Here is a 72,089-nt window from a genome sequence, read left to right as displayed (position 1 = left end):
GCTCGCTAAGCTGGAAGGTTAGTTTTCAGACGTTTCGTCACCATTCTAGGTAACATCATCAGTGAGCCTCCGACGACACGCTGGTGTTATGTCCCGCTTTCTATTTATCTGGTTAGGTTTCCTTGGGTTGGTGATGTCATTTCCCGCACCATCCGTGTTTCTGTAAAGAAGGTGGATGAAGGTGCACCTGTGGACCGCACCTTCTTCATGAAGAGGGTCCTGTTGGACTGTTGCGGGTTCGCTGCTGCGGACATTTACTGCCTGCAGGATTTCCCCGGAGGAGGTTTCTATGATGTAACCTTCAGAAGTGCCAAAATTTGCGAGCGCTTCCTGGAGGTTTTGAAGGAGAAAGGAGGTGAGGGCCCCCTCTCTGTATTGACCGCTGTCCCGCTGTTTGTGATGCCAGCGCAGGGGAACCGTATGGTGACTGTACACATGGTACAACCCAGGGCCCAGCAAGGACCTCACTAATGTGCAGGAGGGCCAGGTCGTGCAGGAGGGCCCAGCCCCACAGGACGGACCCGAGGCCAGCAAAGCGCCCCTGCAGGCTCCAGTTGCCCCCCCCCCGACAACCCGGAGTCGATGGAGGCGGCGACAGGCGACCCAGGAGAGTGGACAACGGTCCGGAAAGCGAGGGAAAGTGCGTCGGCGGGCCCAGGAACCGCAACCATCAGGCGGAAAGAGGCAGCTACAGGGGGGCTATAAGAGCTCCTCTGACGAGGGGGATTCGGAGACGGCCCGCCCGAAGCAGAAGTTAAAGATCTCAAGAGAGAAGGAAAGCAGCATCACGCTTCCAGGTGACGGGAGGCATCCTGAGACTCCCTCCGACACCCAGTCACGGGCCGCTGGGGCACTGGAGGGCCCCCCGGAACTTCCAGGCGGGAAGGAGGAAACAGCACGTCCCCAGCCTGACCCAGAGCCCGACTCTCCTGCCTCCGTACCCCCGACGGGGGGATGCCACCCGGAAGGCAGCACGGACGGTTTCCTGAGCCCGGAGAGCGTCCAGCAGTTAGCCCGGGCAATGGGCATGAAGGGACAGATGGAGGGGCTGGACCTTGGACTTGGGGAGGGTACTGCGGTCACTGCCCACAGTGGGGGTACGAGTTGCGAGCATTAATGTGCGCAGTGTCAAGTCTACTGCAAGATGTGTGTCCATGTTGGCCTACCTGACCACCATCAAGGCGGACCTCCTGTTTCCGCAGGAGTGCGGGATACCGCACCTCAGCAGGTACGGGAAATGGTCCGGCGCCTGGACCTGTGGGCCTTCGATCTGGTCGGGGCGTAACGACTGTCGGTCCTCAGGCCTGGCTATTCTGCTGTGGGGGCGCGACTTCACCACCTCTCAAGTTCAGGAGGTGGTGGTGGGGCGCCTCCTAGTGGCTGATGTCACCTACAGGAACACTCCCCTGAGGCTGATCAACGAGTACGCCCCAGCGGTACGGAGTGAGCAGTTGGCCGTCCTGCAGCGGTTTCCACCCCTGCTGGCTACGTCCAGGCCAGTCATCCTGGGCGGAGACTTCAACTGCATCATCGATGCAGATGGAAGATCCGGCGTGGGGACAGCGGGTGGGGGGGGGGAGTCAATGGATGTCATGTCCAGATTCCTGATGGGCACGGTGAAGGACGCCAAGCTGCTCGACGTCTTCAGCACCCCTGCAGACGGAGCGCAGCAGAGGTACACCTGGTCGCGGCCAGACAGGTCTATTCGCTCAAGGATAGACTTCCTGTTTGTGTCACGGACGTTCTCGGTCAGGTCCACCGGCATCGAGCCGGTGTTCTTCTCTGACCACTGCCTCCTGCTGGCCGACTGTCACTTACAGGACGACCAGCCGGCCGGCAAGGGGACGTGGAAGCTCAACATGACTCTGTTGACCCCAGAGAATGTCGTGGGGCTTAAGAGCGAGTACGCCGGTTGGAGAACCGTGAAACCCCTCTTTGAGTCTCCGGGCGACTGGTGGGAGACGGTGAAGGAGAACATCAAGAGGTTCTTTGTCCTCAAGGGTGTTCGGAAGGCGAGAGAGAGGCGGGGAAAGCTGTCGTGATGCCAGAAAAGGGTGCAGAACCTGCTCCTTCTGCAGTTGATGGGGGTCGATGTCACGGAGGACCTCCGCGAGGTGAGGGGCCAGCAAGCCTCGGTCTTCACCGCGGAGGCCTCCAGGATAATCTTCCGGTCCAGGGTCCACTCCGTGGAGCAGGACGAGACGTGCTCGCGTTTCTTCTTTCAGAAGGTGTACAAAGAGAGCTCTGTGCTTAGCCGGCTGAAGGAGGACGACGGCTCGGTGACGTCGTCTCGGCCTGACATTTTGAGGATCAGCAGATCCTTCTATGCCGGACTGTACGACACGAAGCCCACGGACAGCACGGCCTCTGAGTCATTCCTGTCGTCTATCACGGAGGTCTTAGACAACGGCACGAGGGAGTGGCTGCACCGGCCGATATCCCTGGATGAGCTGACCAGAGCCCTCAAGTCCTTGGAGAGGAATAAGACTCCCGGGAGCGACGGCTTACCGGTCGAGCTGTATTCCGCTCTGTGGGACCTGGTCGGCCAGGACCTGTTGGCAGTGTACGATAGTGTGCTTCGGGCAGGGGAAATGTGCAAGTCCATGAGGAAGGGCATCATCACCCTCATTTACAAGAGGAAGGGGGAGAGGGAAGAAATTAAGAATTGGCGTCCCATTTCACTATTGAACGTGGACTACAAAATCCTGGCCAAGGTCATAGCCAACCGGGCCAGGTCTGTCCTGGAGTCGGTGATTCACCCTGACCAAACCTGTGCTGTGCCGGGCAGGAAGATCGCTGAGAGCCTCGCGCTCATCAGGGATACGATTGCCTATGTACAGGACAGGCGGGTGGACACTTGCCTCGTCAGCCTGGACCAGGAGAAGGCCTTCGACAGGGTCTCTCATGCTTACATGAGGGACGTCCTCTCCAAATTGGGGTTCGGGGAGGGTATCCGCAATTGGAGCCAGCTGCTCTACGCCAACATCGTTAGCGCAGTCTCGATCAACAGGTGGGAATCAGACAGTTTTCCTGTTAGATCTGGAGTCGGGCAGGGCTGCCCGCTCTCTCCTGCCTTGTTCGTGTGCTGTGTGGAGCCCTTCGCCGCATCGCCGCATCCATCAGGAAGGACGTGAGCCTGAAGGGCGTGACTATCCCAGGCAGTGGAGGCCTTCAGGTCAAGACCTCCCTGTACATGGATGATGTCGCCGTCTTCTGCACCGATCGTCGGTCGGTGAGTAGGCTGTTGGACATCTGCGGCCAGTTTGAACTGGCCTCGGGTGCCAAAGTCAATAGGGGTAAGAGTGAGGTGAGGTTCTTCAGGAACTGGGACGACCGCTCCTTCATCCCCTTCACCATCAGGACAGACTACCTGAAGGTGCTGGGTGTTTGGTTTGGTGGAGCTGGGGCGTGCACTAAGACATGGGAGGAGCGTATCACCAAATTGAAGCAGAAGCTGGGCAGGTGGACGCTCCGGTCCCGCTCCATCACGGGTAAGAACCTGGTTGTCAGGTGCGAGGGTCTTTCGGTACTGTTGTATGTGGCGCAGGCCTAGCCTATTCCCTGGACCTGCGCCGCTGCGGTCACCCGGGCCATCTTCCACTTCATTTGGGGGGTCGAGGATGGACCGGGTCCGCAGGGACACCATGTACAAAGACCTGGGAAATGGGGGAAAGGGCGTACCGAACGCCACCCTCGCCCTGACGGCTACCTTTGTGTGTGGCTGCATCAAGCTGTGCGTGGATCCTCAATACGCAAACACCAAGTGTCACTACTTACTGAGGTTCTACCTATCCCCGGTGTTGCGAAGGATGGGCCTGGCCTCGTTGCCGCGGAATGCTCCGAGTAGTTGGACCGTCCCATACCACCTGTCCGTCGTGGAGAAATTTTTGAAAGGAAACACCTTTGACCTGTCAGGCAGTGGTCAGCACGTAGTATCCTTGAGACCCTTCAGGAAAAGGAGAGGGTGGATCCCGTCATGTGGTTCCCCACGCAGACTGCCAAAGTCGTTTGGCAGAATGCCTCAGCGCCAGAACTTTCAAACAAGTACAAGGACATTGCTTGGCTGGCGGTGAGAGGGTCTCTGCCAGTGAGATCCTTTTATGCATGCCCAGAATCTCTGCGCCACCACACGCTGCCCTCGAGGTGGCTGCGGGGGGACGAGACTGTCGATTACCTCCTTCTGGAGTGTGCCTACGCGCAGGAGGTCTGAAGGGGGATGCAGCGGTATTTGTCAAGGTTCGGCCCGAGGAGCTCCGTGACGCGGGACTCTGTGCTGTTTTCCCGGGACGCACACCGAGACCAACATCAACTGCGCCTGGAGGACCATCAATGTGGTGAAAGGCGCTCTTTGGTCTGCCCGCAACTTGCTGGTCTGCCAGCTGAAAGAACTGACCCCGACCGAGTGTTGCAGACTGGCGCACTCCAAGGTCCAGGACTACGTGCTGAGGGACGTGCTAAAGCTTGGGGCAGCCGCTGCCAAGGCGCGGTGGGGAAAGACCACAGTATGAAGCCCCTCCTCCAGAATAGAAAAAAGGGCCCTATCTGGTAACTGGGCCCAGCTGGCACCTTCCCCAACTGGTCAGGGGCCAAGGGGGACTGTGCGGGGTGACGACTGCCAGGGTATTTTCTTTGCCTTGTTTTTTATCTTCTTTGTTTGTTTTTTTTCCTTTAGTTGGTGTACGTACCCCCTGGGTAACCCGGAGCGGCTTGCATGACTGGGTAGGTGTGTAAATATGTTTTATTTTTTGTACATCTTATGAGTAAAGTATATATTTTTTTTCAAATAAAAAAAAGTGACGAAACATCTGAAAACTAACCTTCCAGCTCAGCGAGCAAGCTCACATCCAGAAACTCAACCTGAGCTACAAATCTTCTCAAAACTCGCTAACTGGTTTCTTTAAAAAATCTGATTGAAAGATCAAACCAAACACTATTAAAATTGTCTACACCCTAACTTTTCCTTATTTTGAAGGTAAGCGTAAGGCATTGCATTCCAGATGCAATTAAATTATTCTAACTATTTGACATTAAGCAAAACACATTATATTTTTACACTACAGTTTTATAGAATTGTTATAGTGTGGAAACAGATCCTTCGGCCCAAGTCCACACTCTCCGAAGGGCATCTCACCCCCCCCCCCCCCCATCCTATCCCTGTACCCCTGCATTTCCCATGGCTAACCCACCTAGCCTACACATCCCTAGACACTATGGGCAATTTGGCACAGCCAATCAACCCAACTTGCACATCTGTGGACTGTGGGAGGAAACCAGAACACCCAGAGGAAACCCATGCAGACACATGGAGAATGCGCGAACTCCGCATAGACAGTTGCTTGAGTTAAACTACAGAACAAACCAGAAATCATTGGCTCAACTGTAACTATCAAAATGTTGAAGAAAATAACAGCTATATTAACTATTAATTAACTCTTCCAATGTAGCAACATTCTATAAACACACCCTTGCCATGGGCAAATTCTGTAAAATAGATCGTCTGACGTGCAATTCCAGCAGCAGGAAAAGAACACCCAACTTTGAGCTGTAAAGGAAAGAGAGGGGAATAGGAACGCTCACATCTAGTTTCAAAGGTCCCAGCAACTACAGAAAACTAAAAATCCTGGTTCTGTGGGAGTTTAACCTCACCTGTTCAGGCTGTCCCTATTATTTAAAACTTCAACACCTCACAGCTGTTTACTTTATTGGCTTTCAGCAGACTGCTTAGCACCTCTGTCTCACCAATTCTTCATTAAAAGAAGGCAAAATACACCTTTTTAAACCATACAGTCATCACAATAGGTATTTTATTGCTCTTCCTGATAACAGGAAAGTATATTCATACTGAAGGTTGTAATCCATGGAGTACTGGATCTAAAGTGGCAGTGCACTCCTCCAGCCCTAGTTGTTACACATTTTATGAGCAAATGCACAAATTGGTTTACACACCTGCACGTACTGTGTGAATAGCAGTATAAAGAGGACATGTTCGACAACTTTTTGCAAATCCATAATAGAGAATGAGGTGAGGACTGTTTTTATATTTATACTTATACTGTTGTTGGGTTGAAAGTTCAGCATCTTCAACGGATAGAGGATGCATTTCAGAATGAATGGCAGATGGACATGTTTGATCATTGCAGTACTTTGTGATTACATCTTTGATTAGATTAGATTCCCTACAGTGTGGAAACACGCCCTTTGGCCCAACAAGTCCACACTGACCCTTGGAGCATCCCACCCAAACCCATCCCCCAATAACCCACACACCCCTGAACACTACAGGCAATTTAGCATGGCCAATCCACCTAAGCTGCACATCTTTGGCCTGTGGGAGGAAACCCACACAGACACGGGGAAGAGTGTGCAAACTCCACACAGACAGCTACTTGAGGCTGAATTTGAACCCGGGTCCCTAGCGCTTTGAGGCTGCAGTGCTAACCACTGAGCCACCGTGCCTGCCGCGCCGGTTGGGCATGAACTCAGGATCACGTGCTTTGTTTGACAGACCTGAACCTATTTCGTTGACAGGCAGTGCGTATCATTTTAACAATATTCCAGCTTTGGAAAAATTTCAGCTCTGCAATAGATGAGCAAGCTCCCCCAACAAGCCAAAGATCATCCTGACTTTGAACGATATCACTGTCCCTCCACTTGTTACTGGGTCAAATTGCTGGAACTGTAGACATTCCTCTACTTCATGGACTGAACTAAAGCAGTAAGGTGGGTTACCATCACCCTCTTAAGGTCGACTATGCATGAGCAATAAATGCTGGTCCCGACAATGACACCCATGCCCAATGACTGAATAAAAAACGATGGTACACAGTTGGTTAACCATGTCATGAAGGGACGTGATCCAAATATTATTTTGTAAAGGTTGTTGTAGGCCCATACAAATATATTTAAAAAACCAGAAGAAATGCGGATGCTGTAAATCAGGAACAAAAACAGAAGTTGATGGAAACGTTCAACAAGTCTGGCAGCATCTGTGAAGAGAAGACAGAGTTACTGTTTCAGGCCCAGCTAGCTACTATCAGTTCTGAGGAAGGGTCACCAGACCCAAAACATTAACTGAGTTTTCTTCATTAGATGCTGCAAGACCTCTTGAGCTTTTCCAGCAACTTCTGTTTTTGTTTCGAATATATTTCAAACTTTTGAACAAAGAACATTTTGATCAGGAAAGGGCACTGGGAACAACAGCAACAATGTTGTTCGCTCAAGGAGGAGGGAGCTTAAATGAAGTCATTCAATCTTGATAACGTTCAGACAGAGGTTACATTGTAATGATATCTGGTTAGAAATATAGGTCAGTTATTAAATGTATCCAAAGATATTAAAAACATTACAACCAGCACGGAGACAACACACGCAAGTTATTAATTAATGCTTAGCGCAGATAACGAAAAACATTTAAAAAGCAAAGCTTAATCTCTAAAGGGAGGTCTGGAAGGACATCACTTCATCATAATTAGGTGTGAAAGTAAAAATGTTAATTTCAGAAGTAGTCCAGGAACCTACAAACTGATAAGAATGGCAAAGATTAAACCACGAGTCACAAATTGATGGGATAGTGAAGGTGGGGTTTGCCTTCATTGGTCAGTGCATCGAGTACAGGAGATGGGAGGGCATGTGCAGCTGCACAGGACATTGGTTAAGCCACGACTGGAATATTGCATGCAATTCTGGTCCCTTGCTAAAGGAAGAATGTTGTGAAACTTGAAAGGGTTCAGAAAAGATTTACATGCATGTCGCCAGGATTGGAGGGTTTGAGCTCTACGGAGAAGCTGAATAGACTGGGATTATTTTCCCTGGAGCATCAGAGGCTGAGGGGTGAGCTTATAGAGGTTTATAAAATCATTAGGGGCTTGGATAGGGTAAATTGACAATGTCTTTTCCCCAGGGTGAGGGGAGTTCAAAACTAGAGGGGCAGAGGTTTCAGATGAGAGAGGAAAGATTTAAAAAGGGACTGAAGGGGCAACTTTTTCCCCACACAGAGTGTGGTGCGTGTATGGTATGAGCTTCCAGAGGAAGTAGTGGGAGGCTGGTACAATTAGAACATCTAAAAGGCATCTGGATGGGTATATGAATAGGAAGGTTTTAAGAGGGATATGAGCCTAATGCCGGCAAATGGGACTAGATTTATTTAGGCTATTTGGTTGGCATGAATGAGTTGGACTGAAATATTTGTTTCTGTGATATATATCACTATGACCTGGATACTATTTGAAACCAGGATAAGACCACACTCAAAAAGGCAGAGAAGTGAAATCTTCAATGTAATTGACAGAAGGGAGCGAGGAAAGGAATGTAAAAATTAACTAGGTAAAAGCTAAAAGCTCACAACTTCAAAAAGCATCTTCACTAAATAAATAAGGAATACAACATCACACGAAAAGCAGGAGGAAGCAAAAATCAAACAAGCAAGCCAAAGTTTCAGATTACAGACCCTTGTGTAATACTTCTCAAAAAGGGATTTTCTTCCATCTGAAGATATATTAAAACTAAAGGCTTTAAGGTCAAAATGCTTAAAATGTTGATGGATATTCTATTGTACATAGGTATTTTATTAAGCTATTCTAAACCTGTTCTTTGTGCATTATTCATTAATTTATTAATAAAATTGGCAGATTGTCACATTTTTTCTACTTACCACTAAACAAAATATTAATCACTTATACACTTTCCTGGGTAACGTAGTATATTTTCTGCAGAGAAATACCCCAGTCCCTTAAAACATCTGATGTCCACAGAGTAAAGTTAAGCAGTTACTTGTAGTATGGTAACATTCTCAGAGAGTTTCATCTCTTGTGGGATGATTATTATAAATTCACAGACTCCTAAAGTTAAGCATTTGTGAAATTGACTGGTTTGAACTCAGATAGAGAAATTATCTTAGAAACCACACCTGAACTTAGTTCTAAAAAAGGTTGAAAGCCATCTAAAATGCTTCCACATGGGCTAGTTTGCATCAGCATAGAACTACTGTTGTAGACATGCTTGCAAATGTTCTGTCATGCTGCTAGAAACATAGTTAGTGCGCCTCCAGTGAAGCGATGGCGTCCTGTCCTGCTTGTTATTTAAATGCCTCTGTGTTGGGGTGTTTGGTACCACTTCTGGTTCTGTTTCTCAGTAGTTTGGACACAGGGTCTAATTGAATGTGTTTGTTGATAGAATTCCAGTTAGAATACCAAGCCTCCAGGAATTCCTTGGTGTGCCTCTGTTTGGTTTGTGCGATCATCAATGTGCCGACCCTGTCGAATTAATGTCCCTCTTTGTCCATGCGGAGGGAGACAAGTAAAAATTGATTGTGTCTCCTGGTGGCTAGTTGGTGTTCATGTATCCATATTGTCAGTTTTCTTCTGGTTTAGCCTATGTAGTGTTTCTCAGTCCTTGTATGGTATTTTGTATATCAGACCAGTTTTGCTGGTTTTGGATATGGGATCCTTTACATACATCAGTAGCCGTCATAGGGTGGTTGTTGGTTTGTGGGCTATCCTGATATCTAGGGTTCTGAGTTGTCTTGTGGTCATCTCGGAAATGTCTTTGATATGGGGTGACTAATGGCTGTGTTGTGTCTTCCTGTTGTGATGTCTCAGAGGCAACGGCAGATTGTGCTTTTCAAGTATCCATTCCTTTTGAAGACTCCATATAGGTGCTCCTGTTCTGCTCTGCGTAGTTGCTGCAATGTGTTGAGGCTCATTTAAAGTAGGTGTCCTGATGCAGCTCTGTTTGTGGGCATTGAGGTGGTTGCTAGCGTAATTGAGTATCTGATCCATAAGTGTCATCTTTCTGTATATGCTGGGTTGCAGTTCGCCATTGTTTTTGCGTTCTACCATTACGTCCAGGAAGATGTTGGCTGTAGTTCTCCTCTTGTGAAATTTTATCCCAGTGAAAATATTGTTTATATAGTGGTGGATTTCTAGTTGTGTGTTTGATAATCATAAAAGTGTCATCTACATATCAAAACCAAAGTTTGTTGTACAGTGGGGAGCATTGTTTATTTTAACCTTTGCATTGCAGAAACCGTAATCAGTCCTGATATTGGGGATTTACCCGCCCCCACCCCTTCATGGTGTCCTTATTGATATTGTTGGCGTCCTAGGGTGCCTGTCAACTTGATTTGTCCAATAATTTGACAATTCTCCCATTGGCTAGGTCGATGTTTATGAATGTGAATTGTGCTGTTACTTTGAGGGATATCATCATCTCGTCCTCTTTTATCCCGGAGTCATCGATGTTGAGGAATTCTTAGGTAATGGGTAGTGTTATCAACTAAGTATTTCAATTTCTGTTGCAGTTCTTTGGCAAGCCTATACGTTGGTGTAACTTGCAGGGAGACAATGGGTCTGAGGAGCACCCCAGTGACTGTACTTTAGGAAGTCCATAGAATTGGGGTGTCGGATCCCTCTGGCTTTAAGTTTTTTGATAGCCTGCCTTGGTGACATCTCCCAAGTTGTGTAATGATTACACTGGAGTGTCAGGTCTGTTGGTAGGTGTCGGTATTTGCTAGTAGTGCATGAGCTTTCTTGATGTATTTGGTTCTAGAGGATTACTGCCGTGCATCCTTTCTCTGCTGCTAAGTTTACAACGTTCTTGCCTTTGAGTCTTTCCAGGGCTTTCCTCTGTTGTTTTGAATGTGTTCTACTTACCTTTTTTGCTCGGTGTTGAGACTATTATTTGTCTGATGGTCTGTTGTACTACTTCCATGAATTTATTTTTCTGCAGTGCCAATTCCAGGAAGTCAGTTTCATTGGCATCTCTGTAGTAATGGATTCAATCCACGTACCAGGACTGTCTTGTCAGTGTCTGTAAGGTGGTTGGTCCGTGATGTTTTCAATCCATGAATCTGTGTTGTCCATGTCATTGAGAGTGATTTTGGACAGATTTTCTTGTTGGGCAATTTTATTTCCTGCATGCTGGTCTTTTGCTGTTGTATGCTGATGGCTTGTTTCAGTGCGGATGTCCAATCCTAGTCAATTGCATTGGAGTACAGAGGTTTTTTTTGGCGGGCAATGTCCCGCTTCTATTTGTGGAGGCAGTTGTGAGTATTGTTGATCATAACCCTTATCGCTCTGTCCAGCTGTCTTGTGCCTGTAGATTGCTTATAAGCGGTTTACATTTTAAGCTTCATGGTAGTATCTACTTTGAGGCATTCGTGCAGCAAGTATCGTTGTTCGTGGGTCATGCTCAGCTAGATGGTATCTGCTTCCCACCTGTGGGTCAGTTTGGGGGTGTCATACCCATCGGTGTTGAATGTTTGTGAAGATTTGTAGCTCAGGTTAGGATGGAGGTTGTAGACATGCTCGCTGAACAGGTGGGTTTGGTTGCAAATGTTTCATCACCCTGCTAGGTAACATCGTCATTGCGCCTTCTGTGAAGTGTAGAAAATTCTGTCCTGCTTGTTATTAGTATATAGAACACAAACTTTGGTTCTGATATGTAGATGACACCTTCGTGATTATCAAACACACAAAACTAGAAGAAACCCACCAACACAAACAATATCCTTACTGGGATAAAATTCACAAAAGAAAGAGCGAGCAACAACCGACAACTCTTCCTGGGCTTGACAGTAGAACACGAAAACAATGGGGGACTGCAGACAAGGATATACAGAAAGATGACACGTATGAACCAGATACTCAACTACCTCACTAGCAACCACCTCAATGCCCACAAATGGAGCTGCATCAGGACACTATTTAAATGAGCCACATCACATTGCAGCACCCTGGAACTATGCAAAGCAGTACAGGAGCACTTAGTCTTCAAAAAGAATGGATACCTGAAAAGCAAAATCTTCTGAGATGGACCACAACAGGAAGACACAACACCACTAGATTCATTCACCCTACTGTACATTAAAGATCATTTCTAGATGACCAGAGGACTACTTGGTATCAGGGTAGTCCACAAACCAATAACCACACTGACAGCTACTGGTGAGCATAAAGGATCCTGTACCCAAAACCAGTGTAATATGCAAAATACCATGCAAGGACTGTGACAGTACATACATCACATAGGCCAAACCAGAAGAAAACTGACAATATGGATACATGAACACCAACTAGGCACCAAGAACACGACCAATCCTCACTTTACCCACTAAGCATGGACAAAGAGGGACAGGAATTCAACTGGGACAACACATCTATAACTGCACAAGCCAAACAGAGACAAGCCAGGGAATTCCTGAAGGCCTGGTATTCCAATCGGAAGTCCACCAACACATCGGATTAGAACATGTACAAACCACTCTAAAACAGAACTGGAAGTGGTACCAAACATCCCAATAAACTGAGGCATATAAATAACAAGTGGGACAGAACCCCATCGCTTCACTGGAGGCACACTAACGATATTATCTAGCAGTGTGACAAAATGTTTGCAACCAAACCCACCAGCTCAGCGAGCATGTCATCCCTAATCCAAGCTATAAATCTCTGAAGAACTACTGTATCTTTGAAATTAGAACAAATTTGACATTTTTAAAAACAGCAGCAGCAGCATACCTATCTCCTTTTCTTTCCTTGCAATTGCTTTCTGCAGTGAATGAGCTGAAAACCCACCAGAAGTCATCTTTACTAGTCATGGAGGATGCTTGGAAAGGACTAATTTAAAGTGGAGGAAATTCATCCTTCTACAACTGATCCATGCAGAAATTACAGTACCTACAGCTTGTGCAGAATACCAGTATCAGTAAACTACTTGAGATAATCCATGACTTTTCCTTATCTATTTAATTATTACTTGGCCAAACTACCTTAAACACTGTGCAGTTTCTTTTTCATTTTTATTGTTTCTTTCCAGGCTTCTGTGAAATCTACAACTTTGTAGAAAAACTACATTTGCTTAATCCAAATTATTGTCAACAGCCTTTATTGGTGTCAGTTTAGAGGTAGAAAACCTTTTACTTCTTTGATGGAAGAAACATAGCAGAATTGTTTTTGATCCCAAACCTGACAGTCTGAAAGCCAGAGAATTGGCCATATCACCAACTATATTAAACTTTACATTAGTGACAAATGGGATTAAAAAGAGGAAACAGTGCATCCTTTCAACTTGTTGTAACAGTCACTGATAGTCACTTCGGCAATGCAGACTCAAGTACCAAATGATCAAAAAGCATACAAGTTATACCATCCCTTCTCATTCACCTTCACCCAAAATGCTTGAATATTTGATCAGACAGAAAACATATCGCAATGGAACACCCACCTCACCACTGTGGAAAATACAACATACATCTAACCACAAGTCCATGAATTAGATGTGGTAATTCCAAGCTGCTTGCCATCCTGCAGTCCAAAAAGTGAGGAACACAAATTCTGGGCGAGAGAAGCAAATATCTGACTTCCAAATCACTGCAGAAATGTTTATCTAAAGCTTTTTTTAAGAAATTGACTAAAAGACAAGCATTTATCTACAGCATAGTCAACAGGATACTCTAAATGCTGATAGCAATTGGCATTCATCTAAAAGCTTGTCTAACCAACACTGCACCAGGCATCTACTCCCATGCCCCAGCAAGGTCAGGAGAATGGATGTGTGTTCATAAAGCCCGGTGTTTTGTTGCATGGCTCTTTAACCAATATTTCCCACCCTGCTGCATCACTTAATACCTCTATCTTCTGATTGCAAAAAAAACAAGCAGATGGCATATACTACAAAAATGGCTTCTTGAAACCAAAACATCAGTGCGGATGTAAATTTGTTCACATTTTACTGCAGTTTATTCAATGCATAACATTATGATCAAACCTGCTTTGGTTTTCATAAGAGTTGGCAGCTTCCTCTTTCACAGGTCATTGGCAACACCAGCAAAACCAGAACTTCTTGAATTAAATAGCCTACCAGGTTATCTGAGGATTGTTAAGAGGCAACCACATTGCTGAGCATCTGAAATGCAGTCCAGTCTGGATAAGAATACCAAATTATTTCCTTAAGAGTATATTGGTGAATTCAATATTAACAAACTTTCTATTCCAAATTTATTCATTTAATTTAGTTGAACAAATTATGATGGGATTTAATGAACCCAGAACATTAGCCTTGTCCTCTGCACTGCTAGATGAGTACCATTACTACTAATTCACCATCTTCCCCCCATCAAAATTAAAGATGTGCTATATTTTTACATTACTAATATGCTGGAACTAACTGAAAACTGTCCAGATATCAAAATTCTTCAGCATTGATAAACAAAACTAGTCACAAGTCTTACTGGAGTAAGTTACTCCTAAGCCTAAAATTATTTTTAATAATTTCATTTAGAATTACTATTATCAACATCAGGTCAAGTAATATAATTTTAAAAACCATTAGAACTTTAAGTGGTCCAAAATTGCAAATGCATGTCTATGTCACCCACATGGATAACAGTTTGTAGTTATACAGCATGGAAACAGGCCCCCTGCCCCAACTCATTCATGCCAACCATGTTTCCCCAGAATGAACTAGTCCCATATTCCTTGAAACCTGTCCAAATGTCTTTTAAAAGATGTCATTGTACCCACCTGTACCACTTCCTCTGGTAATTCATTCCACATTGGCAGCACCCTGTGTATGGAAAACTTGCCCCTCAGATCCCTTTTAAAAATCTCTCCTTTTACATTAAGCCTATGCCCTCTAATTTTGGATTCCCGATCCAGAGGAAAAAGACTCAGTTAGACAATCAAAAAACATGTAAAGCGCTGTGGCCGTGTGCATAAGTTGTCTACAAAGTACGAAGTTTGAGATAGTGAACATAGTGTATTTTTATTTAACAATTTACATTCAAGCACAATTATGAGTCCACCATCAACAAATGCTATGATTGAGATAATCTAAGCAACACAAATACTACAAATCTAGTCACTGTCATAGTCATCATGCTTCAGCTTCTTGATCTGATTCTTGCGGCGTTTAATCTCATTCTGTAAACGCTGTATTTCCTGCTCATGATGGTTAATCTCCTCTTGATGATGTTTCCTCAGATTTTCAATCTGTTCCATTTCCTTTTCCCTGCAAAACAGAATCAACCTCAGAAGCCTGGCAGGTATTGAAAAAGCAGTTTGCTAAATATCATGCATCAGAGATTGCTTTTCTCAAGCCATAGCCAAGAAGGTGTACATTTAAAAAGGCAAAGGGCAACATTTCTTCTCAGCAATAGACCTGAGCAACTGGGCAGTCACGAACCGCAAGTGTTGCATTGAGCAAAATAATTATAAAGAAAGTGTTATTGAGAACCAGCAGGAAACTTCAATATCTTGGAGACCCAGTGATGTGAGCAAAAAAATTGGAAAAGCTTCTCTCAATTCATCAAACCCATTCATGCAAAATTTAGATAGGAGCTAAGATTGACCACTACCTGCGTGCTCAGGATTAATATTATGCCAGTGTGATTCAGACATGTTATTGGTTCCAGTTGTAACTATCAAGTATTTATCCAATGTGCATTATGGAAGTCTGGGATTTAGTCTAACTGCTTGTTTCAAGACCGTTGGCATAAACAGCCTGAGCTAAGTTGAGTCCTGTGCTAAATTGATACTGCCAAATTAAAGGTGGAAATTTTGGGTTTCAATGTATTGGTAATCTTTTTTGGAATAGATAAAGTGAAAGCAACTGATGTGCATGTTTTCATTTACTGTATTTTTCCTCCAATATCAATATCTAGGCGGTTACCATTCACCAGAAATTGGCCAAGTAAATACCTTGGCCACAAGATTAAGTCAGACGCTGGTAACTCAGGCATGAACTCACTTCCTGAAATGCAAATATGATCAGCTCCAATAACATTCAAGAAATTTGACATCATCCAAGACAACACATCCCTCTTCACCAGCACCCCTCTATCACCTTCAAGATTTGCTCCCTCTACCGTCAACACTAGCAGTCAGGACCATCTACAAGATGCACCATAGTAATTCACCAAGGTTTATCATACAGCCCCCACCAAACAAATCCTACCACCTAGAAGGACAAAGGCAGTGGATGCATAGGTACACCATCAACTGCAAATTTCCCTCCAAGCAACTCACCTTTCCTAAATCTAATTGCCATCTGTTCCTGGAAGAAAACCCTGGAAGTGTCATTCCAGCAGCACCGTGGGTACCCGTACACTCCAAGGACCGCACCGGTGCAAGGCCACCACCCCCCCCCCCCCCGCCAGGGGGTTGGCACTGGGCGGGTGCGCGCACACACACCATAAATAAACAGAGGCCAAAGCAGTTTCTGCATCACAGAACATAAACAGTTTTTGAGTTTTTAGAACTGGTTTTCAGAATTCTTACCAAGCATGAGTGAACAAACTTTTTCAGGTATATCTATACGAAATGCAGAACTTACAATGTAAATATGACTGACAAGCCTCAACTATTCAAGAATATTTAGGCCCCATCTGAGTCTGAAGGAAGTCATGTGTTTTAAAACACCCCCCATCCAAACTGTAGAAGGGAGGCCATATTTTACACTAGCAGGATAGATAAAACAAACTGGTACTGTGGATTATACGGACTTTCAAACAAACATTTCATGATGCATGGCATGTAAAAGTGTGACATATTGCATCAATTGGCCGCCATCATGACAGAAGCAACAGGCTGAGTTTAATACATTGGAAACACGCTTTACCCCATTAAATTGAAACTTTACACAAAGCCAAAGAGTAGACTACCCTTGGCAGCAAAACAGATTGTTTAAAATCGTGTACAGAGAGTTGCAGAGATTTGTCAATTTCAGACAGCCGCCTCCTCTCAATTCAACAGATCCTAAATCATCACATCAGGATTCTATACATATTGGGTGGCTGTATAGTTAAATCAAGGCAGGATGGAGAGGGGATAAAACAGGTCACAAGTGACAAAAATCAACAACGTAGAAGTAGTTACCTGAAGTATTTTTCCTCCATTGCTGCCTCCCTTCTGCCGAATGCACCTCCAGCTTCTCTTATGCTCCCTCCACCACCACCTCCTTTTCCAGCACCCTGGCCAAGCTCACCCAGCTGAAACACAGTAATGTCCACCTTCAGGTTAGGCAATGCTGTATGTGTATTTTCTATGTTCCCTTGGAAGGAAATATCTGGTTTTATATACAAATTGGAACCGCTCAACATCTCAGCAATGAGATAATGGCTTATCTGGTTATGGCTTCAGGCCTACTTTATGGTCAGCCCACATAACTCAATTCCCTTGTATGTGAAAAATCTAACACAGCCTTCAACGAATTTAAAGACTAGCCTCCACTGGAGAATTCCACACTAACACATTGAGAAGAGTGTATCTTTCAGAAGAATACTTTCTTCTTAACCTATGCTCCCTAGATTTCATCTGCCCCACAAGAGACAACATCCTTTGGCTCCAAACTATCTAGCACCATGATGGTGTTAGATGTCAAGTTACTCCAGGATCCTAAAACAAATTATATCTTCTATTTTATCAGCACAAGTGTGCTAAATAACTCAAAACAAATAGTGTGGATGCTGTAAATCAATCAATAACAAATTTCTGGAAAAGATAGGTCTGGCAGCATCTGTGGAGAGAAATCAGAGTAAACATTTCAGGTCAAGTTGAGCAAGAGTCACTTGACCTGAATCACTGACTGATTTCTCTCCACAGATGCAGTCAGACCTGCTGAGTTGTCCCAGCAATTTCTGTTTTCGTTGCTAAGTCAGTTGCAGCCTATACGACAAATGACAGTGACAGGATAATATGAAACAGCAGTTACAATTTGATTTTTGACTGCAGGTATGAAAATCTAACAGCTGCAAACAACGTAATAGAAAGTTGCCAAATCAGGCTCCTTCAGAAAATACATTTTGGTCAAATTGTAAAAGACCATTGACAGTTTTAGTGGGTGAAGACCAAGGGATTCAAATCAACCTGTTGAAAGTCACAATCCAGGACAAAGCCATTTACTTGACAGGCATCCCACTACCCACTTGGGTCCAAGCTATGCCGGGCTCTTTGTAGGATTCGTGGAACAGACCCTCTTCTGTAATTTCACTGGAATCATCCCTCACCTCTTCCTCCGCTACACTGAAGACTGTATTGGTATTGCCTCATGCTCCCATGAGGGGCATGAACAATCCATCAACTTTACTAACACCTTTCACGCCAACCTCACCTGGATCATCTCAGAGTGTTCCATTCCCGAACATTCCAGATGCTCCGCTACTTCAAGGACCATAACTTATCCCTCCAGTGATTCATAATACCAACAACAACATTGCTTGCATTTCCTGCAGTTCTGCCCTTAAAACCCCTTCTCCCCAAAAAAAGGCCAAGTTCCCTGGTCATCACAGAGCACCCAACCAACCAACCTCCACATCCAGCACATTATCCGCCGCCACTTTTGCCACCTGCGATCTGACTGCAAAGAGACATTTCCTTCCCCACCCACACCTGCCTTCCACAGGTACTGGTCACTCTGACTCCCTCTTCCACTCCACACTTCCCACCGAGCCCACCACACCCCCCGCACCTTTCCCTTTAACCGCAGGGAAGTGTTACACCTGCTTGTACACCTCCCCTCTCACCACCATTCAAGGCCCCAAACAATCTTTCCAAATCCAGAAATTCACTTCTACATTCCCCAACCTGGTCCACTGTATCCATTGTTTTCAATATGGTCTGTGCTTGATCTCACCGTAGAGGAGACCAAGTACAGACTTACTGACTGATTCACAGAGCATCCATGCTCCATACACTATAATCAACAGCACCTTCCAGTTGCTGACCATTTTAACTACCACTGCTCCCCACCCACCCTCTTGTGTCACAATTACACTGCACATAAAACTACAGGAACGCCACCTCAAATTCCACTTTTGCAGCTTACCGCTCAATGGCCTCATTGTGAAACTGATTTCAATCTCCCCAGCCCCAGCCTCATCCAATGTCCATCGCTCCCTCTCATGCCCACCTCCTTGACCTGACACAAACCATCAATCTTCTTTCTCACACATTCGCTCCACCCTTCCCATGACACATCTCAACAACCCCCTACCTGCATCCACCTATCACCATTCCACTTACCTTCCCCCAGCCCCACTACTTTCCCACTTCTGACAAAGGGTGTAAACCCAAAAACACCAACTTTCCTGCTCCTGACTGTTATGTTCCTCCAACTCCAACGTATTGACCCCTCTACCATTGGTGTTTTCTAGATGCAGCTTCCAAATCATGACATCTACTACCCAAAGGGCCAAAGACAGATGCATGATCTGCACATTACACTACAAACTACACACTACCCTTGTTTAGTGATAATGGTAACTGCAGATGCTGGAGGATCCAAGATAAAGTGAGGAGCTGGATGAATACAGCAGGCCAAGCAGCATCTCAGGAGCACAAAAGCTGACGTTTCGGGCCTAGACCCTTCATCAGAGAGGGGGATGGGGAGAGGGAACTGGAATAAATAGGGAGAGAAGGGGAGGCGGACCGAAGATGGAGAGAAAAGAAGATAGGTAGAGAGGAGAGTATAGCGAGGAGGTAGGGAGGGGATAGGTCAGTCCAGGGAAGATGGACAGGTCAAGGAGGCGGGATGAAGTGATAGGTAGGAAATGGAGGTGCGGCTCGAGTTGGGAGGAAGGGATGGGTGAGAGGAAGAACAGGTTAGGGAAGCAGAGACAGGCTGGGCTGGTTTTGGGATGTAGTGGGGGGGGGGGGGGAAGAGAAGGGGGACGAGCTGGGCTGGTTTTGTGATGGGGGAGGGGAAGAACTGAGCTGGTTTTGGGATGCAGTTGGGGGGGGGGGGGGGGGGGGGGGGGAGAGAAGAGATTTTGAAGCTTGTGAAGTCCACATTGATACCATTGGGCTGCAGGGTTCCCAAGCGGAATATGAGTCGTTGTTCCTGCAACCTTTGGGTGATATCATTGTGGCACTGCAGGAGGCCCATGATGGGCATGTCGTCTGAGGAACGGGAGGGGGGAGTTGAAATGGTTCGCGACTGGGAGGTGCAGTTGTTTGTTGCGAACCGAGCGGAGGTGTTCTGCAAAGCAGACCCCAAGCCTCCACTTGGTTTCCCCAACGTAGAGGAAGCCACACTGGGTGTGATGGATACAATATACCACTTGGGCAGACGTGAAGGTGAACATCTGCTTGATATGGAAGGTCATCTTGGGGCCTGGGATAGGGGTGAGGGAGGTGGGGTGAGGGAGGTGGTGTGGGGGCAAGTGTAGCACTTCCTGCGGTTGCAGGGGAAGGTGCCGGGTGTGGTGGGGTTGGAGGGGAGTGTGGAGCGAACAAGGGAGTAGCGGAGAGTGTGGTCTCTCCGGAAGGTAGACAAGGGTGGGGATGGTAAAATAGCTTGGGTGGTGGGGTTGGATTGGAGATGGCAGAAGTGTCGGAGGATGATACATTGTATCCAGAGGTTGGTGGGGTGGTATGAGAGAACGAGGGGGACCCTCTGGGGGCGCTTGTGGCAGGGGCGGGGTGTGAGGGATGTGTTGCGGAAAACGTGGGACATGCGGTCAAAGGCGTTCTCGACCACTGCAGGGGGAAAGTTGCGGTCCATGGACGTCCAGTACCTATACACCTGTATTCCTCATGCAGATGGCCTCAAGGCCCTCCGCTTCTTCCTGTCCCGCAGGCCCGACCAATCCCCCTCCACCGACACCCTCATCCGCCTAGCCGAACTCGTCTTCAGCCTCAACAACTTCCCTTTCGATTCCTCCCACTTCCTACAAAGGGGGTGGCCATGGGTACCTGAATGGGCCCAAGCTATGCCTGCCTCTTTGTAGGTTACGTGGAACAGTCCCGCTTCCGCACCTGCACTGGCCCCAAACCCCACCTCTTCCTCCGTTACATTGATGACTGTATCAGCACCACCTCTTGCTCCCCAGAGGAGCTCGAACAGTTCATCCACTTCACCAACACCTTCCACCCCAACCTCAAGTTCACCTGGGCCATCTCCAACACATCCCTCACCTTCCTGGACCTCTCAGTCTCCATCTCAGGCAACCAGCTAGAAACTGATGTCCATTTCAAGCCCACCGACTCCCACAGCTACCTAGAATACACCTCCTCCCACCCACCCTCCTACAAAAATTCCATCCCCTATTCCCAATTCCTCCACATCCACTCCCAGGATGAGGCATTCCACTCCCACACATCCCAAATGTCCATGTTCTTCACAAACAGCATTTAGCCAATGTCACCCATATCCTGCTAACAATCTAAAACAATTGAAAGCTCAAACTTAAAACATGGAAATTATTAAAATCACAGGCTAAGTTGTTTAATCCTTTCACTAACACTGGTTAACGTAACAACAGTGAACAAAACAAAGGGAGCAAGAATTCTTCTGGCGGGTGCTGCTGCTGTTAAGACAAACCACTGCAGAGTGAGGAACAAAAACAGAAATTGCTGGAAAAGCCCAGCAGGTCTGGCAGCATCTGTGGAGGAAAAAAACTGAGTCAGTGTTTCGGGTGCGGTGACCCTTCCTCAAAACCGCAGAATGAGATTTAATTCCCCCACCCCGAGCTTTAGCCTTGCATACAGCTCTGGAACACCATCCTTCCAGCAGGGCTCACCTCACGGCCCAGACACAACCCCAGCCCCAGCCCCAATCAAGGCCCAGGCTCCGGTAACTGGGCCTGGGAAGGGCAGCTCCACCCAGTACAATGACCTTGGGTTGTTTTGGGTGGGAAAAGGTGGAGGATAGGAGTGTGCAGTGGGACATCAGTGGGGTGAAGCAGATGGACGGGGTATCTCTTCACCCCCGTCCCCCGCCTGGGCCTGCCTCATCACTCACTCACCGGACCCGACATGATGTCAAGCTATCACTCCGCTCCTCCCCTTCCCAGGCCAAACACAGCCCTGCCCTATCCTGGTCTGATACCTGGCTACCGTCGCTGTAAGCCCGCAACTGCCGAACGACGAGGAACTGGCTCCGAAACAGCAGCAGACGCGCCATCGTCTCCACCCTTGCAATGACCGAACGGTACCCGAACCAGCCGCCCGCACCACGTGACCCCAGGCCCTGTCAATCAGGTGGGCCACGCGCCTTAGACCCACGTGACAGGGTCCACCTTCAATCAGATGTCGTCCCCGTCCTTAGACCCACGTGATGATGCACACTCTACATCAGGAGCTGGGCCCGCCCCTAGACCCACGTGACCTGGTCCGCCGTCAATCAGAAAGTAGTCCCCGCCCCTAGACCCTCGTGATCATGCCTTCTGTCAATTAGAAGGTGGGCCCCGCCCCATTTGTGAAGAAGGGTCCAGACCTGAAACGTCAGCTATCCTGCTCCTTTGATGCAGCGCAGTGTTCCTCCAACTCCACACTGTGTTATCTCTGACTCCAGCATAGGCAGTTCTTAATATCCCATGCAGGGTTCTTAAGGGGCTTGATAGAATAAATGCTGACAGGGAGTGTGTGGGACCAGAGAGCATAGTCTCAGAACAGGAGGATGCCAATTTAAGACTGAGATGAGAAGGAATGTCTTCTCTCAGAGGATTCTAAGTCTTTGGAAATCCTTGCTGCAGAGAGATGTAGGGACAGAATCTTTCCGTCTACTTTAAGGCTGAGATATATGGATTCTTGATCAGTAGGGGAATCGAGTGTTAGTGGGAAAGGACAGGAAAGTGAACATGCAGAGTGTTAAAGCAGCCATGATCCTACTGAATAGCAGAAAAGGCTCCAAGAACTGAACTGCCTACTCATGTTCCTATTTTGTATGGTTTGGCGATTTATCAGGAGAGTGCGGTTGAAGTGCAATCAAAAGGAAAGCAAAAGATTTCTAAGCTAACAAAAACTGGAAAGTCAATTAACAAATCAACTAATCACCCAATAACAAAACTGCCCATCGAGATGTGAGTTCTTTTAAGAAATAACTACACTTCTCATCAAATTACAAACAGTATCCATGAGACACTTTTTTTGAATATCAACTTGTTTGGACATGTTATGACACAACATGTCTCCAGAATAGGTGGGACTTGAAGCCAGACCTTCTGGCCCAGAGGTTGGGACACTTCCACATCAATATAAGACACCTAGGAACACACATCTTAAATACCAATAATGCAACCCTGCTCTCAATCAACTCTGGAGCTGGTCTGGTTGACCCTTAAACAACTTTGTTTCCAACACTGAGGAAATGAGTTAACTTGAAAGAAAATACCCGTGACCACTAATATCTTAATACCCGGGAAATGACAGTCGTATCAGTTTGACATTACAGTGGGAAAACTGATGGAAGCCATAATACAGGATAAGGTTGGTATACACTTAGAAAAAAAAAGTCAATACAAGACAGTCAGCATGGTTTTGTCAAGGTTAGGTCATGTCTGACATATTTAAACTGAGTTTTCTAAAAAGGTGATACAGACAATGGATAAGTGTAGTGCTGTGGATGATGTCTATTTGGACTTTCAGAAAGCAATTGATATGATGACACATGGCAGGTTGGGGTTAGCAAATTAGACATGTTTGGGATTGATGGGTGATTGGAAACAGAGGGTAACTATAGATGGGCATTTTTCACATTGGAGACAAGTTGAGAATGGTGTTTCCCAAAGGGTCATTGATTGGACCCTTGCTTTTTTCTGATCTAGATAAATAATTTGGAGATGGGTGTTGAGGGCAAAATCTCTAAATTTGCAGATGATACTAAACTAGGGAAAGTAGTGAATTGTGGGGGTAATGTTGAGCAACTTCAGAGGGACATTGACAAGTTGGCCAAATGGGCAGACACCTGGTAGATGAATTTCAATGCATTTTGGTGGAAGAAAACTGGACAGAAAATACAGTTCAATGGTACAATTTTGAGGGAATTACTGGAACAGAGGGACCTCAGGGTTCAAGTCTTAATTAATTTGATTCATTGTTGTTGCTTGTGCTTAGCTACAGTGAAAAGCTTTGTTTTACAAGCAGTACAAAGAGATCATAGCAAACAAGGACATACAGGCTGCTTAGACAAAGCTAGGCATATAAAGTCACTGCTGCATAGGAGGTACATAAAGCAAGATCATCCTTAGCAAGATCTGCTTTATTTTAATTTGGAGAGGTCCATTCATCAGTTTAATAACAGCTGGGAAGAATCTGTTCTTGAACCTATTGGTGCATGTGTTCAAGCTTCTGTATCTTCTGGCTGATGGAAGAGATTGTAGGAGAGCATTAGCGGGTTGGGAGGGCCCTTTGATGATGTTGGCAGCCTTTCCCCAGCAATGCGATGTGTAAATGGAGTCTGTGGATGGGAAGTTGATTTTTGTGACGGTCTGGGCTGTGCACACAACTTTCTGTAGTTTCTTATAGTCCTGGACAGATCAGTTGCCACGCCAGGCCATTATGCACCCGGACAGTTCGCTTTCATTGGTGCATCTGTAGAAGTTGGTGAAGGGCCTTATGGACATGGCAAATTTCCTGAGCCGCCTGAGGAAGAAGAGGCGCTGTTGTGCTTTCTTGACAGTTGCACCAATGTGGGAAGTCCAGGACAGATTGTCAGTTATTGTCACTTCTAGGAACTTGATGCTCTTGACCCTCTCTACCTCAGTTCCGTTTATGTGGTAGGGTGTGTTCTCCTCCTTTCTTCCTGAAGTCAATGGTCAGTTATTTTGTTTTGCTGACATTGAGAGAGAGATTGTTATCATTGTGCCACGACACCAAGCACTCTTTCTCTTCCCTGTATTCTGACTCATTGTTGCTTGATATCCGTCCTACCACAGTGGTGTTGTCAGTAAGCTTGTAGATGGCATTCGTACAGAATTTGTCTACAGTCTGTACAGGGAGTACAGTAGGGGACTAAGTGCATCCTTGCAGTGCACCAGTGTTGAGGATTATGGTGGAGGAGACGCTGTTGTCTATCTTCACTGATTGTGGTCTGTGGGTCAGAAAGCTGAGGATCCAGTTTCAGAAGGAGGATCCGAGATCTAGGTCTCGGAGTTTTGAGATTAGTCTGATAGGGATGATGGTGCTGAAGACAGAGCTGTAGTCAATGAGTAGGAGCCTGACGTAGGTGTACTTGTCATCCAGATGTTCCATGGATGACTGTAGGGCTGGGGAAATGATGTCTGCTGTGGAGCTGTTATGTCCATAGACAAATTGCTGGGGAAGGAGGCTGGCTGGGAGGTTCGAGTTAACGTGGGCCATGATTAGCCTCTCAAAGCACTTCATAATTGTCTGAGGTGGCCAGGCAATTTGAAACAGTTGTTTAGAAGTCTTATAGAACCCTTGGGTTTATAAATCAATGCACAGAGTATATAAACAAGGAAATGATGCTACACCTCTACAAATCATTGGCCAGACCACATTTGGAGTGTTGTGTTCAGTTCCTTATTTAAGGAAGCATATTGAAGCCCTAGAGAGAGAGCAATGGAGATTTATGAGAATGATACCAGGAATGAGGGATATTAGGTGCAAAGAAATATTAGAGAAATTGACCTTACTTTCCTTGGCGAAACAAAATTTAAGAGGTGAGTTTACTGAAGCATTCAAAATTATGAAGAGTTGACACGGTAAATAACGATATTGTGTTTCCACTAGTTATTATTTGTAACTTGGGGTCGCAATTTCAAGACTGTCAGCAAGAGAGCTACGAGTGAAATGAGGAGAAATGTCTTCTCTGAGAGAGTTGTTAGGATTTGGAAAGTGCTGCCTGGGTAAGTTGTGGAGGTGGATTCAATTGGAAGTTTCAAAAGAGAGCTAGATATACACTAGAAAGTGATTAATTTAGAGGGCTACAGAAATAGGACTGGAGAAGGGACTAGCTGGTAGCTCTTTTGGGAGCCAGTAGAGATGCGATTGGTCGAACAGCCTGTTTCCATCCTGTAAAACTTTACGATCCGCTGACTCTATAATTGAGTCTCATTCTGGTTCCTGGAGACTGAAGGAACGTATACTTACTACATTTCCTTCTTTCTTCCCCTAGCTTTCCAGTTTAATAATAAATATTGATCTCAGAATCTTGATTATTGGATGAACAACAATTAATTTGTGTCTTCATTCCCAGTTCAACCAGAAACCGGAATGTTTCAGCATCTTCAGGAAATGAGGAAGGAAATTGAATCCCAACCCCATTTGCCATAATTAGAAAGTTTGCAATTCAGTTGCGCTCAAGACTAGTACCTTAGGTAAATAATTGTAGAGTACATCTATTCATAATTAAGTTGCTGAATTGTCGGTTGCATGCATCTAGTGCAACGTTTTTACAACTGAATCAAAAAATTGAAAATGCTTTCTATAACATAGCAAATTTTAAAAAAACTAAACCGATAAGTGAAATATGGTAATAAAATGTGAGGCTGGATGAACACAGCAGGCCCAGCAACATCTCAGGAGCACAAAAGCTGACATTTCAGGCCTAGACGCTTCATCAGAGAGGGGGATGGGGTGAGGGTTCTGGAATAAATAGGGAGAGAGGGGGAGGTGGACCGAAGATAGAGAGAAAAGAAGATAGGTAGAGAGGAGAGTATAGGTGGGGAGGTAGGGAGGGGATAGGTCAGTCCAGGGAAGACGGACAGGCCAAGGAGGTGGGATGAGGATAGTAGGTAGGAGATGGAGGTGCGGCTTGGGGTGGGAGGAAGGGATGGGTGAGAGGAAGAACTGGTTAGGGAGGCAGAGACAGGCTGGACTGGTTTTGGGATGCAGTGGGTGGAGGGGAAGAGCTGGGCTGGTTGTGTGGTGCAGTGGGGGGAGGGGACGAACTGGGCTGGTTTTGGGATGCGGTGGCGGAAGGGGAGATTTTGAAGCTGGTGAAGTCCACATTGATACCATTGGGCCGCAGGGTTCCCAAGTGGAATATGAGTTGCTGTTCCTGCAACCATCGGGTGGCATCATTGTGGCACTGCAGGAGACCCATGACTGACATGTCATCTAAAGAATGGGAGGGGGAGTGGAAATGGTTTGCGACTGGGAGGTGCTGTTGTTTATTGCGAACCGAGCGGAGGTGTTCTGCAAAGCGGTCCCCAAGCCTCCGCTTGGTTTCCCCAATATAGAGGAAGCCACACCGGGTACAGTGGATGCAGTATACCACATTGGCAGATGTGCAGGTGAACCTCTGCTTAATGTGGAAAGTCATCTTGGGGCCTGGGATAGGGGTGAGGGAGGAGGTGTGGGGGCAAGTGTAGCATTTCCTGCGGTTGCAGGGGAAGGTGCCGGGTGTGGTGGGGTTGGAGGGCAGTGTGGAGCGAACAAGGGAGTCACGGAGAGAGTGGTCTCTCCAGAAAGCAGACAGGGGTGGGGATGGAAAAATGTCTTGGGTGGTGGGGTCGGATTGTAGATGGCGGAAGTGTAGGAGGATGATGCATTGTATCCGGAGGTTGGTGGGGTGGTGTGTGAGAACGAGGGGGATCCTCTTTGGGCGGTTGTGGCGGGGGCGGGGTATGAGGGATGTGTTGCGGGAAATGTGGGAGACGCGGTCAAGGGCGTTCTCGACCGCTGTGGGGGGAAAGTTGTGGTCCTTGAAGAACTTGGACATCTGGGATGTGCTGGAGTGGAATGCCTCATCGTGGGAGCAGATGCGGCGGAGGCGGAGGAATTGGGAATAGGGGATGGAATTTTTGCAGGAGGGTGGGTGGGAGGAGGTGTATTCTAGGTAGCTGTGGGAGTCGGTGGGCTTGAAATGGACATCACTTACAAGCTGGTTGCCTGAGATGGAGACTGAGAGGTCCAGAAAGGTGAGGGATGTGCTGGAGATGGCCCAGGTGAACTGAAGGTTGGGGTGGAAGGTGTTGGTGAAGTGGATGAACTGTTCGAGCTCCTCTGGGGAGCAAGAGGCGGCGCCGATACAGTCATCAATGTAGCGGAAGAAGAGGTCGGGTTTGGGGACTGTGTAGGTGCGGAAGAGGGACTGTTCCACGTAACCTACAAAGAGGCAGGCATAGCTGGGGCCCATGCGAGTGCCCATGGCCACCCCCTTAGTCTGTAGGAAGTGGGAGGAGTCAAAAGAGAAGTTGTTGAGGGTGAGGACGAGTTCGGCTAGGCGGATGAGGGTGTCGGTGGAGGGGGACTGGTCGGGCCTGCGGACAGGAAGAAGCGGAGGGCCTTGAGGCCATCTGCATGCAGAATACAGGTGTATAGGGACTGGACGTCCATGGTGAAAATGAGGTGTTGGGGGCCAGGGAATTGGAAGTCCTGGAGGAGGTGGAGGGCGTGGGTGGTGTCACGGACGTAGGTAGGGAGTTCCTGGACCAAAGGGGAGAATGTTCCTTGTTCAAGTATGAAACCTGTATTATTATCAAAAGTGAATCCATCTAAAGTTGCTGCTGATCAGTTTGCAAGTATACTGATTTGTTCTTTTTCCTCAACTGTATAAAGCACCATCTAATGGTCAGGCAGGAAATGACTGAACATCAAGCATGCTTTGGAATTAGACCTCAGAGTGAGGTTATAGCACTGGCTTTCAGGTATTACATATATTTGTGTTCCAGAATGATATTTTTCATAACACTGAGTAGAGTTAGTCTGAAGTCTCAAGTATAGTTTGGATTTATTATGTAATTGTTAATCTTTAGACTATTGCTTGTTCAAACTTTATGGGAATCTAAATAATTATAGTGTGGTCACACTGCAATAAATATGCATATACAAAGTTCTGCAATAGTTAAAGAGTCAAGGGAAAAGCCAAGCTCGTTTTTGATATTGGTTAAGAGAGAAATGTTGGTTAGGTTCCTGTGAAAACTCTGTGCTTTTTTTGGATCATGCAAGATCCTTTTTCTGCATTCAACTTGTCAGAGACACAGCGCCTTAGAGTTTAACATCTTATCTATTAGGCATTAAAGGCACTCTCCAATTTGGCATAAGTTAGGGAGAACCATTGTCTCGAAGTCAAACATTATCCTCAGGTCAATGTATATCACCACTGCTGGGTCACTAATCAAGTGTTCCCTGTCTCACACCAGTGTACCATGGCCATCACAACATGAGCCAGAGGGGTTATCATAGAGCAACTAGGATTTTTTTTATTATTCATTCATGGGATGAGGTTGTCGCTGCATTTATCACCTATCCCTAATTGCCCAGAGGGCAGTTTAGAATAACCACTTTGTTGCGAGACTGGAGTCACATGTAGGCTAGACCAGGTAAGGATGGCAGTGATGAACCAGGTGGGTTTTTCCTGACAATTAGTAATGGTCATTATTAGACTCTTAATTACAGACTTTTCTCTTATTGATTTCAAATTCCACTGTCTGCTGTGGTAGGATTCAAACCTGGGTCCCTGGTCTAAACTGCCCTCCGGGCAAATAGGGATAGGTGATAAATGCATCGACAACCTCATCCCATGAATGAATAATAAAAAAAAAATCCTAGTTGCTCTGTGATAACCCCTCTGGCTCATGTTGTGATGGCCATGGTACACTGGTGTGAGACAGGGAACATTTGATTAGTGACCCAGCAATGGTGATATACATTGACCTGAGGATAATGTTTGACTTGGAGACGATGGTTCTCCCTAACTTATGCCGAATTGGAGAGTGCCTTTAATGCCTACTAGATAAGATGTTAAACTCTAAGGCTCTGTGTCTCTGACAAGTTGAATGCAGAAAAAGGATCTGGCATGATCCAAAACAAAGCACAGAGTTTTCTCAGGAACCTAACCAGCATTCCTCTCTCGACCAATATCAAAAACAAGCTTGGCTTTTCCCTTGACTCTTTAACTATTGCAGAACTTTGTATATGCATATTTATTGCAGTGTAACCACACTATAATTATTTAGATTCCCATAAAGTGTGAACAAGCAATAGTCTAAAGATTAACAATTACATAATAAATCCAAACTATACTTGAGACTTCAGACTAACTCTATGCAGTGTAATGAAGAAGATCATACTGGAACACAAATAAATGTAATACCTGAAAGCCAGTCCTGGGTTTCTGGATTAACAGTGCAGTGACAATACCATTAGGCTGTCACCGATCTCTTGTCACGGAGAAGTCCAGTGGAAAATGGACATTAAAACATTGTATTCAGCATTTTAGAACCAAATCTTAAATCATGTCAATGAGAGTTTCAATACTTGGTCAGTAGAAAATTTTGACAACTCTAGACCAGATGCAGGGAGGAACGTCATAGGCCCAATGGTTTCTCCTGGTCTGGGACCCAGTCCCTGAACCAAGAAACAAAGTCCTATCTCAGACCGTCAGACTCCCACACTGACCCAAGTCCAGCACCCCACCCTAATTAGCCCAACACCCTCACAATGACCCAAATACAGTGACTTGTGACCCCATAATAACTTAAGCTCGGTGAACACACACTGACCCAAGCCCGCCAGCCACAACCCATTCTGAGCTCAGTTGTCTTACTCTAACCCAGGCACAATTGGCCCTCTACTGCCCTGGACCCCCATTAATGGATCCCTTTAGTACATCTTGTCCCAGGCTTTGCTGTAAACATACCTGTGGGGGTAGGGGTATTGGGGGCAAACCAGTTTAATGTATCCAGCCAATAACTTTTCATTAGTTTATTTTGTGAAAATGTTTTCTGATGCTTAGGAGGCTCCCCAGCATTCTGGATCTGAATTGCTGAATAGAGTGGGTTGGTCTTATTTGTGTCGTGGTTAAATAGCAGTTACCATTAAGACACACATGGAAAAATGGCCAATTTGATGTGTTATAGGCTGGGGTGACCAGCAGTCCTGGAATCAAAAATCCCCAAGAGAATCAGTGTCTTTAGGGCACAAGGAAAATAACTTCCAATCTGAATCGTATCTGACTTCTTTACATATTTTCGCTTTCCACATGTTCTCACAATGTGCAAAACTGTAAATAATTTATCTCCAAGAGAAGGTCACAGTGTCTTAAATTCCATTGGGTCTGTGTTATTGATAAGATTCTTTGGATTGTTTCTAGGATTGATCAAGTTTCAGGAACTCACTGATTAGCAGCATTTCCTTTCCAAGGTCAGAGATTTTCGGAAACCGGGGTATGCAACCCTCCACAGAGGGACTTAAGAAAGGATCTCAGGAATCCAGCATGATTCTTAGAGGCGCTAAGAGTTGTTTGGAACTGTGAGCTACCGGCAACACCTCTAGTTCTGTTCTCTGTGTCATTGCTTGCTGCCTGATGATTTGGAATTGTTGTTTCTTTGCTGCAGTCTGACATTGATCAATATTATCTGGTATTGTGAACCTGTCTTTTCAAATTCCACAGGTGAATTGACAATGTTTGTAAGTCATCCTCAAAAAAAGTGAGTTTTGAAAATCGCTTCCCAACTGCAGAGGAGACAGGGGTGGTTGCCCACAAATGGGTTAACAGTGGCAAGTCATTTGAGGGGCTCTGGCTTCATGTGGTGTGATTTAATTCTGTTTGGACTGATGAAATGTGTTGCAGTGACAGTGGATAAATGTAGCACCGTCAGCTGCAGTCTAGCCTGATTCCTCTCAGTTCTGGCAGGGGATAGGGGTAGATGTCTGGTTTGGGCTTACAGAGAGAAAAAGCATACATGAGGACCTTCAGCCTATCAAGTTGACACAACCTATTTCCATTAATCCTGCTTTCCATCACTTGGGCCATAACGTTGAATGATATGACATTTCAAGTGATTATCCACATACATTTTAAAGGTTGTAAGATTTCCTGCCTCTACTATCCTCCCAGGCCGTGCATTCCCAGTTTCCCATTACTCTGGGTAAAAACATTTTTCCTCAAATCCCCTCTAGACCTCCCTGGCTTTTCCTTAACATAATGCCCTTCATCGTTGACCCTTCAGCTAAGGGCAACAATTGCTTCCCATCCATGCCGTCTATGCCCAGGATAAACGTATATCCCTGCCAGTCCCTTCTATAGTGTGGCAGCCAGAACTTCAGTAATTCAGCTGTAGCCAAACCAAAACATTGTACAGCTCCGACATACCCTCCTGCTGTTATCATCTATGCCACGACTAATTAAGGCAACAGTCCTGGATGCCTTCTTAACAACCCTATTAACACGTTCTGTCGCCTTCAGGGATCTGTGGACAAGCACTCCCAAGATCCTTCTGTTCCTTTGAGCTTCTTAGCATATTGCCATTCACTGAGTACTCCTCTTTCCTGTTACTTCTTCCAAAGTGCATTGCCTACATTTATCAGGGTTAAATTTCATCTGACCAATTCATTTACATCTTCCTGTAACCTAAGACCTTCTTCCTTACCACCAACCGTATGACCAATTATCATGCCATCTGCAAACTTACTTATCGACTCCACATTCTCATCTACATCATTCATATATGTCACAAACAATAAGGTAGCCAGGACTGATGCCAGAAGCAGTTCCTGTGATCCAGGAATCTAAAACCCTTCCTCCTGCACCAACTCTTGAACCATGCATTTATCTGACCTGTGCTGCTAGTTCTGAATTCGCCAGCACATGGTACTGGAAATAATCTAGGGATTACAGTTTTAGAGGTCCTACCTTTTAATCCATTGCATATCTCCCTGAATTCTTGATGCACAACCTCATCTCATCTAGATCATTAGTACCAACTTGTACCACGATCTCTGACTTATTATCCTTCCCCTTTAAGATGCCTTGCAGACCCCCAGAGAGATTTCTGACCCCGGCCCCAGGGAAGCCACACACCATCCTGGAGTCATGTCTGCTTGTGCAGTAACATCTGCCTACACCGTGACTATTGAGTCACCTACCCCTACATCTGTTGGACTTTTGCTTTTCCCTGCTGCACAGCTGAGCCGCTCACAGTGTCATGAACTCTTCCCCTGTTGCTTTCATCAGTGGAACCCTCACTGTTATTGTTTTCCAACATAGAAACACCGTTGTTAAGTACAATGCCCTCTCGGACCTTTCTGTCTGCCTGCCTGGCTCCTTTCCTCAGCCTGCAGTTTCTTTGTCCGCAGGGTGATCACCTCAGGAACAGAGCTATACATGTAGTCTTCAACTTCACATATGCACTTCTGTGCCTCCAGCTGACACTCTTGATCCAAGACTCAGCGCTGAAGCTGTTGGCATAAGTGGTCCTACAGAAGTGGTCATTCCGAATGGCAGAGGCGTCTAGGAATTCCCACATTTTGTACAGCATTTTGGCTTGGGCTTCCCTGCCATATTCAGTCTGGATAGGAGCCAAGACTGGGCTGCTGCCTCTGTCCACAGTCTGGACTAACAGGAGTTCAGCCCAAAGCACAGCAGGCCAGATAAATGATGGTGCCTGTACCCACTGCCTGGACTGACAGGAGCTCAGAGCAGACAGATCTGATGAAGGGTCAAGGCCTGAAACGTCAGCGTTTGTGCTCCTGAGATGCTGCTTGTCCTGCTGTGTTCATCCAGCTTCACACTTTGTTATCTCGGATTCTCCAGCATCTGCAGTTCCCATTATCTCTGAGACTATTGCTACCCTCTGTTCACTGTCAGTTCCAGTCCAGCCTGGGCACCTGTCAATCATCATGGGCGTCTCTGCGTTCACCAGCGCCACCTGGAGGGCAGCGGCGCCGGTCACGTGGTTCACCAGGGGCGGCCGGCGGCCGGCGGCAAAATGGCGACTCAGAGTGGAGCGGCCTCCGGCAGCCTGGCTCCCGGGGTCGATGCCGGCGGAGAGGAGGCCTTCAAACTGTTCCTAACCGAGGTAAAGGCGGTTGGAAAGGTGGAAGAGGAGGGACTGAAAGGGAAATGATTCGGCAGGCTCAGCGCCCAGCGATTTCTGCCTTTCTTCAGGAAAGGGCGGCTGCAGCCTGAGGCCTGGGGACGTGGGGGTGGTGAGCGGGTTGGCGGGGAACGGGGTGGGTGGGTGGGGAAGAGAGGTGAAGGGGTTTAGTGAGTGAGTGAGAAAGAGGGCGGGTGGGTTAATGAGTGAAGGGGACAGTGAGTGAGTGAGTGAGGGAGGGAAGGAGCCGGGGCAAGAGTGGAGAGTTTTTGCAAATTGTAATCTATGTATTAGAGATAATGGGAACTGCAGATGCTGGAGATTCCAAGATAATAAAATGTGAGGCTGGATGAACACAGCAGGCCAAGCAGCATCTCAGGAGCACAAAAGCTGACGTTTCGGGCCTAGACCCTTCATCAGAGAGGGGGATGGGGGGAGGGAACTGGAATAAATAGGGAGAGAGGGGGAGGCGGACCGAAGATGGAGAGCAAAGAAGATAGGTGGAGAGGGTGTAGGTGGGGAGGTAGGGAGGGGATAGGTCAGTCCAGGGAAGACGGACAGGTCAAGGAGGTGGGATGAGGTTAGTAGGTAGCTGGGGGTGCGGCTGGGGGTGGGAGGAAGGGATGGGTGAGAGGAAGAACCGGTTAGGGAGGCAGAGACAGGTTGGACTGGTTTTGGGATGCAGTGGGTGGGGGGGAAGAGCTGGGCTGGTTGTGTGGTGCAGTGGGGGGAGGGGATGAACTGGGCTGGTTTAGGGATGCAGTGGGGGAAGGGGAGATTTTGAAACTGGTGAAGTCCACATTGATACCATATGGCTGCAGGGTTCCCAGGCGGAATATGAGTTGCTGTTCCTGCAACCTTCGGGTGGCATCATTGTGGCAGTGCAGGAGGCCCATGATGGACATGTCATCAAGAGAATGGGAGGGGGAGTGGAAATGGTTTGCGACTGGGAGGTGCAGTTGTTTGTTGCGAACTGAGCGGAGGTGTTCTGCAAAGCGGTCCCCAAGCCTCCGCTTGGTTTCCCCAATGTAGAGAAAGCCGCACCGGGTGCAGTGGATGCAGTATACCACATTGGCAGATGTGCAGGTGAACCTCTATGTAATCTATGTATTACCTGTTTTAATTAATGTATATGCCGTGTAATACTGTTTAGTTAAATAGATATTTGGGGGTAATGTGCCCAGTGATGGCTTTTCTTGCTCCATATCTAACTAGGAATGAAATTCTGATCTATAATTGCAAAATTTCCATTTGGCAGAATTCTGACTTTGGTTGTTAGAATTTTGCCTTTTAAATTTTTTTTCAGACCTCTGCTTGCTTGGAGAAACTATCACTAAGCCCCTCTTTGTTTAACCCATTGACAATTATTACCTGGATTTTTTTTATTTGATGATATAGAGGCCAGGCCCCCCAATATCAGCAGCTCCCTTGTTCAGCTTTTTCTGAACTAGATCACCTTCCTGGTTTTTCATCTGTACAGTTTACGGATGCTGGTGCAGGATGGCGAGTTGGCCCGGACTCAACTGCAGCTTCGCTTGGCTTCAGGTTCTGGCCCCCTGGGCTGGGCAGGTGAGGGGAGGTTTTGCGTGGTTGTGGTCTCAGCTTCTTACTCTTCACAACAGCTGATGGCATGAGTTCCTGTGGACCTTGATGCTACCAACTCAACCACCTTGTAATGCAAGTGGCAGAATTCCCCATAACCTCTCAGGGTCCAAACTCCAATTGCCTGGGGAGGCACCTCACCTTTCCCTGGCATTGTGGATGCCAGGTGAGGAAGATCTGCAGCCATCCACTGGCGGCAGCAACAATGAGGAACTGAGTCTGGGCAAGAATGAGAAATTTGGGTGGAGAAGAAGGTGATTGGTATGAGTGGATTTGGGAAGAAGGCTGCTAAGTAAGTTGTTGTTGCAGGGAACAGGGTTAGGATAATGGGTATGAATGTACTGTGTAACATTTATTTGTTCTTGAATTGAACATTACTAGTAAGGTCAGCCTTTGCCCATTCCAGCATTTATTGTCTGACTTAGTTGCCCTTGCGAAGTGGTGAACTGCTTTCTTGAATTGCTACAGTCCATGTCTGTGGCTTGACCTACAATGCCATTAGGGAGGGAGTTCCAGGATTTTGACCCAGCAACAAGAGCAGCAATATTTTTCTAAGTCAAAATGGTGAGTGGCTTGGAGGAGAATTTGCAGGTGATGATATTCCCAGATATCTGCTACCTTTACCCTTCTAAATGGAAGCGGTTGTGGATTTGGAAGTTGTGGCTGAAGGATCCTAAAGTGCATCTTGTGGAATTTCCACGCTGCTGCTTCTGAGTGTCACTGGTTGAGGGCGTGGATGTTTGTGGATCTGGTGCCAATCACGTAGCTGCTTTGTTCTGCATGGTCTCAAGGTTGGCACAACACCGTGGGCTGAAGGGCCTGTTCTGTGCTGTACTGTTCTATGTTCTAAGTTTCTTAACTATTGTTGGATCTGCACTCATCTCGACAAATGGGCAGTATTCCATTACATTCCTGACTCATCTCTTGAAGTGGAGTGTTCAGTAATGGTAACACCATTGAATGCCAAAGGGCAGTGGTTAGATTGTCTCATATTGATGGTCATTACCTGGCATTTGTATAGTGTGAATGTTACTTGCCACTTGTCAGCCCAATCCTGGATACTGTCCAGATCTTATTGCATTTGAACATGGACTGATTCAGTATTTGAGGACTCTTGAATGGTGCTGAACATTATCTTTTGCAGTCATTTCCACTTCTGACTTTATGGAGGGAAGGTCATTGATGAAACAGCTGAAGATGGTCTGCCTAGGACATGACATAATGTCCTGGAGAAGAGATGACTGACCTCCAACAATCACTCCGTGCCTCTGCGCCAAATATGGTTCCAATCAGTGAAGTGTTTGCTCCCTGATACCCATTGATTCCAGTTTTGCTAGGACTCCTTGATGCCACTCTCGGTCAACTGTGACCTTGATATCAAGGCCTGTCACTCTTGCCTCGCTTTTGGAATTCAGTTCTTTTGTCCATGTTTGGATCAAGCTGTCGTGAGATCAGGAGTTGAGTGTCCTTCATGGAACCCACACCGGGTATCACTGCTCAGATTATTGCTGAGCAGGTGCTGCTTGATGACAACTTCCATCACTTTATTGATGATCGAGAGTAGCATGATGGGTGGGAATTTGTCAGGTTGAATTTCTCCAGCTTTTTGTGTATAGGACATGTGCGAGCAATTTTCCACATCGGGTAGATGCCAGTGTTGTAACTATATAAGAGCAGCAAATTATGAAGCACAAGCCTTCAACACTATTACTGGAGTATTGTCAGGGCCCTAGCCTTTGCAGTACCATGTACCCCCAACCATTTCTTGATATCATGTGGAGTGAATTAAATTGGCAAAAACTTGCTATCTGAAATGCTGGGAACCACAGGCGGAGGCCACGGTGAATCATCCAATTGGTACTCTGGCTGAAGATTGCTGACCATTAGAAGGTGGTAAGTTAAAATGAGCTCATACTAGAAAATAGCTTCTAAAACCCAGTTTGGTTTTTGCTTTATTTGTTTGTATAATCTAAATAGGTCTTTATTTGTTGTTACTATAGGCTTATCCTGCATTACGTGCACAATGTTAATTGTATGCTATAGTGACTTTGATTTTATCCAAGTATGGTGGTTCATAGTGCTAATGGTAATAAAAGGTAAACAAAGCCAAACACATTTAAACTGAACAATGACATTTGTGTTTTGCGATAGATCACGAAAACTGCGGTACGATTATACAGTTCCTTGTCAAAAGATTTTTTTTCAGCTTTTAGTCTTCAACCACTAATTTTCAGATTTGTCTTCTGTTACTTGTATAGAGCCATAGGGTCATACAGTATGGAAACAGACAGTTTGGTCCAACTTGATCGTGCCGACAAGACATCCCAAACTGACCTAGACCCATCTGCCAACATTTGACTCATATCCCTCTAAACCCTTGCTATTCATGTACCCATCCAGATGCCTTTTAAATGTCGTAATGTACCAGCCGCACCCTTTCCTCTGGCAGCTCATCTCATATGTGCACTACCCTTTGCATGAAAAAATTACTCCTCAGGTCCTTTTTAAATCTTTCCACCTCTGACTCTAAACCTATGCCCCCTGGTATTTGACGTTTCCACCCTGGGAACAAGACTTTGACTATGCATGGATCTCATAATTCTATAAACTTCAGTCAGGTTGCCCGTCAGCTTCTGAAACTTTTAGCAAAAACAATCCAAATTTGTCCAACCTCTCCTTACAGTTAATACGTTCCAATCCAGACAACATTCTGGTAGACTTCTAATGCACCCTTTCCAAAGCCTCCATATCCTCGCTATGGTCTGCCAACAAGAACCGCAAACAATGCATCAGAAGGGCCTAGGCCCGATACCTCAACCTTCCTGCTCCTATGATGCTGTTTGGTCTGTTGTGTTCATCCAGCTATACGCCTTGTTTTTCTTGGCTTGAGTTTGCTTTATGTGAATTCTCTCCTCCTTACTCCCTAGCAAAGAAAGGTCAAAAAGCACCCTACTGAATCTGCCCCTTAAGATTGTGCTCCCTACCTGTTCTGCAGGATGTTGGCCTGAATTAAGTTGGAGGCAATAACCAGGGTATATGTCCATCTGAGGCCCCCAGCAGTTTTCCCAACCACTGCGAACGCGGTACTGTAAGTTTCTAATTCGCATCTTGCCCCTGCATTGATCTTCATTGCAATATAAAGCAACGATTACTTACAGTAGGACTCTAAGTAGCTCAAAATTCCTAAATCGTCCGGCTTCTGTTTTCTTTCCTACCAGTGAGTGAATTTAGAGTAGGTGCACATTGCAACTTATGTAATCAAGGCTTGCTCAGCTTAAAACATACCAGCGCACATCCTAAATAATGTGTACTTTATCTCGATCTCCTTTTTGTTAAAGCTGTGAAAAAGTCTGTATTTTTCCATCCCATTTAAGAGATTTTTTTAAAAAAAACTTTTACTGTTGAAAGTAAATTTGTGAATTTCTTGTTAAATATCAATAATTCTGATTATAATCTATTTTTCTTACTAACTTGTTTGGAGATGTTATTACACACTTCTGGAGCAGGTGGGACTTGAATTTGGTCCTCCCTGTTCAGGGGTTGGGACACTATCAGTGTGCCATAAGCTCATCTTCATTTCCATTTACAAAGAGCCTTTTCTCCACTTCTCACTTTCTCTGGAAATTTTTGTTTTCCTTTTACAGTAACTGCAATACGTTTCTGCATAGCCATATATTACTGCAATTTGATCATACCTTGTTCGTCTCACCATGTCTCTTTATGCAAATAATTTTGCTGCCTCTAGACTTGACTTCCAATGCGCCCTTTGGCTCCCTGCTTTGGTAATGCGCTCTATATTTAAGATGATCCGAAATTCTGCCCGTATCTAAGTTACAATCACATCCCATTCGGCCATCACTTCTGTAGCTGCAGACCCAGTTGAGGAATGTCTCAATTTTTAAATTCTTGACCTTGTATTCAAATATATCTAGTTTTACAATAACCCTCTGTCTCTGTAATCTATAACTTTACAAGCCTCTGAGATATCTGCATTATTCCAATTCCGGCCTCTTGTGCATCCCCAACTTTCATCACTCCATATTGAGCACTGTACCTTGAGCTGCCAAGGCTCTTGGCTACTTAAGGTGCTACCTAAAATCTAACCCTATTGACCTGGCTTTTAGTCACCCATCCTAAAGTCTCCTTGTAAGGGTTTGTCACGTTTTGTATTGTGAATATTCTGCAAAGTTCCTTAGGATGCTTAACTATGTTTACTAGATAAATGCAAAAGGTTGTTGTTACATATTTATTGGGGGTCAGTTAGCTCAGTTGGTTGGACAGATGGTTACCATACGTAGTGATGCCAGCAACATTGGTTCAATTCAATTGCATTAGCTGAGGTTACCATGGAGAGCTTCCCTTCTCTCTCCCCTTGCATGAGGCATGGTGACCCTCAGCTTAAATCAGTGCAAGAAAGCACCCCTATGATCTGGTAGGCCACACTCTACGCATTTGTTAAGATGCTGTGTTTGGACTTGCTTTCCACAGTTGTCAATTTATTTTTAATACTGTACCCATAAAAGATATGTGTTCATAATTTAAATAGCATGTTTGGTAACTGCAGTCTTCATATTCTTGCAGGTAAAACAGATTGAAAAAAGGGACTCTGTCCTGACCCCAAAACAGCAAATTGAAAGACTGACGAGACCTGGATCCACCTATATCAATCTAAATCCATTCGAAGTAAGTCTATTTCTAACTTCTGTAGTTTTTCATTTGCTGTATATTTTGACTGCCACATCACTGACTATCCTTTCCTGTCCTTCTTTTTAACTTTCCTATATCTTTTTGCCTTTGTCTGTCAGATGAATCCAATTCTCTTCTCATGCTTCTCTTCAGTTATCCAGCTAAGTGGAGTTGCCATTATCTGATTCAGTTCTTACCTATCCAATTGTACACTCAATGTATTCTACAATGGCTGCTGTCTGTGATCCCATTAATCTTGAAACTTTGGTTGCTTTATATTTTTCATCTACAATTTTCCCTAGGCTACATCATTTTAAAACAATGGCAGGTTCCACAGGTATCCTGATCAACAACCAGCTTTACCTCACCACTGCCACCTCTCTTGACTATCCTTGACCACCTTTACACTACACTACCTGTCCATCATTCAATACTGGCTAAACATAAAACCTATCCAAGTCATTGTCTTTGATACTGACAGAAATTGCCTTTAGTAGCTGCACAGTCCAACCCCCTTTCTGACCTCCTTCCCAGGCTAAATTGGTGGTTGGCCCAAATGTCTACATCCATATACTCTAATTGCCAAAGCTGCATATTTCCAACTCCATTCTTACTCATCCTTTACCTTTCGGAATTCCTTGGACTCAAGAATGACATGACATGTTTCCACACTTTTCTGAGATAGTTAAGCCCAATGCATGAGCAGCAGACTGTCACGTGTAGGACAGGTGGTAATTGAATGATCAGTTACATGAGGTTTTTGGAGGCTTGTATACTTTCTTTGACTCCTGTTCTACTGCTCTGTGCTTTCCTGATAAAGTCTCTGTTTTGTGCCTCTTGAATGGACTTTCTTCACGTGTGTGCGTCACAAGTTGGGGTCTTCAGGGAATCAGCAGTGACGTTTGGCATGACCCGCTTCTGTGTAGAGCAGATTGTTCAAGAATTTGGTGGCGGAGATCATGAACAAAAATCAGCTCCTCATACGCAGTGATGAGCATCTTGATGTTGGCTTTGCAGTTGTGGGATCGCCTTTTCTTGGCTTTGGATTTTGAGGTTCTAGTGTGAAGGCACTGCTGTTGGTACTTCTCCAGTGCCCTTTAAGTTGTCTGCTCAACAGTTCCAGGCTCCAAAGACTTTCATAGCGCAGAATAACTTCTGTATGGTAAAGCATAACCTTAATATTGAGTTTGAGGTCCTGGTCGTCAAATACTTTCTCATTTCTCTCCTTAGTCAGCCAAAAGCTGATTTGGCTCATTTGAAGATGATACAATTTGTCAATCTCTGCATCCAGACTTTAGCTCATTCTATTGCTGAAACACTCATCCTTGCTGAGATTGCATCCACTTTGGATTACTCCAAAGTTTTTTTTGCTGGTTGTTTCATTTCCCACCCTTCAGAATGTGCTGAAAACTTCGTCTCAGCCTATATCCAGACTCGTGCCAAATCCCACTTGCCTATCACCTGAGTTGTGGCTGACCTATTATAGGTTCAGGTCTAGTAATGCTTCAGATTTAAAAGATATATTTCTTTGTTGAAGTTCTTCCTTGGTCTTTCCCTTCCCTATCTATATCTATATCTCTGAATACTCTGTGCCATTAATTCTGGCCTTTTGTTCACCTCTTATTCCCACCAGTTTATTATTGATGACCTGCATTCAGATGTCCAGCAACTAAGCTTTGGAATTCTTTCTAGACCTCTTCGCTCTTTCTCCACTGTTAGGACATGCAGTGAAACATAGACAGGATTGGTGTAGAGAGATGATAAGGTGCAGAGCTGGGTGAACACAGCAGATCAAGCAGCATCCGAGGAGCAGGAAAGCAGACATTTCAGGCCTAGATCCTTCTTCAGAAGGGATATTTCTGCCTTAAGGAGAATATAAAACTTAGGGATCGTTGTTTTAAAAACAAGGGAGTGTAATTTTAGAACAGGGTGAATTTTTTTTCCTGCATTGAATGTCGTTGGCACTTTGTTCCCAACAAGACAGTTGAAGCAGAGTTCTTGAATATTTTTGCCACTGAGGTGGACAGATGCTTGGTAAGCAAGGGAGTTTAAAAAGCCATCAGAGTTTGGCTGGAATCTGGATCTGAGTTTACCGTCAGATCAGTCATGATCTTAGAGTGTCAGGGCAAGTTCAAGGGTCCAAATGGTGTACTCTTCCTCTTTCATCTGTAAGTCTTTAAACAGCTTCTTATCATGTCTCCTATGTTCATAATCAACTTAATGTTTAAGCAGCTGTGAAATGTTTTGGGGAATTTTGTTATGATAACAGTCCTATGTTGTTGATTTTTGTTGACATTTGTATGAAGTGATAGTTTCTGCTTTGGGCTCAATACACAACCCAGGCACGCTTTTGTTCAAAATTGCAGCAGTTTTCCAAAGTTTTCATTCAGGTTTTTCTCAAAACTAATTTGCATGTCACAACCTTGAGTCTTCGATGAACCAGTACAATTAGGCAGAAATTTTGGGATTTAACTCTTTCTTTTGTTTTCCCCTTATGTTTAAAACATAATCCCTGGATGTAATTAAGAATGCTAATATGGTTACTGTTTTAGTAATGCAACCAAAACTGAAATTATTGCCAAATTTATCTCCATTTTAATCAGATTGTCTTGTCCAACACGTGCAAGTAACTTGATTTTAAATCACCGAAAATGACTGAACTATGCAAACTGGTTTCATCATATATGCTGGTCACTTCAGAATGAATTAATTACCTCTTCATATTTATGGATTCTTTTAAGAAGATGCCTGTAATGTCTTTTACCAAAACAAATTCTCGTGTAAAAGAATGTGAAGAGTCTTGTGAATGTCTGCATATGGACGTAAATGGGCCATGCTCATTGCTCATTCATTTAACCCCGTAGCTTCCTGCTTGCAGGTAGAGCTGACTTGCAGCTGGTATTTTATTTTAAGGACGGTGTCAAAGATTGTGGAAAATTGATTTGTGCTGGATGTAAGTCGCATTTGATATTCCTCAATCTTTTATGCTGATTTGGTTGTTTGCAGAAAAATTGCACCCCATTGGAAACTCTCACCTGATTTTTGTCTTTGGATGAGGATAAAAATCAACGATTGATTGCCTTTATTTTCGCATTCAACACCATTGATCATTTCATTCGTTAGAAACCATTTTGTAAGTTTCGTACTGACATTCATGTGAAGTCTTTGCAAATTGTAACTTTTGAATCATACTGTCATAACTCTCCCATTTAGTTAACTTGCTCTATTTTAATTTCTTAATGTGCCCTATAAAACTAAAAGCTAAGTCTATTATAGTGGTTGTTGCTGTATGCTTTGTTATACAGGTGTTACAGATAGATCCCGAAGCAACAGATGAAGAGCTGAAAAAGCGGTTCAGACAGGTAGACGCATCTCAGTTTGCCTTTCTACAGGCTAAGGTAGCAAAGACCATGGGTACAGTTGGTGTCTTTAAGTGAATAAAAATTGAAAATGCAGAAGCAATTTTTATTTACATTAAATACATTTTGTTAATTGTATATTATCTTAGTTGAAAATTCTTGTTAAGTGAATACTTTTCCCTATTTATATATACTTTTCCTTGGTTAGGGCCCACCTTATGCAGTTATCATTAGTAATAATGTGCTGGCATGACGTCCGTCGTTTCAACTATTTACCATTCAAAGTCAAGGCAAGTTAATAGAAATTACAATAAAATCTTTCTCTGCTTCTTCCGACCCATCCTTCCTGGGAATTGTTGGCCCATTTGATAAAGACAAAATGCAGCTGATCCATTCGAACCAGAAAAGTTTGGGTTCTGCTCGCAGCCTGGGCAGTGGTTGGGGCTTTAGCGGTCCTGTCTAGAACGTGCACTTTTTAGGACATTGGGTGAGATCAGCACTGGGGCTTGACTATGATGATTCCCATATAGGATAGCTTGATGATGCTGAATCCTTCATGTGAAGACCAGCTATTGGTGAGATATCACCAGTGCCTGTGGAACCAATCTCCAGCGTGAGTCAACACCTTCAGGAGGAAATGTATGATGGTTAATCCTCTAACAATTCACTGTGTTCTTAATAAGGGAATTTTTTGTGTCTAAGCAAGTTATTCACTTAACAGGAATTGACACTAAAGCTAACTGTTGCTTTGTTTCTTTTTTTTTAAAAACTGTTTTGAATTTTTCTCTATTAAATGAATTAAAAGCAATTTAATCATGTTAAAGAAATTTGACAGTGTTTCTTAGTTTAATTCACTGGGGCCAAATCATGAACTAAACATAGCATATCCTTTACTAGCCTGTGAAAATCGACACTTTTTTCCAAATTCTCTCCCCTCCTCAAGGTGCTGACTCACGTTGGGGTATGGTTCTCTGGGTGCAACCAGCCCTTCGGTACCTCGCCCAAGTGGCCATTCTTCAGCTGTGAGCCCAGACAGTGAGTATCGTCAGGCTACCCTTACCCAGCGTCCACACGTATGTACTTTCAGGCAGTGGTCACTGGATAACGATCAGGAGCAAGATCTCTGGCTGAATGTCTTTTAAAACAATCCTAATCTGAGCACATTGGAGGCCTATTGTGGTGCTGTGCTCTATTTCCAGCTCCAAACAGCTAACTTGGCACGATTCACACTTCAGATTTGGATCCACCTGGTATGTGTAACTCAGTACTATGGCAGACTGTTTGTTTATTTGCTGACTGAGTTACTGGGATCAGGAGTCAGATTAATTATGTACATAGCGTCACTATTTGTTCCTTGCTGTGGGCTCATATTTGAGTGGAGTACTAATGCTGTGTCAACACATGTTTTATAATGCAGTGAGTTCCTTACAAATTTCCATTTTAGCCTTAGCTGCTAGTTAAGTCTTCATTTTAACCTTAATTCAGTAGTTGCATTAAGTAGTTTTTGACACTTTCAATTCCACCGATATTGAAGGGAAAGGGCCAGGAAATCTTTTAATATTTTGAATTTGAAACACTGAAAAGTATGGAACAAATGGAGAGTAAATTAGAAATGACAAGACTTTAGGGTGAAAATTAGAAAGGGAAAATAAGAATTAAGAATATACTTTAATTTGTCAAGTGGATTGAAGTCTTTCACACTTTAAAATGTATATTCTGTGTATTTGAATGTTGCCTCACTAGTGAGTTCTATAGAGTCTGATTATCTTCAAATGTGCGTGTTTCATAAATAATTTTCTTCATAATTCTAGCTGTCAATTTTGGTACATCCAGACAAAAATCAGGATGATCCTGACAGAGCACAAAAGGCTTTTGAAGGTAAGAGAATGGAGCCATCGGAAAAACAAGACTGATTGCAATGGTGCGTTATAAAGATCCATGAACATTTTACGTTTTGAAAACTAGACTGAAATTTAGCTGACAAGTTCATTATTAAAATGAGTCTTCTGGTCATATTCAACATAGCTTAAAATTCATTTACTGAAAATATTTGTTTGGTTGAGTTCTGTGAATGATTACAGAGCTTAGTGTCTATGGGTCAGTCCATCTATTAACTCTTCCTGCAAGTCTTCACATATGGATGTTGAGCCAGGAATTGAACTTGGATGTAGTCCCCTGCAGTTTCCAATAGCTTGCAACATTTTTGGCATTGATGCATAAATAATGACCATTTGTAGAATGCCCATCTTGTAATGACTTGTACCCCAGCAAGGCTTCAATGCATTCAACAGAGGAGCAATAGGAAAAATGAAAATCAGTGAGAAAGAGGTAAATAAGAAGTTAAGCTTCTGCGATGACTTAATCAATAATGGCACCATTTACATGGAACTACACAGATAACAAATTCAACATGTTTGGTGTATGTACTTGACATTTCGGGGGAGGTGATGGCCTGGCGGTAATATTCCTAGACTATTAATCCAGATACCCAGCTAATTTTCTGGGATCCGTGTTCAAATTCCACATGGAGGAATTTGAATGCCAAATAAAATCTGGAATCAAGAATCTAATTATCACTGTGAAACCACTGTTGACTTTGCTTCAGGGAAAGAAATCTGCACTCCTCACCTAGTTTGACCCGTATCAGACTCTAGACCCATGGAACTCTCAATTGCCCTCTGACATGGCCTGGCGAGTCACTCAGTTGTATTGATGTTTTGTACAGTCTCAAAGAAATGAAGCTAGATGGACTACCTCCCATTGACCTAAGCCTTGGAAAAGGCAATGTCAGAAATAGCCCTGCTGACCCTGCAAAATCTTCCTCAGTAACTGGGGGAGCTAGTGCAAAAATTGAAAGAGCTGTCTCACTAGACTAGTGAAGCAACAGCCTGACATTATCATACTCAAGAAGTCATACCTAACAGACAATGTCACCAACACCACCATCACTTCCCTGGATATGTCCTAAATACCAGCAAGTCAGACCCAGCAGTGGGGAGGGAATTGATCCGAGAGTCCTCAACATTGACTCTGGAACCCATGAAGTCTCGTGGCTTCAGTTTAAACATGGGCAAGGAAACCTCCTTCTGGTTACCATATACTATCTTTCCTCAGCTGATGAATGAATACTCTTTCATATTGAATGACACTGGGAGGAGGCGCTGAGGATGGCAAGGGCATAAGATATACTCTGCGTAGGGGATTTCAGTGTCCTCCACCAAGAATGACTTAGTAGCAACACTACTGATCAAGCTGATAGGGTTCTAAAGGACATAGCTTCTAGACTGGGTCTGTGGCAGGTGGAGAGGGAACAAACTAGAGGGAAAAACATACATGACCTCATCCTGACCAATCGCCTCGCTGAAAATGCTTCTATCCAAGACATTGGTAAGAGTGACCACCGCACAGTTCTTGTGGAGTTGAAGTCCTGCCTTCACATTAAGAATACCCTCCATATTGTCTCTCGCTATCGCCATCCTAAATGGGACAGGCTCCAGACAGATTTAGCAACTCAAGACTGGGCATCCATCAGGTGTTGTGGGGTCGTCAACAGCAGAAGTCTGCTCCACGACTACCTGCAACCTCATGGTCTAGTATTTCTTCCACTCAACCATTATCGTCAAGCCAGGGGGTCAACCCTGTTTCAATGGAAATTGCAGGAGTGTATGCCAAGAGCAACATTTGGCTAAAACTGAGATGTAAAGGTGTAGCTGCCAAACAGGACTATTTGCACACATTGCAGCATAAGCAGCTAGAGTCATGCCTCATGGAAGCAGACCCTTGAGTCCAACTCGTCCATGCAGACCAGGTTTCCCAAACTAAATGTATCCCATTTGTCAACTTTTGGCCCATATCTCTCCAAACATTTTCTGTTCATGTACCCGTTCAAATGTACCACTTCCTCTGGCAGTTCATTCATGTAGACAGCACTCTGAGTGAAAAAGTTTCCCCTTGGGTCCCTTTTTAAATCTTTTAATTCTCCTTAAATCTATGCTCTCTAGTTTTGGATTCCCCTACCCTAGAGTAAAGATCTTGGCTATTCACCTTGTCTATGTCTGTCATGACCCTATAATCCTCTGGTAAGGTTATCCCTGAATCTTCAAAGCTCCAGGGAAGAGTCCTGGCCTCTCCTTATAACTCAAACTTTCCAGTCCTGATAACATCCTTGTAAATCTTTTCTGTGCACTTTCCAGCTTAATAATGTTACCAGAACTGCACATAGTACTCCAGAAGAGGCCTCACTATTGTTCTGCACAGGTGCAACATAATGTCCTAACTCCTAAACTTCACTGCTGTGACCGGCACAGGCAAGCATGCTAAATGCCGCCTTCACCACCATGTCTACCTGTGTTGTTGTTTTCAAGGAACTGTGCACCTGAACTCCTGGGTGTCTCTATTCAGCAACATTCTCCAGGATCCTACTATTAACTGGCCGAGCCTTGCCCTGGTTTGCCTTGCCAAAATGGAACTTCTTGCATTTATCTGGATTAAACTCCATGTGCGAATCCTTGACCTATTGGCTCAGTTCACCAAGATCTTGTTCCACTCTTAGATAATCTCCTTTGCTGTCCACAATACCAACAATTTTGGTGTTATCCACACACTTTGTAACCATGCCTCCTGTATTCTCATCCAGATCATTTGTTTAAATGATAACCAACAGTGGGCTCAGCACCAGTCCTTGCAGAAAACTGCCGGTCACAGTGATCCCAGAACCACCAGATCAGATTTAAGCTCTGCAGTCTTGCCACATCCAGTCATGAATAGAGGTAGACGATTAACCAACTCAACGGAGACTCCACAAATATCTCTATCCTCCACGATGAAAGAGTCCAACACAACAGCACAAAAGACAAGGCTGAAGCATTTGCAGCAATCTTCAGACATAAGTACTGTGTGGATGACCCCATATGGCGTCCCACAGGACAATCTGCAACCTTATGGCCTGTTATATCCCCCATTCAACCATTACTGTCAAGCTAGGCCGTCAGCCTGGTTCAGTGGAGATTGGAAGATGGCATGCCAACAGCAGCACCAGGCATGCCTGAAACAGATGTCAACCTGGAAGGAAGATTCCAATGTGGAAAATTGCCCAAGTGTGTCCTACACATAAAAAGCAGGACAAATCCAACCCAGCCAATTATTGTTCAAATAGTCTATTCTCAATCATCAGTAAAGTGATAAAAGGTGTCATCAACATTCCTATCGAGTAGCACTTGCTGAGCAGTAATCTGCTCAGTGGCTCCCAATTTGGGTTCCTCCAGAGCTGCTTAGTTCCTAACTTTGTTTATAGCCTGACTTCAAACGTGGACTAAAAGACTAAATTCCAACGTTGAGATGAGAGTGACAGCCCTTCACGACAAGGCTGCATTCGACCCAAGTATGGCCTCATGGAGCCCTTGAGAAACTAGAATCAATGGGTATCGGGGGCAAACTCTCTGCTGGTTAGAATCATACGCACATAAGGTGATGGTTATTGTTGGAGATCAGTCATCTTAGCTCCGGGGTGTCTTTGCAGGAGCTCTTCAGGGTCGTGTCCTAGGCCCAACCATGTCCAAATGTTTCATCAATGACCTTCCCTCCATAAAGTCAGAAGTGGGGATGACTGCCAAAGATAATGTTCAGCACCATTCATGACTCCTCAGGTATTGAAGCAGTCCATGTTCAATTGCAACAAGATCTGGACAATATCCAGGCTTGGGCTGACAAGTGGCGAGTTATATTTGTGCCACAGATGTGCCAGGCAATGACCATCACCAATAAGAAACAGTCTAATCACCGCTCCTTGATATTATGTTGTCCATCACTGACTCCCTCGCTATCGACATCTATAGGGTTACCATTGACCAGAAACTCAACTGGATTCACTACAGAAACACAGTGATTGCAAGACCACGTCAGAGGCTGGAAATACTGTGGCAAGTAACTCCCCAAAGCCTGTCCATCTATGGGGCACAAGTCAGGAGTGTGATGGAATACTCCCTGCTTGCATAATGGTGCAGCTTCAGCAACACTTAAACTTGGCACCATTCAGGACAAAGCAACCTGTTTGGCACCGCATCCACAAGCATCCACTTCTCTCTTCAACCAATGCTCAGTGCCAGCAGTGTGTACTATCTTAAAGATGCACTGCAGAAATTCACCAAAGATCTTCGGGCAGCAGCTTTCAAACCCATGACCATGTTTATTTGGAAAGACAAAGGCAGCTGATACATGGGAACATTACCACCTGCAATTCCCATTCCAACCCACTCACCATCCCGACTTGAAGATACATTGCACTTTGTTCATTGTTGTTGGGTCAAAATCCTGAAGTTACCTTCCAGTCTCCATTGTGGGTCAACCCGTAGTAGGTTGACTGCTGTAGTTCAAAAAGAGATGGGCAAGTAATTCTGGCCAACCTGTGATGCTCTCATCTGACTAATGAATTTGAAAAAAAACTCCACTTATCTCTCTTTGCTGAAATTCTTTCTTTATTTTGTCAGTTGTGTTTTTTTCCATATTCCTCTTAAATACGCTTTTCTTGAACTACTCCACGCAGTAAAGAAGGTTACTGTGAGTTCCCTGTTTGATTTATAGCACACTGGTAAGTTATGCAGACCAAGAAGGTTCCAGATTTGATGTCTGCTGTGTTTTCTGATGCTGGTTAAGCACAGTTGGCTGTATTGTGTACAGTTTAGGTTTCCTGATATGAGGATGGCTACTGAGGGAACACAAGGAAGATATACTAGACTGATTTGTGGGTTGGTGGAACTGACAGGAAGAGACCATATCGGCTCTGACTATATTTACCAGAGTTTAGAAGAATGAGGGGGGGAGTTCTCGGATTAAATGCATAAAATCCTAACAGGATTAGGTGAGGTAGTTCTGAATGAATGTTCTCAATGATTGGGAAGTCTCACATCTAAGCATAACGAGTAGCCCTTCTAGGACAGGGGTGAGGAATTTCTTTGAGAGTGGTGAGCCTGAGAAACACTCTACCACAGGAAAATGTTGAGGCCAAAACAAAAGAGACTTTCAAGAAAGGTGTAGATATAGTTTTTGGAACTAAAGGGATCAAAGGATGTGTGGAGACAGTGGGAACAGGGTGCTGTGTTGGATGATTAGCCATGATCGTATTGAATGATAGAACAGGCTTGAATAGCCAATTCCTGCTCCTATATTGTAGGTTTCTATTGTCTAGCGCTTGATGGGGGTGGTGGGGTTAAGTGTGCCCTTAAACTTGATGATGACTATTCAGTAATTTGTGTTAATAAATACAAGTAACTGCATGGGTGAATGTGTGGCTTTGGTTTCCAAATGAGCAATGGGACATCTGGAGATAGAGAAAGTACAATGCCAAAGCATCTCAACCACAGCCTCAAGTGCGATCAACTGATTTGATACACATTGTTTTCAATCTGGAAGTACCTTTGATTTAGGAAGTGATATCTTGGTAATCGGCAAAATTAAATTCCATCTCTTATTACTGTTCAATAGCTGTTGACAAAGCTTACAAGATGTTGTTGGAACCAGAACAGAAGAAACGTGCTATCGATGTGATACAAGCTGCAAAGGAAACAATAGAACACAATGTAAGCAGTCATTTTAATCATTTTGGGCATGATCATGAATGTGGCTCAATTAGTGTACTTCTCTGCCAACAATTCCTAAACATTTCTATGACTATTACCGAGATAGAAGAATTGGATCTGTGTGTGCCTTTCTTTCCCATTTTACTTGTTGATATGAGCAAGTATGTACAATGCATTATGTTTTCAGTAAGTTTTTAGTAGCCTTGCAGTCTGTGTGTCAATGAAGCCTTCCTTGTTAATGAATTTGAAGCTTAGAATGTTCTGTTGATTTATACTAAAAGCCAATGTGCGTCCTCAATTTTAAATAACACATTTAGCATATCCTAAATCATCTAAAATTAAATGTTCTAGAGTTTGAATTGTTCTCATTTGTAGGTAGCACAAGAAGCTTCAACATTTTATTGTTAAAGAACCTAACCTAACTCCTCTAATTTGGGGGGTGTGGGGTGCATGGTGGGTCAGTGGCTAGCACTGCTGCCTGTAAGCACTAGGGACCTGGTGTTTGACTCTAGTCTTGGGTGACTGGCTGCATAGAGTTTGCACATTCTGCCTGTGTTTGCGTATGTTTCTGCTGGGTGCTCTGGTTTCCTCCCACAGTCACAAGGTGTGCAGTCTAGGTGGATAGGACATGCTAAATTGTCCTGTAGCATCCGGGGGTGTGCAGGTTAGGTGGATTACCATGAAAAATTGCAGGGCTATGGGAATATTTAACGGATTTAATTGGAATTCCAGTGACCAAAAATGCCAGTGTTGCTGGCACCCAGAGTGTCCATTTAAAATGTGCAACTGGTAATTTAAAGTTAAGTTTTGCTTGAAGAAAGATTGAAATTATCAACCAGTTAGAACCAAGCAGTTTTACTAAAATTAAACTTTTTTGTTCAAGTTTCAATTGAAATTAATATAAGCTGAATAAAACATTTGATGATTGGGGACGAGTGGGTTCAATGTGTTGTCTGGTATTAGCTATGAACATTAAATTAGCATTAAGAGTGCAGTTTAAACCTGAAGATTTACTATCAATGTAACTTCTACAAATTTCTAAAAAGGAGGAATTTCAAATTTATGATCTTGCACTGTTTGATCCCCCAAACTTTAACTATAGTAGTTAATGATGGTGTAGCTCCATTGTTTTATTGCAGAAGTGTATTTATTATGCTCCTCTCTATTTGAGTTTGGGTCCATTTTAAAACTCTTATCAGGGAGATAAAGATAACATGCGAAGGAAAGAAGTTATTGTTTCAGGAAAGGTGAAACTTGTCTGTTAGTTATGTAGAAAATGCGACCATCAGAAGAGGAGAGGATCAGGGTGAGGTGTGATGGCCCTTCATGATAGAATAGCCTTCCAGTATTTGCAGTCCACATCCCAGAGTAGATGACTATTTAACTAATGTAAGATAACTGATGCCTTTGGGATGGTTTGGAGCATGAATTGGTGCGTACAAGAAATGAGGTAAAGAAGAGGAAAGCAGTTGTTTGTCTGTAACTAGGACATTTGTTCATTTCCTTTTTAAAGTAGTGGTCAGTAGTTCTCTGTTCTGCCCCTAGGTAGCTCTGTTGCATCATCTACAAAACTTGGTTATACAGAATCGAACTGGCAACATCTGGTGGCACTTCAGTTACATTGCTTTTCTTGGTGCTGTCAGAAATATCAGAGGATTATTTTGTGGCTTTAAATTGGTCACTTTGAACCGAGCCATTTTTTCTGTTTTACTTGTGAATTCACAGGCATTTGTTAAAAATTGAAAATCAGAATTGGAGGTTGAGTGAAGCCGTTTGACTTGTACAATTTTCCTTTACTTCCCCAACAATCCTCTTATCTGTTTTCTTACATGACCATCTAGAATCATGAGGAGTCTTTTACTCTCTTTTTGACACTACTCTGTTCAAAGATGTAGAGCAGGATGTTAGGTTCTATTTTTAACTGCTGTGCTGGAGATGCCCATTTAACGTCCCAGCTGGGAACTGAAATTCACCTCCCATATTTTGGGCACATTTAAATGTCAAACCTTGATGGAACCTGGAACCTGTTGCGTTCTGTTTGGTGGTCCAAGAACCGGCAAGTTTTCCTTAAACCTGACATGCAGGCAGCATTGGGTCTAGTTACGATTAATTATTCGTCAGTTTAGTCCGACAGAAATATGTTCATAAAGCTTTGATTTCTGTGTTATTTTAAACCAGGTGGATAAACTCTGGTCAAGATACATCTCAAGAAAGGAACCAGTTTGTGGCTGTCACCTACATAGAGTTGAAATAAGCACACTTGTAGCCATGATTTTTCTATTGTTCCTGTGTACTGATTTACGTAGCTTTCATTATGTGCAAATGTGCCATGCTGCAAACCTACAACTGGGCACCATTTGTTGGACAATTCCGACAATGTGAAGAATCATACTGACAACTGATTTAGGGTTATCCGTTAGGCTGTTGACGAGAAATACTCGTGTGTACTGCAAGCGAAATATATTAACATACAGGAAGCATGTGCTCTTCGCACATAGAACATGTACATGTATTGTGCCCATATCAACCTAAGATAGGTGACAGTCACTCACTGGTTCATTGGTCAAGGCATTGCCCTGAGAAATCAGTCAAACTACTTCGCTTAAATTTTAAACAAAGGCTGACAGTTAACTGTCAAATATCATTAATGGGTACACTCTCCATGGCAACACCTCTTCTAACCAGAATCCGCTTATCAACCAATTGATGCTTGAACTCAGGAAGTACAAATGTTTGCTTTCCCTTCAATGGTATTCTTGAGAAATGTCCTGATGACAGTAAGATAAAAAACTTCATCACAATATACTTAAGTTCTCCTGCGATATCCATTGTTTTTTTCCATGTGTCCCAGCCCTTTTGTTGATGTAAATAGTTGTGGCACATTTTACAGTGTTGTAGTGCATAAACCCAGACTGCTTGTGTCATAAGTTTCTTTAAATGGCATCCATAATGGGCCAAACAAATACTGTAATTGTGTAGCTTTCCTGCCTATATATTACATAGCAGTTGGTCAAGAATTAAAAACAGAAATTGCTCGAAAAGCTGAGTCAGAGATAGACCAGGTGAAAGTGAGGGCGGGGTGGAAATTGGAAACAAAATCCATGAACTTTTCCAATTCTGGATGAAGGAGGGAAGCAGCACCGATGCTATGGTCGATATATCAAAGAAAGAGTTGTGGTTGAGAGCCAGAATAGGACTGGAGTAAGGAATGATCCACATATCCCACAATGAGGCAGGCCTAACTGGGGTCCATATGCTTACCCATGGCCAGCCCTCTGACCTGAAGAAAATGAGAGGAATCAAGAGAAGTTGCTCAAGGTGAAGACGAGCTAAGCTAAGCGGAGGATGGTGGTTGTAGGTGGTGATAGTTCAGGCCTTTGCTCCAGAAAGAAGCAGAGAGCCTTGAGACCATCCTGGTGAGGGATGGACTTGTGAAGGGGACCTCGTGGTCAAGTTGTTTGTCCTTGCGTATTACGCTTTTTCCACCGGAGTGAACATTGGCTGTGTGCAGCACCTCCCAGCAAATATAACTGGATAGCAGTTGGTACAATTAATCCTGGATGTCTTTTTATTCGAGATAACAAGGTGTAGAGCTGGATGAAGACAGCAGGCCAAGCAGCATCAGAGGAGCAGGAAGGCTGACTTATTCTGGTGAAGTCGCTGATAATTGATGACTCTCTTGTTACTTTAGTCCAGTTCTGATAACGCATTACAGACAAAATATTGAAGTAAATTGTTCCCAAAAATATTTTATCATGTGGTGCTATGTGTTTAACTCCCTGGAAATATAAAATATATAATCCATAAGTCTGTCATTTACATTGTTATCTAAAACATTTTGAGTCTTTAGTGACTACAAATTTCTTTTTGGTTTTTTAGATGAAAGAAAAAAGAAAGGCATTAAAGAAGGAAGGAAAGCCTTGTGTTTTGGAAGAGGATGACCCTGAAGTTGTAAGTGAAATAAGTTATGGTGCTGGTAACAATTCTCGAGATGAACCTCATAGAGTGCATGTCTTGCATTTCAACTGGGGAGAATACTTCAAATGTTGATAGTGTTTAAGGAATAAAATTAGGCACTAAAAAAGATTGAATATCTTGGCAGCTCATATTGCAATAGTTGCTCTGTAATGGGCTTCTTGAGAGCCAGCCAAAGTGAGCAGCACACTGTTGCAAGCATTTATTTCTAACAATTTATCATTCAAGCAGGCAGTTAAATGGTAGTCCAAATTTCTTTCTACAGCTGTTTTTGTAGTCCCATTTGTGAAAACATCAAGTATGTATTTTTAGTGAAATGGTTTGTTTTTAGATTTTTTTCTGAAATGAGTTTTAGGACTTTAATATGTTAGACATAAAATCAGCAAACTATGTGCAATTTTGCTAAATGTATAAAGTTTTGAAAGGTTTTTCTCCATCTATATAAAAACAGTATAAAATAAGCGTAAACATTATACACAAGCAGTAGTTCCAGACATGTTTTATTTAAAGTTACATGAAGGAGTTATTATCAAAATATGAAAAGCAAATCTTTATATGCAAAGGCAAATAAATGACCAACTGGCAGCAGAATTTCAACACGCCATGCCTTAAACAGCCATTTTACTAGAGCAGTCAACAGTAGGCTCTTTAAACCTATCCAGTCGGATTGGGAACCCACTGTGAGGAATCATGGGATAATGGGAACTGCGGATGCTGGAGAATCCGAGAGAACAAAGTTTGGAGCTGGATGAACACAGCAGACCAAGCAGCATCTTAGGAGCACAAAAGTTGACATTTCGGGCCTAGACCCTTCATCAGAAAAGCCTTTTCTGATGAAGGGTCCAGGCGTGAAATGTCAGCCTTTGTGCTCCTAAGATGCTGCTCGGCCTGCTGTGTTCATCCAGATCCACACTTTGTTATCTGAGGAATCATGGGTCTCTCTTTATTGTATTAGCTGACTGCTTGGGAATAGAATTTGAGGTTTCAGCAGAAATAGTGAACGTAAAAATCAAGAGATAATAATGAGCTTGTGTAAAATAAGAGCTGAAATGAAACACTTGGTGTTAGGATTCACGTGGTTGGAAGTAATTGAAGCTTTTCGTAAGGTACGTACAGATATGGAAATACTTATATCCTCCTTCCATCAGAATAACATAGATGATGGAGTAATGTGACATTAATGTTTAGTATTACCAAAGAATAAGGTGAAGCAGATTGCTTTCTGTAGGTGAGGGATCTAGAACAAATAACAAGAACTGCGGCTTCTGAGAATCAGAAACAAAATCAGAAATTGCCAGAAAATCTGAGCAGGCCAGAGGAAGGATCCCTGAACCAAAAGTGTTAACTCTGATTTCTCACCACAGATGCTGCCCGACCCGCTGACCTTTTCTAGCAATTTCTGATTTTGTATCTAGAACACTGAGTCAGATACAAATTGTAAAAAAAAGAATTGAAATTTACACACAGTTGTGTAACTGTGGAATTCACTTTATGGCCAGTGTTTTTGAGATGGAAATTGTCAATGTTCAACATTAAATTGTAATCATGGATGAAAGAAAATTGGCTGGAGGTCTATTAGTTTGCATGGTGGGTAAACACCAATACAATTTACTTGGGCCAAATGACCAGTTTTCACTTTGTGATGTGTAATTATTTCTTGGTAATAGTGAAACAGTGGAGTATGAGATATGATTTAACTTGTGATACTTAAGAAGTGTGATTTGCACACTTCTCTTACTTCCCTAATTTTTATTATTATTTGTGGGCAATTTTTCTGTTAAGGTCAAATCTTCATCTGTAAATTTTCTCTATAAGCAACGTAGGAGCAGGAATACACCATTAAGCTCATTGAACCTGCTCTGCTGTTCTAGATAATAGCTGATCGTCTACCTCAATGCTGTTTTCCTGTGCTATCCCCGATGTCATTAGTAATCAGAAAGCTATCAATTGCTGTCTTAAACTTAACGTCTGAGTTTTTCCAGAAAAAGCTTCAATTAGTTTCCATCATGTGAATCCTAACACAAGTGCTCTTATTTCACGCAGGCTCATTATTATCTCTTGAAACCTGGATTAGAGAATTTTGAAGATTCACCATTCTCTGAGTGAGGATGTTCTCCGTCATCTTTATCCTGAATGATTTGCCTTTTCTGAAGTTTTTTTTTTGGTTTTAGACTCTGCAGTCAGGGATTCCTCCTCTCTCTATCTACTGTGTTCTCCCTTTAAGAATTTTATCAGTTTCTTTGAGCTGGCCTAACAATAATCTAAATCCCAACAAATGGAAGTGAAGACTTCTCAGTTTTTTATTGTAGGACAGTACCACATTTCCAGGAATTAGTTTGGTGAATCTGCTGCACGTTACCTATGCAAGTATATCCTTTGTTTAAAGGAAATAACAATCTATACTTAGGTACCAACTCACTAGTTTTCTGCACAATTAAAACAAGATTTATTTCTCTTGTTCTCCATCCTCCTGTGATAAGACTAAAAATTCACTCGCCTTCTGAATCACTTGTGGCGCGGACATACCAGCTCTCGTACTGATGAACAAGATTACCTGGGTCCTATTGTCATCATTCTCACCATTTTAAAAAAAATGCTCCTATATTCCTCCCACCAAAGTGGATGGTCTTATATTCCGTACATTCATTAATATGGATTGCTAAATTAATATTAAATATTTTCTGGCTCCATGTCAAGTTTTTTGCTGATTTTACTTTATTCCAGATCGCGACTGCAGTTAGAATGGTTGGCTTTAGCAATGTCAATATGTCAACACAACAATTTGACAACTCAAGTTATTTTAACTCTTGCTGTGCAATTATTTTCTCATGCTTTCAATTTTATCTTCCTCTCAACAAGCCTGGTAGAAATTAATAATAATAGTATTCAGTTACCTTGTTAATGACATTCAGCACTTAGCAGGTGTGTGTAATGATGGTCAACTTTCTTTCTGGGGCTTGAATTAGAGTTAAGTCTCAGTCAAAATGACTTGAAATAACTTGAAGTCATTCGAGCACGTCATGAGCAAGTGTTTTTTATGCTGATACGCAAAGCACCCAGTGTTACTTAGTACCATACTGTACATGTGAGCAATTATGGATATAAGAAAGGGGCAAAAGTAGTGTTTCTAAGGTGCTTTTTTGTTTGCCTTTTTGCTTTTAGCTCTTTTCCCTGTTTTTCAACAGAGTTTATTGGGGAAGTGGGACAAACAAACTTCTGCCATTTCTGTAAACCAAGAGCCAGGAAGTGCAGAAAATAGCTGTTTGTTAACTTCCCATTACTCTTACTTCAGGAAACAGTGTTCTCGACAGCCCAGCTGTAGTGTTGAATGCCATTTATTGTACAGATTTTGATCAAAGATATCAAAATATGAAACTGGATAGCAGTTAGCTTATTAATCTCTATGATAACTCTACGCGAAGTTTATTAGTCTTCTACTTTGCCAATCATAAAGGCAAATTTTAAATCTATAGCTGATTGTGAAGTATTTGTGTGATGTTAGAGCTTTTTCAACTGAACAGGTTCCAAGTGTTTTGATATTGCTGCTTTTTCATTAACTTGTACATCATCTGCTGCTTGCATCTTTTCCTCAATATCTTGAGCACTTTTTTTCTCTCTGAATTAACTTTTTTAAACTAGGATAGGAGTGCAATTGTTGAAGCTTATGTTCATTCCTGGAAGGTATTATACCTGTGACAAATACTTCTCACTTACAGCATTTACAGATCCCTCCCCACCACCACCTGGATGAAATGTTTTTCCTCCAGTCCCCTCTAAACTTCTTGCTGTTAACTTTAAAATTATGCCACCTTGCTTTCATCTAAAGGGAACAGCTGTTTGCTATTCAACCATGCTGCCAATCTTTGTGACATTCACAAACTTAGATATTATCCCTCCCACATTCTCATCTGCACATTTATGCATATCTCACACAATAAGGGACCCGGCACTGATCCCTGTGGTATGCCACTGCACATTGGGCTCCAGAAGCACAGACAAACTTCAGTCATCACTCTCCATCTTTTACGATTAAGCCAATTTTGGATCTTGCCAAGTTACTCTGGATCCCATGAGCTTTTACCTTCGTTATCAGTTTTCCATGTGGGACCTTGTCAGAGGCCTTGCTGAAATCCATAAAAAGTACATCAACTGCCCTACCCACATCCAAACACTTTGGTCACTTTCTCTCAAAATTCTACCTGATTTGTTGGGCATGATTTCCCTCTGATAAAGCCATGCTGACTATCCCCTAAACAAGCCTTAACTGTAAATGGAGATTCATTTCTCTTTCATTATTTTGTTTATTAGCTTCCCTACCACTGATGTTAGACTGCCTGGTCTGTAGTTCCCTGGTCGATCTCTACCACCCTTCCTGTAAAGTGGAACCATATTAGTTGTTCTCCAGTCCTCTCGCACCTCTCCTGTGACCAGAGGCTACTTAACAATTTGGGTTAGGACCCCTGTGAGTTCATCCTTTGTCTACCACAGCAGTCTGGGATACAACTTGTTTGGACCTGGAGATGTGTCCACTTTTAAATCCAGCAAATCCTCCAATACCACCTTACTTCTTATATCAGTCTACTGAAGAACTTTGCAGTCCATGTTCTTGAATTTTGTAATTACATCCCCCTTCCAAGTAAGGACAGATGTGAAGTACTCTAATACACTACAAGTATCCTCTTGCTTCATGCACAGTTTGCTTCCTTGGATAAGCCCTAATCTTTCCCCAGTTATTCTCTTCCCCTTTACGGACTTAGAGGCTATCGTGGGATTTTGCCTAATCTTGTCTGCCAGTATTTTCTCATGCCCCCTTTTTGTACTTACAATGCGTTAAATTCTCCCTGCATTTCCTACACTCCCATAGGGCCTCTATTTCACTCACTATTCCTGTTTTCCTTTGCCCTGAATGTTCCTGTACATCCATGGTTCTCTAGACTTGTTGCTCCTGTATTTCACCCTAAGTGGAGCATATTCGGCCTGAACTTCTCCAGTAGCTTTCTCAGTGCTTCCAAATATTCTGCTGAAAAGTTACTCTCAAGTAGCAGGTCCCAGTCTATTTTGGCCAGATCCTGTTTTACCCCACTCCAGAAGTTTGTTTTTAGATCTTTCTCTTTTTCCATAACAAACTTAAAACATGTGTTTTTGTATCGCTCGCACTGGAAAACCTGTCCAGCTTCATTCCCCAGAATTAGGTCAAGACCTGCACTGTCCCTTGTTGGGCTATCTGCTTGTTGACATAAAAACTCTCTTGTATACATTTTAAGAAATCTGTCCCTATTAAACCTTTATACCAATTATCCTAACTAATATTAGAGTTCTTGTAATTCCCAAGCAGAAGTGCCCTATTATTACTTTTACACACTTTCGTGAATTGACTACACATCTGCTCCTCAATTGTCTGCTGACTGTTGGGGACCCATAATATACTCCTAACAGTGTGACTGACCTCTTTTTATTCCTAGAAGTATGTTTCTCTCGTCTGTCATTGCAAGCATGATTGAAATACTTTGAGAAACACACCTAAACCCAATACCATCCCTGTTCCTAACCACACAAACCTTTCAGTTTAAAAATTCTCATTGTATTGAACCAGTCAGACGTGGAATTAAGAGGAAAATTCTGAACGGCATTCATTGTTTGTAAAGATGATTGCAAGAGACTCAACCACATGTGTGAATGTTTACAACAGAATCCCATACATGTTTTATCAGAGATAGTAGGAACTGCAGATGCTGGAGAATCTGAGATAACAAAGTGTAGAGCTGGATGAACACAGCAGGGCAAGCAGCATCAGAGGAGCAGGAAGGCTGATGTTTCAGCCTTCCTGCTCCTCTGATACTGCTTGGCCTGCTGTGTTCATTCAGCTCTACACCTTGTTATCTCATGTTTTACCAGTGTCTGTGCCCTTTAATTTTCACAATTTATTATCTTGAGATGAGCCCAAAAGATGCATTTTTCCACCTTTTAGCAAATCTTGCGTAATTGCTGGCCTTAATGTAGTTTTACAGCTCGTAAATATAAGTAACTCAACAAGATAAGTTATTCATTCAGAGAAGTGAGAGCTGAGCGCATTTAATTTTAGCTGTGAGGGATTTTCAAATCTGTGTCATGCTGAAAGCAACTAAGACTTGCCTGTCCTACGACTTTAATTTGGTGCTTTTTAAAGAGTATATTCTATGGCTTCTATGTCTTTTAGTTTTGCTGAAGTATCAAGCCAGTAACTCCAGTGTTGCTGTTCATGATGTTGCATTGAGCTTTCATCAGTTATGTCTTGCACTTTGTAAGTGCCTGTTACCTCTATCTCTACTCTATCTGCACACACTCGCTTCTTACTGCTTGCTCAGATTCAGGATGTATGTTTCAGTAACAAAAAATCCCCACAAAGTTATGAAAACGAATGCTGCCTGAAAGGATGAAAATGACCCTTGCTAAAAGTAAAGTGATTCAAAGAAATTATTTTTTGTGTTGGATGCAGTGGCCCCTGCCACGTAAAGGATTTGTATAAGAAATCCAGTGTGTGCTGTGTTCACCCATTAGTCCCTCTGTCCGGGGTTGTTATTAATTGGTTTCCTCGTTGTATGTATTCCTTTCATTTGTGATCCATGTTTGTGTTTGAGGGTGTTTTGTCAGATGAGTTGTAATTGGTCTTGAGTTTGCTTTTCCTTTTACTTTCTTCTTTAATCTTTAACAGATTAAATCTGCCCCTGCTATGTATTTTGCACATCTACAAAATCGAAATTTCCATATTAGGGTGTGCAGCTCATGATATATCCATAAATGTGTAATAGACATACCGTGTCCTGAGAATTCTGCTTTCTATGCTGCTATTTCATACTTGATTTACTTAAGTGTGATTTGTCATATCCCAACAATTTTAGATATTTGAAAATTAAGACGGTATGTTGTGGATAAGGTGTTCACAAAAACATCAGCTTTTAGGGTTCCTTAGGACTGTGACCATATTTTTGAGATGGGAGGAATGGGGTCTCATTTAACAAAAGTGTTTGGGAGACACACCCTTACATTTTCAGTTAACTCTAATTTAAAGTAATATCTTTGTATCCTGATTGTTTGTGTAAGAAATTAATATTCATGTAGAATAAAGCATTCTCCCTCAATGTACAATACAATGTACTAGTACCAGTTTCAGCTGATGGCAAGTTAGACCAGGCTCTTGCCAGTTTGAATATAGCACAAGGAGCTATATGTTGGTGGATAGTGTCTTATAAGCCATGTGTAACTTTTATCCGATATTGTCCTTGTGATACATTGAAAACTGGGTGGTTTCACATTTTTTGGTCTGTACCGGAACAACACAGCCTGTCTGTTTGGTAAACTGTATTTATAGATCTGTTGACATTTGCAGTATTAGTTGGAAATATTACATCAAACATTTCTGATTGGAGGAGGCAAAATTAAGTGTCAGAAACAATGGTTCATAAATCTTGGTGCATAATTGTTAAAATCATTGCAAAGTATTCTCCAGAAGATGCATCCTAATTTCAGAAAAATAGTATTGACTGCTTTATTAGTTCTTAGTGTACTGCAGTAGAAATAATAAAAATAAGGTGAATGGAAGCTGAAGTCATATAAGGGGCAAGTAGAGTTTTGATGTCCTTGTGGACCCTTCCCTGCTTACCTTCAGAGACTCTTTGATAATGTATAAATAAATCCCTGAATTTTTCATCTTCAAATATTAACATTATAGCGTTCAGTATTTTGATTCATCTTTGCAAGAAATGAAGTATTTTGGATTTTCTTTTCTGAGCATTTCCTCTCTAACTGAAATTCTCAATCATGGGATTCAAGTCAGTTACAGGATCTTGCTATTTAAGTTATTGTAATTGTATTGATTGAGCAGTTATTCATTATGTCCTGAATTGTGTCAGACTCAATTTTTCCCTCAACTTTGCTAGTTTAAGCAATCAGTGCACAAACAAACTATGAAGCTGTTTGCTGAATTAGAAATTAAAAGGAAGGAACGTGAAGCCAAGGACATGCATGAAAGGTATGTAATTATCTTAAAATCTATGTTACTGAATATTCTTCATTTGTTTCCAGCACCCACATTTAAAAATAGCCATTTATAAAGGGTTGGTCATTAGAAACTTACGATTTTGGATGAGGAAACAAAGCTGTGAAATGTATCCTACTCTTAACTGTAAGGAACTTAAATTATCCAGTATTTGAAAACGTTGTGCTAAATCCTTTCAAGTCAACACCGCTGTACTTGGTGATTTATATTGGATCCTGGTCCAACAGTATATTTCTCCAACTAAAAAAGGTCCTTATTTCAAATCCCTTTGTGACCTCACCCCTCCCTGTTACTCTCACTTCCTTGTTCTTGCACATGCTATATTTTCTAACCTCTGTAGAACCTTCTATGATACCCTGATTTTTTTTTTCATTCTAACGTCTTAGTCATCCCCTGTTTTCATCACTCAAACATTGGCTAGACCCTAGCTTCTTGGGCCCTAAAACTCAGAGATTTCCTCATTTTAAAAGGCAAGATTGGCAGGGAGGTAATATTTTCTGAAAGACTTTGATCAGGCTTTCGGACATCTGCCCTTATCCCACGTAACTTTTTTTGTTAACTTTGTTGTGAAGTGCCTTGAAGTGTATTTAGTATATCTTGTGATGTGATATACATTTTCCCTGGGTTGGAGGAGAAACCTTTCCACTTACTGATTTATAACTTTTCCACAGCCCTCTCCTCCTCTTCTATCCCCTACCATCTCACACTTTATTCTCTAGGACTCTGATTCATACTGGGATGAGATTAAATGGGTTCTAGCTTACTCCCAGTACTGCACCTGAATTTCAATCTTTGAGTATGGTTCTATGTGTTGGTGAATGTATTTTGCACCAGACTGATGGCTTTAGGAATGGAGTATGGGGCAAGATCATAACGAAGCCCACTCCAATGGTCACACATGCTTGTTTACCAGCAGTAAGTAATGGTACAGTCAAGAGAAATTGGTTTTATGGGTCTCCCAGCTCTTTATTCCCTGGGTAGAAAAGCAAGGAAACATTGTAGGAAATTGATAGGAGTGTTATCATAAAGCAGGCTGTGCAAGCTTTAACTCCCCTCGTTTTGCTGGGAATTGTAAATACCTGCTATCGCGGCAAATAGAAACACCTTAAAGAGAAATCTCAGCAGCAGAGTGCTCATCTATGAACAAGTTTTCTCATGCTGCCCATACTTCTAAATACAGGAAACGGCAAAGAGAAGAGGAAATTGAGCAGGAAGAGAAAGCAAAACGTGATAAAGAGTGGCAGAAAAATTTTGAGGTTTGTCAAATTCTAACTTGCCAATTTTCTAATTCTTGTCATGCTTTGAATGGCTTGTGCAGCAATGAGTGGAGGTTATGATTCTGCAGTCCTGTTGAAAATGGTTTCTTTCTGAAAAGCCAACTTATTTTAATAACTAACTTGACAGCAAGATGTACAGTGAGTGATGCATAATAGTCAGTTTGATAGCCCATCTTGAAACAGTGATAAAAATAATCTGTTTTAAATTGTAATTTAGTGACTAATATTATAAGAACTCTGGATTCTTATTAAGGAGCACTATAGATTATACACTCCAATTCCATGTGCCATATTTTGATGAGTTTTTCTTGGTGTGGCACAACTATTATGTGCTCAGCAAACCTAAATACAGAAATATGCTTTATTTGATCAGATATTGTAGTAGGATTAACAATGAAGCTAACTGCGCTCACTATTGTCTGTATGGAAATCTCACCGCAATTTGTTTTAAACTATTCTTTCACGGGATGAGGGTGTCGCTGGCTGGACCATGTTTTATTGCTTGTCCCTAATTGCCCAGGGGGCTTAAGTGTGCACCACATCCCCTGTGGGCCTGGATTCACATGTAGGTCAGACTGGGTAAGGATGGCTGTTTACTTCCCTAAAGGACATTAATGAACATTAAACAACGGATCACCATTAGACTGTTAATTCCAGATTTTTATCGGATTCAAATTTCACCATCTGCTGTGGCGGGATTTGAATCCAGTTGTCCAGGACATTAGCTGGTTCTCTGAATTAATAGTCTAGTTACAATGCCATTAGGCCATCACAAACTTATGGAGGCAGTTAAACATGGAAGTTCAAATGTTGCTGTCAAAGGCACCTTGCACTCTCCTGCAAACAGCGTTTTTCTGTCTGTATTGCTGTTCAAATAGATTTACTGTTTTGAGGTAAACTCACCGGAAAGGTAGTGTTTGTTCATTGCAGAATGAGCTCCCTTTTAATGACATGGGCAGTCTTAATTACTTCAAACAACTTCTCTAACAGTGGAAAATGAATCTGAAAAATCGTGGTTTCATTCTATTGGCATTTTGTTGTTAGATTTTCTGATTCAGATTTGCATTAATGAATGAATTACACTCACTCTGGCCCAAGTTTAAAATTCCAAAACTTGTATTTCAAACCGTCCGTGACCTCACTTCTTCATATTTCTGTATCATTCTCTGGCCCGGTGATCCCCACCTTGAATTTTATTTTTGTTACACCAGCTCTGGTATCTTGAATAGCTCTGCTTTCACAGACTGACATTGGCAGCTGTGTCTTCAGCCAACTAGATCAAACAATCTGAAACTACCTTCCGAAATTCTTCTACTTTTCAACCCTTCCTTAAAACCAACCTTATCAGAATTTAATCACTACTATGTTCCCACCCTTTGAATACTTCCTCCTTTGATGCCATACAGAATTTGTTTAGTTCAAGAAATTCTGTAGATGTTAATGTTGGGTGTTTGATATTTTAATATGGCATTTGTTTGAAATACGGAAAAGATCCAAGCATGATTACTCTGTTTGGTCATTGTGAACTTGAGTTACATCTCCAGACGTGTACAGATTGAGATTTCAAGTGCTGGGGATTTTAGTTTGGCACAGTGTGCCAGAACAGTTTGAAGTAATAAATTGGGGTCTTTTACAAGAACTATGTTAACTTCATGAATTATTTTTCTACAGCACTTATTCTCACTTGTTGGCAACATTTGGTTTGTTTTTCTACTTTTTGCTTAAATGCACTCCTCCACAGCATATTGTGATATGAGGATTGCGATGATGTAATACATTGCAGGCTTCAGATCTCACTGTGATCAGATTCTTGTTGTTTTTCCCAGCCAGGGATAGAAGAGCTTTAGAGATGATGAGCCCCAAAATTAATGGGGAGGATGGGTGAGGGGCAGAAGAAGAATCCAGTAAGCTCCTGCTGTACCCAATGGCAAAATCTCATTACTGTCCTGGCCTCCTGTTTTTAGCCGAGCAACCAGCCAACTTGATGGTCTGTTCAGTGGGTAGGAGGAAACACCTCCAGCAGGAGTCCACAGCAATGGATAATTCCCGATTGGTGGGAGACCTGCAATTGACACTGAGACCGGGAAGGTTTGAGCACTTCAGCTCCTTTCTTCCAGGGATTCCTTCCTGTCACAAACACTTTAAACATTGGGTATTCACTGCTGTACAATTTACTGGCTAGGCATTGTTCCACACATTCTTTTTGTCTGTTGGCACTCTGTCACTGTGTCTGCAGCAAATCAACATTAAGACCAATAAGGTGCTAAAAACAGTGTTCTAATGTGAGTAAAAAAACAGAAGCTTTGCAAACTATCTCTATGGTGATTACAGATAAAGCTAAAACAGCTGATTGAAGTTTCATGATTGACGCAATGTGTGCTAGAAGCTCACATCTTGGTCCCAGAAAATAATTGGGCAACAGTCTTGTTTCTACATCAGGAAAACATGGGTTGAATTTTATCCTTGCTAAGTACTCCCAGTGCTGTGTATTGCAGAGATTGTATACAGTGTCCAGACCTACCACAACATCTCAACTACAGAGAGCAGACCTTAATAACTGATTTTTTTCCTTGGCTTGTCATTTTTCTCCATTGTCAGTCGTCTACATGGCAATTTTGAATTGTAACTGCTTTAATTCTACATTGGCAACCCATTTTAGTACACTGAGACAAAGATAGTTCATTTACTAGAAAATAACATGTTCGGAAGACTTGTCGTACACTTTTGATTTTTAAGTATTAACTGCTGTATGTAATGGTTACCACAGGAAAGCCGTGATGGCCGTGTTGATAGCTGGAGAAACTTCCAAGCCAATAAAAAAGGGAAGAAAGAGAAGAAACAGAGGAGTTTTCTCAAACCACCAAAGGTTAAGATGGAGCAGCGATAAGAGCCATCTGAAAATAGTTTAGGAAAATATAATAGGAAATGATAAACACAAACTATAGCAATGTTTACTCCAGACCATGTTCTTCTCTTAGGAGTAGTGTTTGCAGTTTATTGGCAGAAATGTTTTTTTTCCCCCCTGTCCATTCTACTGATGGTAAGTGTTGCGGTAGTTAGTACTGTTTTTTATTTTCACCCCGATGATCTATGTAGCAGGGCTTCACTGCTTCCTGATTCTCAACCAATATGATGTAAATGTACAGTATAAAAGAGGTTGATAATGACCTTGTATCCTTTTGAAAACCTTTAATTTTTAAGCCCTGTAATTTAACGTTTTGTAACCTTTTTGTACTGTGAACAATTTGTCTATCTTTAGTCATCAAAAGTAATCATTAAAAATGTTTGGAAATAACAAAGTATGTGTTTTCTATTTTCAAAATTGATAGATGCCATATATTGTATAATTAGATTGCATCATACTTTGAAGTATTTATCAAATTTTGACTTTTGTTACAGGTATTAAGGTTGCATAACAATTGCTTTAAATTTCAAACTCCTAGGGAAGGAATATCCATTAACTTAAAGAATGAGGTACTAATGCACAGAGTTATAATTTTACTAGAGGTACTGGTTGATGTTGGGACAACAATTGTACAGATGAAAGCATTTAATTTCACAAAATGCTAACTATCCATATCTGAGTGAATATTGGTTCTGGGTGTGCTCGGGTCAATGCAGATAATTCAGTGTAAAACGAGGTTAGATTCTTTCTGGATTGTCATACAGTCACTTCCAATTCTCTCCAATGAACAAGGTGGAGACTGCTGCAAATGCTTAACAGGTATGGCTGCATTTGTGGAAACAGCAACCGAGTAATTGTCTCAAGCTAATCACTTTTTATCAGAACTCCTCGTTTGTCTCCTGTTTGCTTGCCCACTAACTGTTTTGGTACCCTACTTGACATTTTAATTTTCAAAAAATTGTAAAAAATCTTGAATAAAAACTGATAAGTTCAGGCCATGTCGATTTGTGCTTTGTTATTTTGTAATGTCTAGAAACTGGGAGGGTTCGTTGTTGGTTTGGTGCTTTCTTTTATGAAGTCCCTTGGATGTTACAATGCTGTCTAGTTACATATTACTGTTCTCTTATCATGAGCAATCTAAGTCTTCCTTTACCATGCTGTTATGTATATGTTCACTTCAGATCAAGGACTTTATCTCAAATTTAATCTTTAGTGGAAAATAAATTTTTTGCATCAACTATATTTCTTTATTAGAAATTTGCACACGTCAAATGAGTAGTTGACAACAATATTTGAATGTGAAAGATAAAACTGGGTCCAAAATGGTAATATTTTTCTCCAGTTTTTATTCTCATTTAATTTGTTTATGACTTGAGGTCTGTGGATAGATGATGCTGCCAACATCATAAAAGAACTTTACAAGCAATCCATTTTGTTAACATGATTCCATTCTATTCAATCAGTCTTATTTGAATCCTTTTGAGATGGAGAGCCTGTCCAAGTCAGAGCATGATCCTGTTGCCTTCAATTTTGAATAAATAATTTGCATTTATATAGCATGTTTAACACAGTAAAACAACATCCCTTGGACTTAACAGAATCAAGATACAACACTGTCAAGTTAGGAGATAATAGACAGGTTTAAAGACGATTTTAAAGGTGGAGATTTTTAGTGAAGGAATTCCAGGCTGAGGTCTGTGGGGATTACAATTTCTAAATCTCAATTTGACAATACATTTTTGACAAATCCTATAAAATTGTCACTTCTTGTTTCTGCTTAATTGGAATTGACAGCAGTCATGGAGTACTAAATTGTCAACACATTGTAAGTAGATTAAATCAGTCACAACCAAAAGACCTGAGGGGTTTTTTTAATAATTGGCTAATTGTTAAGAAAACCCCTTCCTAAGAAGGTGGGCAAAACAAATAAGAAAACAGGGATTCAAAATGGAGATTTTTAAGTGGTGGGTTTAAGAGCTATTTGATTTAAATGGAATTCTAGTTACAATTTTTACATTAAAAACAAAAACAAGTACCAAATTGAATGTTAAATTCTGCAGCATGCACATAAAGTTTGCATCCAAAATATTTTCCATTCTGTACAAGCTAAAATGCAACAATTTAAAAAGAAGTTTCAGCTTTGGATTGTCTTGAGCAAATTTTATGCTCACGTAAGCAAATTCACTTTCTTGTGAAGTATGGAAAGAAGTTGTATGAACCATATCTTGCATAAAGCTATTTCTGAAAATTAATGTGATTTGAATGCTGTTGGTATGACATTGTGAACTTTGGGACAGTGAGGCATCATTTCAGGGGAGAAACTAACATGCCATCTCTTAATGTCTACTCAATGGATGAAAACTTTGAATGAGCATCTGAGACGCACTGCCTAAGTGGTCAATTGGTAACTTATGATTTTGGTGAGCATAGTGTATCTTCCCTGATATTTAAAATTATGGAAATGTTCAGATTTGTGCCAAGAGCAGGCCTGATTGATTTGGCACAGATTGTCCACGTGGAATTATTTGCACAATTTTTAGCTCAAACTTATTTCTATATTTCAAACACACAATCTGCCTTAGCCAGTAGTTTGGCCAGTGTAAGAATTCTTTTGCTGTAAAATTGTCATACAAAATATTTTGAGTTGTAGCATGCAGTTTTTATTTTCTAAATTGGCTTATCAAATATACTGATGTTGTGAGCAGTCCGATCCAAAGATAGACTGGTGTCAAACTAACATACGTGGCAAAGATGTGGAAGAGGCCTATGTGTTATCTCAGAAATCTTGGTTAGATTTGACTGACAGTAAACCCTGTTCAACTTGTCCACTTAGCTGTCTGTGATTTTGAAGTCTGGCCTGTCTCATCCATTTGAGAAAACTTGATGGGGGTGGGGGTGCTTGGGGTCCGCTCAGTCCAGGAGTAGTCGCAGGGTGCAATGTTACTCTTTTTCTAATGACACTTGATGTCATATTTCAGGAATTACAGATTCCAAAGCCACTTTGACAGAGGAAAGGTAGGTGTGTTAGATTACTGAAGGTGATAGGATGGTTGGTTTGTTGGTAAGGAGTAAGTTGCTGTTTAGGTGAAGGGGATGTGTAGGATGCCAGGTAAGGAGGAGTGCAGAAAATTGGTTGGGAGGTGTTACTGGGTATGGTGGTGGGGCAAGGGTCGGTCCGTTTGGTGTGTCGTTTCTGGTCTGGTCATGTTCTGGTAGAATGATGGATTCAGCAGAGTTAATGTGATGGGCTGGGTTATTCTTGGGTCCAGCCAGGTCAGGATGTGGACAGGTAGGTGCACTCTAGGGGTGGAGACTTAGTTGGGCAGATCACTGACAATTCAAGAGTTCAGTTTAATAGTTATCAAGAAGTAAGTAGATTTTTAATCATCCAATCTTTCTTGGGTAACTGTTAAGCATCGGTGAGTTGGAACCCTCCAGAATTTCCAATTATAAAGCACTTTTTGAGAGGATCCCAGGTTCAGGGAATACCCGCAACGCCACCAGTGTCTGTGATTCTGTTTTGTTCCAATGTGCAACTCCAGTCCATACAGCTACAATAACTACCTGGAACATCTAGGCCTATGGGATTGATATGCTTTTCATCCTGCCACAAAGAAAGCAAGGTTGGATTTATTTCCAGGAAAAAGGAGATGAATAGGTTAGGTTTAGACTACATGGAAACTATAATTTGATACAAATCCAAAATGCTGAAAATCTGAAATAAAACAGGCAGCGCTGCAGGAACTCAGTATGTCTGGCAATATCTGTAGAGTGAAAGAGGTCTAATTTGAAGTTATTCAGTACTTCCGTATTCAGTGCTTTGTTTTGCAGGTTATTTCAGCTAGGATTGCAGAGTGCTGCACATTTATTGCACAGTATTTCTGTTTTTACCCTGGTTTATCTGGGCAAGAATTATCCTTTGAATCCAACCTCTGGCTTTAATATTGATTATTTTGTGGGAAACCAAACATCAGTTAAGGTCTTACCAAAAGTCAGTAAGTCACTTCTCCAAATTCTACTAGCATCAGTCAGTGATGTGTTCCTGAAAATGACAGCTTTTAAGTGAGGACACCGTAGACTGATGCCGATCGAGGGGGTCCCTGATGGGCAGAAGGGCCTGAGGCTTATTGTTTCTTTCTTCACTTTTTCATTCTTTTTATTTACTTAATCAGCATTCCTTTTTTGTCTTTGTCTTTTATTATTGCTCAATAAATATTCACATTTAAGCAGATTGCTGCTGTTGAGCCTTGTCTTGACTATATTTAACTAAATCTGAACAGAATCACTCGGATGCGTGCTGTAATCCAAGGCAGGGACGTGTTTTTAATGTGAGATGAGAAAGATTTAAAAAGGACGGGGGTCATCTTTTTACACAGGGAGTGGTTCATGTGTGGAAAGAACTCCCAGAGTAAGTGATGGATACAGGTACAGTTACAGTGTTCAAAAGATATTTGGATAAGTACAAGAATAGGACATGAGCCAAATTCAGGCAGGGGTTAAAATCCACAAACCTGCCTGCCCTGGTCGACCCATCGTCTCAGCCTGCTCCTGCCCCACCGAACTCATCTCCACCTATCTGGACTCCATTTTCTCCCTTTTGGTCCAGGAACTCCCCACCTATGTCCGTGACACCACCCATGGCCTCCACCTCCTCCAGGACTTCCAATTCCCTGGTCCCCAACACCTCATATTCACCATGGACGTCCAGTCCCTATACACCTGCATTCCGCATGCAGATGGCCTCAAGGCCCTCCGCTTCTTCCTGTCCCGCAGGCCCGACCGGTCCCCCTCCACCGACACTCTCATCCGCCTAGCTGAACTCGTCCTCACCCTCAACAACTTCTCTTTTGACTCCTTCCACTTCCTACAGACTAAGGGGGTGGCTATGGGCACCCGCATGGGCCCCAGCTATGCCTGCCTGTTTGTAGGTTACGTGGAACAGTCCCTCTTCCGCACCTACGCAGACCCCAAACCCCACCTCTTCCTCCGTTACATTGATGACTGTATCGGCGCCGCCTCTTGCTCCCCAGAGGAGCTCGAACAGTTCATCCACTTCACCAAGACCTTCCACCCCAACCTTCAGTTCACCTGGGCCATCTCCAGCACATCCCTCACCTTCCTGGACCTCTCAGTCTCCATCTCAGGCAACCAGCTTGTAACTGATGTCCATTTCAAGC

General features: G+C 43.1%; 2 protein-coding genes across 3 annotated transcripts; one reads left to right on the top strand and one right to left on the bottom strand.

The window, feature by feature from the left end:
* Positions 1-14,741: 14,741 nt before the first annotated feature.
* On the bottom strand, positions 14,742-22,019 carry atp5if1b (ATP synthase inhibitory factor subunit 1b). 2 transcript variants are annotated; one of them, XM_048558119.2, is made up of 3 exons: positions 21,823-22,019; positions 16,872-16,984; positions 14,742-15,006 (listed from the first exon to the last, which is right to left on the bottom strand). In XM_048558119.2, exons 1-3 carry the CDS (start codon positions 21,895-21,897, stop codon positions 14,853-14,855), a joined length of 342 nt encoding a protein of 113 aa, XP_048414076.1. In that variant the 5' UTR covers positions 21,898-22,019; the 3' UTR covers positions 14,742-14,852. The 2 variants fall into 2 exon arrangements, with proteins under 2 accessions (XP_048414076.1, XP_059510428.1); XM_059654445.1 differs by lacking the exon at positions 21,823-22,019 and adding an exon at positions 21,740-21,766.
* An 11,339-nt stretch (positions 22,020-33,358) lies between these two features.
* Positions 33,359-67,905, top strand: dnajc8 (DnaJ (Hsp40) homolog, subfamily C, member 8). The gene is made up of 9 exons (XM_048558013.1): positions 33,359-33,481; positions 39,683-39,784; positions 43,093-43,149; positions 44,958-45,024; positions 50,626-50,720; positions 54,600-54,671; positions 62,612-62,703; positions 63,911-63,986; positions 66,775-67,905. The coding sequence occupies exons 1-9, from the start codon at positions 33,392-33,394 to the stop codon at positions 66,892-66,894; spliced, it is 771 nt and encodes a 256-aa protein (XP_048413970.1). The 5' UTR covers positions 33,359-33,391; the 3' UTR covers positions 66,895-67,905.
* The last annotated feature ends 4,184 nt before the right edge of the window (positions 67,906-72,089 follow it).

Source organism: Stegostoma tigrinum, chromosome 24 (assembly GCF_030684315.1).
Source record: "Stegostoma tigrinum isolate sSteTig4 chromosome 24, sSteTig4.hap1, whole genome shotgun sequence".
Lineage (NCBI taxonomy): Eukaryota > Metazoa > Chordata > Chondrichthyes > Orectolobiformes > Stegostomatidae > Stegostoma > Stegostoma tigrinum.
This window is presented reverse-complemented; position numbering and strand designations above follow the sequence as displayed.

Coding starts and splice junctions, on each gene's coding strand:
- atp5if1b (XM_048558119.2), bottom strand. CDS start 21,897: ATGGCGCGTCTGCTGCTGTTTCGGAGCCAGTTCCTCGTCGTTCGGCAG. Junction 16,985..21,822: donor CTTACAGCGACGGTAGCCAG/GTATCAGACCAG, acceptor ACTGTGTTTCAG/CTGGGTGAGCTTGGCCAGGG. Junction 15,007..16,871: donor ATGGAGGAAAAATACTTCAG/GTAACTACTTCT, acceptor TCTGTTTTGCAG/GGAAAAGGAAATGGAACAGA.
- dnajc8 (XM_048558013.1), top strand. CDS start 33,392: ATGGCGACTCAGAGTGGAGCGGCCTCCGGCAGCCTGGCTCCCGGGGTC. Junction 33,482..39,682: donor TCAAACTGTTCCTAACCGAG/GTAAAGGCGGTT, acceptor ATATTCTTGCAG/GTAAAACAGATTGAAAAAAG. Junction 63,987..66,774: donor AGTGGCAGAAAAATTTTGAG/GTTTGTCAAATT, acceptor TGGTTACCACAG/GAAAGCCGTGATGGCCGTGT.